The 60,948-nt window shown below is 34.9% G+C and overlaps 1 protein-coding gene and 1 pseudogene across 1 annotated transcript; both read right to left on the bottom strand.

Annotated features, from left to right (window-relative positions):
- Positions 1-2,015: 2,015 nt before the first annotated feature.
- LOC149792995 (proteasome subunit beta type-2 pseudogene) lies at positions 2,016-3,049 on the bottom strand (annotated as a pseudogene).
- Positions 3,050-20,566: 17,517 nt separating this feature from the next.
- LOC149792996 (centrosomal protein POC5-like) lies at positions 20,567-59,238 on the bottom strand. Its single transcript, XM_089966859.1, has 12 exons — positions 59,157-59,238; positions 55,860-55,952; positions 52,177-52,327; positions 49,487-49,621; positions 43,221-43,453; positions 39,025-39,095; positions 37,377-37,575; positions 36,004-36,183; positions 33,080-33,242; positions 27,593-27,786; positions 25,732-25,893; positions 20,567-25,081 (listed from the first exon to the last, which is right to left on the bottom strand). Exons 2-12 carry the CDS (start codon positions 55,938-55,940, stop codon positions 24,932-24,934), a joined length of 1,719 nt encoding a protein of 572 aa, XP_089822985.1. The 5' UTR covers positions 55,941-55,952; positions 59,157-59,238; the 3' UTR covers positions 20,567-24,931.
- Between the last annotated feature and the right edge of the window lie 1,710 nt (positions 59,239-60,948).

A 60,948-nucleotide genomic window follows, 5' to 3' on the forward strand; every position in this document is an offset into this window, starting at 1 on the left:
ACTATAGCTAATTTTAGATACTCTTTTGTGATTGTTTATACAATACTTTATACAATTTATTTTATATCATCGTCTTACTACTTCTTTTTTCAACCAATATACAAACTATTTACAAATCTTTTAAGTTTCGTACTATTAAGTTTTCCACTTATTCAAAATATATTTCATAAAGTTAGATGTACGTGCTCAGAGGCAGTATGAAATAGGAAAACCAGAAATCTGCCTGAAAGGATGGAAGCAATGTATGTATCAATTGCAATCCTTTGTGATTCTATGACGTCAGAAAATCTGCATCAGCTTAGAGGTCTAGAGTGTGTCTTGTTGCTGAGGTCTTTGCTCGAGTCTTCCCATAACAACACTACCTGGCATGCCCATTGCAGTTTCATTCATTGATAGAAAGTGGTGGTTGTTGAGTACACAATTTATAAACTTTAGAAAATGATATAAGAGTTAGACCAACAGTATGTAGGCGGAGAAAAATCATCAGGTCGACCGTCCCATGCTTCGTTGTAGGTTGTGATACCTTCCTCGTATGAGATGTTGGTTTGTAAGGAACAGGCGTCCATAGCTTCGAGGAAAGGATAGTGTTATCTGAAAGGTTAGTTTTCAGTGTTTTGTTGAGATCGTCTGTTGTATTTTGGATATATAACCGCAGTTTTACCACCAAAGGCAGAAGGTGCTAATAAGGGAATCCTGGAGAATTTTCAGTGGGAGAACTGTTTTTTTTTGTTTTTTTTTTGGAGTTGATTGGCCTCTTTAGCTTCCCTTTTTGTCTATTATCGGGTTAAATATATTCTCCCAGATTTGCGGTCAACTTGTAGGTAAGTCAGTGTTTTGTCATAAATGTGACTTGCAGGAATGCATGTCTTTAATGTCTGACACGCAATTTCAGCGTCTTCAGCTGTTACGTCATGACTGAGTTTCTTATTAAATCTCTCGTCTGAAATGTGTTTGTTCGCCTTAATGGTGCAGTTACTCGTATAGCAAGAAGGCAGGATCCCTTGCCCGCTGGCTTGATAACAGCATTATCGCGCAGTATTTTCAGCAACTGCCTTTTATGTTTGGTTTAATTGTATTTTTTCGTATGTCTCTGTTAGTGCGAGTTAATATCATTTTCCACCAGGGACAAAATTGCCTCTAGAGTTGAAAATTTACTGGGGGGGGGGGGGACATACACGCGTTTTGGACGGAAACAAATTGATCAATGACAGGTTGTTGGCGTTATTGACATTCCAGTTCGCCCAAATTGTTTCCTGAGAAATATTAAATTATTTCGTTTCCGTTTCTTCCGCGAAGGAACGCATTTGGAACTTCGCTGTAAAATATTATCTCTAGAACATTTGCTATGTTGTTTTTCCAACTGTGTCCTTGACAGGCTCGTTATAAATGTCCTAATTTGTCCCACGTACTCTGGAAGTGTGAATGTGGTCAGATGGCAGTGTCTCTGGGGACGATCAACTTTAATTTTATCACCGGACTCCAATTCTCTGATTTCATGTGTGTGTGTGTGTGTGTGTGTGTGCGTGTGTAATATATTTGCACATCTTAAAGTTTGAATATTAATATATTGGTAGTTAGTTAGCCCATCGCTGATTATAAAAACGAATAGTGTGATAAAAAAGAAATTGGTGCCACTATGACACGGGATTTCAGATCTAAGACAATGGGAAGGATGACAACTATGCAAAGTATAAGATATGCTGTAACCGACAGTTTCTTAATTATTGTCCGCCATCTACAATGGCATGACATTACCTTATTGATTTTTTTTTGTGCTTAAACTTTTTATGGAGAAAGAAACCATATAGCACTTTAAAAATACTCTTCTGGAATTCATGCATCAAAAGACAGTTTTATCCATTACTCTTATGTCACAATAATTCAACTATATTCTAGATTTTGCTTCTTTGTCAGAGGGAAACCAGCAACTCCCGATCATTACAAATTTTTAAAAAGAAAGTAGTTGTTCATGACATTCCATGAAATTGACAATTTTTACAAAGAATTGGAACTTTTTACATTGATATAGAACTGAAATCATTTTATGATACTGTCTAACCCTGATTTTCATGACATTAGCATGAAGCAAATATTAACACTAAAAAATATTTTTTTGATCAGTCCCCATTTTGGTATCATGAACCAATTAGGGGAACCATGATCTTACCTTCTGATGTAATGTTCTCTTACATGTAAGTTAATTCTACCAGAGTTTTTAAACATTCTGCAGTTTCAATCAAAAAGCTTGATAAGAAAATCCAGCAAGAGCTTCTTTTCTTTACAGGAGATTGGCATCTTTTCACCTATTTATTTTGCACTCCATTTCTGCTGTCAATGTACAGAAATTTATTCCAATATCCAGTCTATGGTGAAACTTGTTTCAGTTTTAAATCTATGTCTTCTGTATCAATCTTTATGTACTCTCAGCCACTATGGCTGGTAGATCATGTGTTCCATCCTTATCCACTACTCGTACTTTGAAAGTGGGCATATTGACTATAAACCTCTTCTTGATCTCATTAATGCACTTCTTCAGTAGCTCTACTACCTCCTCTCTGGTAATATTCTCTGTATAATGTCTATCCATGATGCTAAGTGTGAAGAAGGATCCATATCCATGAGCAGCAAAGGGAATCTTGTTTAGTGAGGCCAGATAGTCCATGTAGTACAGAGCCGGTCCCTCAGTCTTGTCATAACCTGCGATCAACAAGTTCACAGCATATGGTGTACTACTTCTGAGGTAGTCTGCCAAGTTTTTTCTGGTAAAGTTGGCAACAGCATGTGGAGACAAATCATAACCGTATCTCATTTTGTACAGTTGGACATTTTTGGCAATGAATTCTGCAAATTGGACAGTGTCTCCAGCTTCTCCTGTTACCAACATCAACAAGTTATTACCGAGTTTAAACATCTTGTCATAGTCTTGTTTCAATGAAACGATGCTTCTTGTTGATGTTGTGTCAGACGCAACCATCACAAAGTATTTGCCTTGCAACCCTATAAGACACTCCATTTTTTGTACTATATTGTGGAAAGCGGTGACTTTCTAATGCAGCGATAGTGACTTTGCAAAACTCTTACCTTATTGAGCTGATTCAATAACTGATATCCACTCCCCCTTTCTAGATACATATAATAGTATAATTATTATAATTATAGCAATAAGAATCTAGGTTCATTCATTTAATACATGCTCCTTGCTGGCGTAAGTAACGGCGCCTGTGACAGACATAATTAATAGTACCACCTGCAATTGTAAGTAATAGTAGAAGCTACAAATTGTAACTGTGGACAGCTACACCTGGGTCCTTCTGTGGAGTTCTTTTGGATGGATCGGACGGCTGGGCAGCTATGCTTATTGCCCAAATGTGAATGCGGGTGGCAAGAGCTATGTGGACCAGATCAGATGCAGTAGGAACTGATGGCCTTCTGCTGCATCAGGACTCGTCTGCAGACGTCTCGACATTGTCGTGACACTGGGTTCGGACATGTCTTGATGAGAGAGTGAGAGTCACCTTGCGCAACATTCCCTCGCTTCAGTCCAACTCATATGCAAATCGTGACATTATTCCCCTCTTCCCATCACATGCCTTCATGTATGTGGCGATGGGCAAGCGGTAAAACAGCAGGTGTGCATACACTTGGAGCTGTAGCTGCAAATATGCTCACATGTAGCTCAGCTGGCCCAGTTGGATCATAGGTTATGAAGCACAACTGAAATTCTTCTTTTTCTTAGGTAAATTCGCTAATGCTGGAAGCATGTGGTGTCTGCGGCTGCCCTATACGTGCCAATGATGTGGCAGTGATGGCGAACTCTTTCACTGGTGGAGTTTAAAGTTCCTTGGCAGATACAGAAATGACTCGTCGCGGAAAACTCACAAATGTTATCATTAGTTATAATCATGTCTGCGGGCTAAGACTGACGTCTGAATTTGTCCGTCACATCTGACCACAGCTTAGCAAAATCTTCACAGGTAGCGTTCATCAATTTGCGTTGTGTTTGATTGAACTAAGAGGTATACAGGATATTTAATTTCTTTGTTTGGAGGGGAGCTCTCCTTTGATCTTTCCAGATCATTTGGAGAGACCATCCTGCCCTATTGTTATAGTGTGTGTCTGCTATGGTTTTCCGTATAGTCTTTTTTATTACGATATAGTTTTTTAGTTTTTTTTTTTATTAATTTTTTATGTGGGTTTTTTGTCTTTTTTATAGTATTTTTTTATAAATTTTATTTTTTAATTTTTTGTTGTTGTCACTTTTCCATTCATCAGTTTGCTCTCCTAGACATTCGTCATCTTGCATATAATAGATTTCCATCATCAGTGCTTCTTCTCTTTGTTTCCTTCTTTTTTTCTTCCTTCTCTCTCTATCTCTGTCTCCTGCTAATTTTGTTTCTATACTTTTGTTTCCTGTCATTTGTGATTGTACTGTTATGGAAGTTTCCTCTTCTTGTTGTTCTGGTTTTTTAGTCTCTAGACTAGTTTTTTCTTGTTGATTCTGAGTTCATGGCGGTAGTTTTGGGCTTTTATCTCCCTGTTTCTGTATTTCCTGCTGTTTTCCCTGTGGTTGTTGTTGATGTCTCTCATATTTTTGTTGTTGGTAAGGGTTTGGTTTTGCCGTTAAATCTGACTGTATTATTATATGAGTTTTCGATTTTGTTGACTTTTCTGCTGCTGTTGTGGTTGATTTTGTCTTATTTGTTGTTGTTGTTGTCGTCGTCTCACTTCTTGTTGTGTTTGGTTTAGATTCCTGTGTGTTGTGGGTGTTTCTTTCCCTGTTTCTGGTTTTCCTAACTTTGTTGTTGTTGTTGTTGTTGTCGCATGACCTGGGGTTCTGTTGCCTGGTTCGTTGGACATTTGAAGGGTGTATGTCCTGCATTATAAAGAATGTTCTCTTTATGTATTTCAATTTGTTTTTCTCAATTTCTAGTATTTGCATCCCATTGTAGATTGTTGTTTGGGGGATAGTCGCCAAATCACTTTGATGTTGAATTTTTTCTCAAATAGTTCTACTACAGCTTCCAGTGGGATTTCTAGATGAATGTCTGACAGGTATAATTCTCCAGTTTGTTTCTTTACTTTCCTTAATATGGGTGTTGGTTTCCTTACTGTAGCTTTCTCTTTCCCTATTTCTATCTCTCCATAAGGTAGAATTGGTTTGTTCCCTCTAGGTCTGATTATATATCCTTTATATCCATTAGGGTTAATTGAGTACACGTTTTTAGTATAATCTGGGTTCTGTACTTTCAATGCAACCATCACCGCTGCTGTTCCAGGTATTCTGTCTCTTGGTATATGGGACATGTATAGCTCATATGTTCCATCTTTGTGAGCACATTCAATGAAGTTTCCCTCGCTAGTTTCAATTCTCCGGATTTGGAAAAATTTTGCTAGGTTCTTCAGTTTGTTCCTTGCTGCGGCCATTTTTTCTCGTGCTTCACGTGCTAAGTTCACCTTGTTAGATTTCGTTGTAGTTTTGTAATTTCAGTGTTCTGTTTCAAGCTATAGTTTTCCGTTCTAGATACTCCAATGTTGAGTTGTTAGTCCTTTTACTGGCTACACGTTTCCATGGACGAAAACACAGGCCGGGAGGGAATTCCAAGCTGCTATTCCGTTTGCTTTGTACATGCCATTGCGGACGATTTAACAACAGACTGTCAGGATATTTAAAGGTTTAAAAGTAAGTGAACATAACATATTGAAGTATAATCTTCCGTTCCACGGCGGTAAATTTCGGAATATTCTTACCAGGTTCCAGTATGATCGTATACTGTGGTTTCTCGCTGATTACGCAGCAATAAGTCATGGTCGTCAAGCAACTGTTGCGTGCTGAATACATATAGGCAGCATCGACATGGAAACTTTCTTCCATGGTGTTTGCTGTGCCGGCAAACCATTCGAGAAGGATCATTTATCCACACGTATTGATAATGTGTCAATTTTTTTAAAAATCAATTTAATTTATTGTTTATTTAATTTAATTTAGATAATTTATTTCCGTAGAATACAAAGTGAAAATTTAAAAAGAACTTACAGTAGTGTGAATCAAATCCCAAGTAGTTTTAATAGTTCTATCAAAAGCCCAAATGTATGAAGTTGCAATTGAATTCCAGTGGTATTACAAATAAATTCCAGTATCGAATGTGTCATTGTATATGTTGTCTCGAAGCGTGAAAGTGTGCCAATGGCCCGGAATGTGTCGATCTGTTAACAGTCTTTTGATGTATCACAATAATATGATCCAATATGTTGTTGTCTGCATTCACAATAATTCTACATTAATGTTTTAGTCCAAGAATATTATTGAGCACTTTTGTAATTCGACTAAATAATAATCTGAATAAATAAATCACTCAACCAAATTAAAGACTGATTCTACTTCAGGCATGAATGAGTAACTTTTCAAGTAAACAACATTATATAATAAGTTTTTTTAAAAAAAAAAAACAAACAATAACAGAGTCAGGATGTAGGCCAGTCTCCTCTCCTAAAGATTCAAAGTTGTCAACAAGTTTAGGAATTTCCAAAGTGAGAAACTAATATATTACATTCAAATAAAAGTAAACATGTTTACTTCCACTGATAATGTTCTGAATATAAGATCCATACTCGTAGAGAACTATAAGCAATGTGTAATGTTGTTTACAAAATAAATGTCACTGGTCAGGTACACCATTAACATGATTTTGGACAAAGGTCAATTATAAAATCGATAAACATAACATGTAATCTATGAGAAAAGCCAACTAACGATACAAATTAAATATACGTAACTTGAGATGAAAATAAGGTTCTGTTTTTATAGTCTTTTGTTCTTTCTTTCCAAAAGTGCGTATTAGGTGACAAGTAGGGTGTAAAGTCTGAGTGTATGCGTGTTGTGTTTCTTTTGAAAAAGAACAAGAACAACTTAAAAGGAGCACTGAGGAATGAAAGCTTGTTCTGAGAGCAAAAAAGTTATCTTTGTGCGACGTTTTCTTGAATGTGCCTATTATGCGACAGTTTTGTATCCTATGTGTCCGTTCCTCCATTTTCATGTTGTGGCGGTGTGTGATTAACTTTGCTGTCTTTTGGTCTGAACTCTTACATACTTAGATATATCGCCCTATAGCAAAACTCTGCAATGCCATAACTCCGAACATTGTATGGGTCATAGTTCCCTGTCCTTTGTGTATGTTTGCTCTGTACTTATCAGAAATAAGATTATGTTAGTAACGCATTCCCTTTTGTTATTGTTATTGTATGTTATCAAAATGGGCAGAGGATCAAGCGATTTGAATCTGTTTTCCTTTTTTATCTTATAGCTCGATGCTCGTGAAATTTCCTTGACTTACTGTTAATTATTTAAACAATTAAATCTGGATCTTTTTAATAATATATCATTTTTAAGTCACTGAAATATAATACATCATATTCATTTCATTTTCAACCAATTTATCTAATCTATTTTACTCGCATTTAACATAAATATAGGTATCTTTTTTAATTTTGGATTTAGGTTTTTTAAACCTTTATCTAATTGTGTAGTTTCCATGATTGGTGCAATTATTTTTAGATCCTACTCCTCCGTTGATCCTTCAATATCCCCTCTTCTTCATATTTATTTTTAAATATGTCGGATCTGTTTGGAGTGGCTTCGATTTTTGTATTTGTTAGATGGTCTTTTAGTTTTACACTCGTCCAAGGTATGCCCTGTTAGACAACGCTTGAAGCAGGGCAGGTGATTGATACAACCTGTGTACCACATCCATACCTTGAAACCAAAATAATAAAACGAAATCGGGAGCCTAGCCACCACCACCCACCCCTTTGGAATTAGGAATAATTGTATCCCTTTTGATTATCTCAGGGTGGTCATAAATAGCTATAAGAATTTTTGTTATATTTTGTTATTTTGTTTATCATGGCTTTAGCAGGTATTTCTAGTGAGAAACCATGTATGTGTATTACTGTGTATCTTTAATTGCCAACGCATGGTATGTGCTGATTTAAATTGTACAACCTTGTCCATTAGGACCATGGATCAAGGAATTCTTTGTTTTCCTTGAGAACCGACCTTGCCTTGGGTTTTGGAGACCCTGAATTCTCGATATACTTTGGCCTTTTGCTTCTAAGCCATTCAAAATATCTTTACCTCTCCATTGTTGATCTCTTTGAAGAGCAATTATATTGATTGTTTGAGCTCCTTCCTTTCTGTTCGCGACTAAAATTTGACGCCTAATTTTTTTTCTCTACCACTATATGGGTCTTAAAGTATGTACTATTTTGTTTGGAATTTTTTGTAGTCTCTATCATAGCTTTCCTAAATAGAGTTGTTAGAAGAAAAACTTATAGTGAAATGAAGCAATGTGTACCCAGATTTGGTAAGTAGGTAAATAATAATGTGGCAGTGTGCAATGGATAATGAAATGGTACATTGATGTGCGATGTCTAGTGTATGTACGATGGATGAGGCCTTTTGCACTTAGTATTTTCCACTCTTTCTTTTTTGGGGGGAAGGGCACCAGACAGATGCCCCCCCCCCATCCAAAAATAAAATAAAAGGTGTTTTATGTGTAAGTGTTACCCCCACAGATATGTTGTTTGTTTTATTTTAAGATATAATTTAGATCAAAAATTTATTTAGATTAAATTTTAGACGGGGTATTTTTTTAAAAATCCCTAGTGTTATCTATAGGGTTGTTTTTCCGAGTGGGTTTCTATCACCTAACTCGAAATCCCTTCCCTAGATTCCAAGTAGACCTTGGCTAAAGGTCGCCTATATCTCGTGTGTGCTTTTATGAGTATATGCTATGTTGTATGTGTGCTATATATATATATATATATATATATATATATATATATATATATATATATATATATATATATATATATATATATATATATATATATATAGTTTTCGTGTAGGGATAGCCAGTTATTGTCAAATCGTCCCCAGTTGTCTTGCGATCCAGATGATAATTGGATCAAAACTTTACTTTTATATTAATTCATTTGAATTTTGAATTTCGGCGAAGTAACGGTGTAATACTGGCTTGATTGAAGAAAGAAAAAAAAATTCCCTGTTGTTTCATGTGAGTGATAATCTGTGTCGTTCTTCGCATAATTGATTTATTGATTGAGGTCGGCTGTGCTGGAGTCGGGGTCCACACATTCTTTCTTTATTCATTCGTATTTCTCTCAACTCGAGTTAGGCCGCCTCTAATTATTTATTAGATTATTGCCAAAGTTCCAAGAGGTTTAAGTTTCCCACACAAAGGGGATTACCTGTACAGTACGGGAGCTGTACAGCCGAAGGAAAGAAATAGAAGAGAAAATTACAAGAGAGTCTTTGTTTTTATGTTATGCATGTAAGTTTTCCTACCTGGAGTAGTTTTCCAAAACTCTTTCATAGGCCTGTTCACTTCGCGGGGCGCCATGTGACATAGCCTCATGGCGTCCTTATCTTGTACTTTCCCCATTAAGGATCCCTGTCCCTCCCTGTTTATATTTATTTAGAGTATTTAAAACTTTCCCTAATCTAAAAAGATAGTTTTTAAGGTACACACAGTGTCTATGTTTAAATTAATTTTATATTTATTTTTAGAATTGTTACATTTATTATAATCTTAAAACACATCTAGAGATTCCTGTTACCTCACGGCCCAGACAGCCTTAGAGTCAGGGAGCGAGATCGTGATCTCCGGTCCGTTTCAAGGTGACATCCATAAGGGGTGCCCTCCGAAGCGCCCCCTCCCGCCCCCCTTCTCCTCACCCCCCCCCCAAAAAAAATCTTTAAATGAACCTTAATTTAGCTATTATAATTTATTATTTTTTAATTGTTATGACTTGGCCACATGCCATCATTGTTTTAGTTATATAATCCGTAATCTTCCTTATTAAATTTGTATCGAAGTTGCCGTCTAAATATAGGATTTGATTTCTTCTGTATTTCTCCTTCTTATAGATTTCCATTATCAATTGAATTCTTTCATTTTTCCTTTCTTCGCACTGTGCTATAGCATGATATTTCGTAAAATTTGCTTTTTTGCACATGGGGCATTTAACAATTGTTCTAATCATTCTTCTTCGTAGTGCGACTTCTCCAGTTAGCCATGCGTTATGTAAGTATTTGAATATTATACTTTGAATCTTGGGTGAGCCGATGTTGGCCTCCAAACTCTATCCCAATTAACGGAGATATTTTCTTCTTCTACTTTATTTTTTATTCTTAGGGTTAAATTTTCCCTTATCCAATTACAAGTTTTCTTCGTTTCAATTCCCCATAGTTCATCAACATCCCTATATTTACATAAAAGTTCTTTTATATTCCTAAATTTCCTTGGTACTTCCAGTTTTTTGACTAACTTATTATTTTTGTATACATGTATATCACTTCTATTCCTAATGGTAAAACCAAACCAATAAATATATAACGCTTCCCAGGGATTTTTTAATTGGTTATTTAGCTTTTAAAATCTATTTAACATATTCGAACATTTAATTAAAATTGGGCTTGGTAGGGCCAGCTCTCCCCTATTCATGGCCCTATATAGTGTGGATTTTTTAACATAATGTGTTTTAAAATTCCAAATATATTTTATAATGTCATTATCAATATTGTCAAGTTCATTGTTCCCTACATCTACAGAATTTAAAAGATAATTCATATTAGAATATAAATACGTTTTTGCAATTTGTGGTCGCTCCATTATGCATAATGGCGTAAGTGCCCAGATTTTGATATTTTCATTTATTTTAAATTTTACATTTTTGCAGTTTTCCTTTTCTGCATTTTTTCCAAAAACATTTCCTAGGGCTTTAACCCTGTCTTTAATTAAGTGTGGTGGTAAACCCGGATGGTTTCCCCTCCAGTTCCCTATTTTTAGTATCTCAGTTTTGTTATGATTGATTTTTGACCCCGACGCTTTTCCGAAAGATTCGTATTCCTTTTCCAAGTGTTTAAAGGAATTGGATTCTTTAATAAAGTTTGTACAATCATCAGCATGTTGGAGCATTTTAAACTCTTCTTTTAAATTTGGAATTTTGATACCTTCTATTCCTTTGTTGGTTCTGATTTTAATACTTAGAATTTCTATTGCTATTACATATAATAGCATTGACTGTGGGCAACCTTGCCTCACTGATCTTTCTATGTCAAATTTTTCCGTTACAGCTCCATTGACCTGTACAATTGCAGTTATTTTGTTATACAGGATTTTGGTCCAGTTTAGGAAGTTTGTTCCAGAACCAAATTTTTCTAATACTTTGTGTGTGTAGTTATGTTCCAAGCTGTCGAAAGCTTTCTCTTGGTCAAAAAGTACCATAACACTTTTCGTACCTGTTTCATTTATAAAGTCAATTATAGTTCTTATATTTAAAATATTACTTTGAATGTTTCTACCTTTCCCCCGACAAGTTTGATTTATATTTATTATTTCATTCATTCATTCCTTTTTTAACTCTATTTGCTAAAATTCTACTTAATATTTTATAGTCTGTATTTAGGAGGGAGATGGGCCTCCAATTTTTAAGTTCTTCCTTGTCACCCTTCCCTTTGTATAAAATTGTAATTAACCCTTTCCTCATGGATTTAGACATTGTATCATTTTTTTAAAGTATATTGTTATATAAACATTCAAGAATCGGCGCTAACTCACTTTGGAATTTTTTGTAGAATTCCACTCTTTCAGTCCAGTCACACCCAGCACTCTCCCTGCAGGTAACTCCTCTCTCTGTTGCTCACTGTGCTTTCATTCCTCGATGTTGTGAGCGATATTCCGAAAGGTTATTGATATTGTTTGTTCTCAATAGCTTGATCCCGTTTGCTTACTGTTACTAATACAGACGCAAATTCTTTCGTAATGCTGTATGCTTCAAATTGCATTATATAAATAATCCACTGCAATTCTCTAATAGTGAATCAGTTGTGTGTTTTGGGGTTATCTGTGTCGGTGAGTAGTAACATAAGTGGCGTTTATACGACCACGACTCGCCACCTTGTGAATGGCTTAGAAGCGGGCTTGAGAAGAGAATCTTCCATGCGGAAAAACTTGTGTAAATAATTCCTAGCGGGAAAAAGTTATGGCGGAGTTAGAAGGGATTCTGGAGAGGTAAGTCGTTATAGGTAAGCGTTATCTTAAACGCCCAATATCATACTACTATTTTCTGTCATTTAATCACACCTCTGGTCGTATCAATTCACACACACGCACACATACACAATGCTATATTGACTTACAGTATAAAATGAATATAAACAAAGTATCGAATGAATATAAAATGATGGAAAGAAACAAAAACCTTCATAGAATTTACGTAAGGTTTCAGACTGTTATAACTACAAGTTATATAGCATAGCAGACTGATCTTTAAACGACAGGTTACATAGGATTGCAGACTGGTATAAGGACAGATGAGGTGGCGGTATACGGTTTCGCATTTTTCAATGTTAACTTTTTAAAGAAAAGAATTTCTCCGGTTTTCCTCACTGGTTACACTGGATATTAAAAAAAAAAGACTTTGTATATCTTGAGTATTGTTCAAAGAACTTTTAATTGCCTTTAATTTGATGTATAATTGATGTGTGTAATATGGGTTTTAAAGTAAATAGCTTGGCCTTACTTCAGATGTGCATCTTAAAAAAAATAATAAAAAACGAAAAAACTGCCTGCTCTCTTTGTTCATTTCCACTTCCTGGACTTGATAGGCAAATCGTTCAAAACGTGAAGATCACATTTTTTGGACATTTTATAGATTTGATAATTCATTCATTGCACTTTCAGAAACTGGTACTGTCTGGTACATGTCTGTAGCATGATGCCCAAAAAAATCCAAAATGACACACTCTCAGAAGTTCATAATATCTGTAGAGAGCCCCCTTACACAGGATTGGAGACTGATCTTACGACATTTTACATAGAATTGCAGAGGTCTTAGGATAGGCTTGGTAAGATTGCAGACTGATCTTACGACATGTTACACAGAATTGCAGAGGTTTTAGGCTAGGTTATGTAAGATTGCAGACTGGTCTTACGGCATGTTACATTGGACTGCAAAGGTCTTAGGATAGGCTACGTAAGATTGCAGACTGGTCTTAAGGCATGTTACATTGGATTACAGCAGACTGATCTTACGACATGTTACACAGATTTGCAGAGGTCTTAGGATATGTTATGTAAGATTGCATACTGGTCTTACAGCATGTTACATTGGACTGCAGAGGTCTTGGAATAGGCTACGTAAGACTGCAGACTGATCTTACGACATGTTACACAGAATTTCAGAGGTCTTAGGATAGGTTATGTAAGAATGTAGACTGGTCTTAACGGCATGTTACATTGGAATGTAGATGTCTTAGGATAGTCTACGTAAGATTGCAGACTGGTCTTACGGAAGATTTCAGACTGATCTTATGTTACACATAATTGCAGAGGTCTTAGGATAGGTTATATAAGATTGCAGACTGGTCTTACGGCAGGTTACATTGGACTGCAGAGGTCTTAGGATAGGCTACGTCAGATTGCAAACTGGTCTTAAGGAAGATTGCAGACTGATCCTTCGACAAATTTCAGAGGTCTTAGGGTGTGTTATGTAAGAATGCAGACTGGTCTTACGGCGTGTTACATTGGATTGCAGTATGTTAACGTCATGGCTTCCTATGGGGTAAGACAAACACATTTACAAATGGTATAGCGTGCGGAGTTTTATTTAAATGAACATTATCGTCTTATAATAAGTGTGCATATGTAAGTATCCTTTATAATTTTGTTAAATCAGGTCTGTGCAATGGGTATTCTTTTGGAAAATTTTATGAAAATATTTCACGGGAAGAGGCACCGGCTTCCTTTGAAATAATGTGAGAATTTCACAGGAAGGATCATCGCAGAATAAAAGCAGCTCAGCACCTTTTAGCAACGCTGATAAAAGTTTACCGCACGTCGTAACTAGGTCAATGTGACCTTCTTCACATGCAAGGTATGGCTAACTTTATGAAGATCATTAGACACGTATATGATGTACCTCACTTTATGAAAATCATTTGACACGTGTACGATGTACGTAACTTTATTAAAATCATTTGACACGTATATGATATACCTAACTTTTATGAAAATCATTTGACTAAATATTTTCAGCTCAGAAAATGTCCACGTCATTTTGTTTGAATGCATGTACGGTTTACAATGCATGAAAGCTAGTTTTTCCAATTACCAAAGCTGAAATTACCGTTTTTTTTAATACAAAGCTCCAACAAACTTTATCAGTGTCTTCTATATTTGCAATGAAACAGTGATTATAAGGATCAGTCAAATTTTTCTACTCTGTTTCATCAAAACTACAAATTTGGTTATATCCAGAAAAGGAAAAGTCTTAATTTGTATGAATCTATTATAAATTCGCAGGATCAGACTTGAAATTTAACATGCATATGTTATGACAGAACCCATGTGTTATCAGATCTGTGTAACCTATATTATTATTATTAATAGTCTCGTTGCAATGACAGAAGTTGATGCAAGCAGTTTCATAGTTAAAACAAATTTGTCGCAATGATTCATGATCCTTTTTTCTCGGCAAGAGTTTTTTTTTGCATGGATATAAACAAATATGTGTGTGTGTGTGTAGGATTTTTAACGTAGCTTTAACAAGTTTTCAGTCATATCGCTACGACGTCTGCAGTGTGACAGTTTATAATGATGTCTAGCACTAGGGCATCATGCCGTAAACATGTAACATGATGTTCCACCCAGTCAAATTATCCTGATACCAGGCCCACTAGTCCTAACAATAACCTCTTAATGCTGAGCGCCACAGCTGCTAGTACATTTTTTTTAGGGGCCCCGAGTGGTCTAAAGCGCTCTCCGTCACGGATCACTGCCATCTCACCTCTGTCTGCGTGGGTTCGAGTCTCGGGCTCGGCAAATGTGGATATGTCAGAAAGTTTGCAGGTAGCTTCTCGTGGGTCGGTGGTTCTTTCCGGGGTTTTCCCGGGTTCTTCCTCTACCAATAATACTGGCCGCCATGTATAGCCTATCTTGTGCTGAAAAATGGCGTTAAACCCTATAACAACAACATTTTTTTTTACAAATCTTTGGTATGACTCGGCCGGGGTTCAAACCTGCTACCTCCCGCATCGGAGGCGGACGCTCCATCCACTTAGGACACGGGAGCGGAGAGAGATAGAGATAAAGAGATGATGATGTGCTTGTTGTACTAGACATGTTCTACAGTTTACTTAGAAAGACTAATAGCTTTCCATACCTACATTTTAAAAAACGTCCGACATGTGCGCGCTCAGCCGCATCGGAAAATCAAAGATAGCTCTAAATTCCAAATAGATGATGGCATCTTAAATTTTTTAATATGGGTTAAGATCCTGCCCACCGAGTTGACGCCTTGGAGCAGTGTTCTTGTAAATGTCAGTTTCTACAAGCAATTTGTACTTTTCTTACGAACAATCAATGTCAGTGTCTGAACCTGACTGTTCCGTTGTATCAGTCCAATTTATTAGTGTTTACGGTGTACGGTGTGCAAGTGGTTAGCATGCTGAACTGGCAAGGTAAATGGTGCAGGTTCGAATCCTACTATCTGATAACCTCTGGTCGGTTACCAGTGTGTCCTTAGGCAATGCACTTCACTACAATTGTCTCGGCACGAAATGTGTGTGTGATTTAGATTTTTAACGTAGCTTTAACAATTTTTCAGTCATATATCTACGATGTCTGCAGTGTGACAGTTTATAGTGGTGTTTAGCACTGGGGCATCATGCCCCAGACATGTAGCATGATGTCCCACCCAGTCACATTATCCTGACACCAAGCCGACTAGTCTTAACACTAACCTCTTAATGCTGAGCGCCAAGCGAGGCAGCTGTTAGCTCGGCACGAAATAACATACTTGTTACTAAACCAAACGAAAACAAACCAAACCATCATAACAACGTTGTCATGAAAGTTGACTGTATTATTATGTTTGGTCCAAGTGCCAGAGGGACTGAGGGAAAGAAACAGGCACACAATATAACTCTACTTAGGATATGATGAGTGAATAAAAAATTGACAATTTTCTTTTAACTGACATGTTTTATCAAGAACTGCTTTGTTTTTCTCTTTCAGTTTGTTACATTATGTTTGTGACACATACAATTTTGACTTTAATATATATATATATATATATATATATATATATATATATATATATATATATATATATATATATATACAACTTCCCTCATATATAAATACATTTTCCCTTGCGTTACAGGAGGTAGCTTTACCTGCTGATTTTCTCAGTTACGAATGCGTATATAGGACAATAAGATGGCTCACATATCTGACATAAATCGAAACTGAGTTCACATCATATTGACAATATACTGACATTATATTGACAGTATATTGACATTATATTGACAATATAAAAAAATGTTCGACAATATAAGATAAATAATTTGTAGATAAATGCATAACTAAATCCGAGCATGTTTGTGATACCTGATGTGCGGTGGTAGCTCCGTTGTCAATGAGTATGAATCGTAACTCATGGGTCACGAGTTCGATACCTGCCCAAACCAGGTTGGGTTGGCTGCCTTGGGATCTGGTAACGAAAGGCATTTGGTCGCATTTCCTCGGCACGATATAGCCAACAATGTACTAAGAGTGCCATTAAAACGTCAACCAACCAGAAGTCAGACTAAGGAACACCCACGTGAGAATACCGCTTGCATGTATTCGGTCTTCTTAATTTACAAGGTGATAATGTATTTGTATATCAATCAATTTTGTTTTACAACAATTAGCTAATAAAGGCATCCAGTGCTAAACTACTTTCTGTCAAATTTGGTACAATTCTGTGATGCGTTTTTTTTTTCAGCAATGTCTGATGACAGATTAGCATAATTTTGTATATATAAATAAATAAATAAATAAAATTAAGCTTGTGCGCATTCAGTCAAATTTGGTCAACGTATGCAAACCAGTTTTTTAAAAAAAAAAGAAGTTAGCTGAAAGTAAAGTTTTTATATTTTTGGTAAAGGCATCCATATTTGAATGTAGATTCGTAACAAATTTATCAAAATAAAACGTCTGATTACCAGAATACCTCCATTCAAAATTTGGTCAAATTCTTTTTAAGATTTTGTTTCAGAAAAAGTTGTTTATAGGTTTTCTATTTACTCTAACGTTGGTCATATCTGACGATAAATCAAAATAAATTATTTGAATGGCCTTTCATGGTTGCCATGCTTTTTAAAACAAAAAATTTCCAAGCCTTTTTCAGGTTTTTCACTGAGTAAAATTGAATTTTTCCAGGATCATTTATGACCCTTACAGAACGGAATAAAAAAACATTTTGGTTTATAAACGTGCATTTTCAAAATCAAAAGCCGTATCTATTTTGAGACTCTCCCATAACATATTAATTAGACATATGATTATGCACCAAAACACAATGTATTGTTACATGCAAATGGTGTCATACCGAATCAAACATCTGTGTGAGCAAGGCTTTAAGTCCATTGTTCTCCATTATTTCCAGGGATCTCACGACAACAGTTGCTGTCAACTGAAGAGTTCTTACAGTACAAGCATGTTCCCTAATCACCTAACGACCACACATCACGAAACTCTACTTTCACACTTGCAAGTTTTTTCTTATGGCGTATTCGTATGATCCCTCAGTATGCTCTTCCAAGCCGAATATTAGTACTTCACGCCATGTAGTACAAAATACACCCAAACACGTAATGCAAAGAATTATTCCTGCCTCAAATTACAGAACACATATCTAAAAATAACAAGAGAATTCCCAGGAAAAAATCGGGGTGTGTGGTTTGGTGCCATTTAACGAAACTATTCAACGGTGTCATACAGTCTCGTGAACGCTGTATATTATGATGTCTGTTCCTTGAAATTGGCTAATTACTCGTGTTGAGAAATATTATATCGTCCAAACACATAATCCCCATAATCAACAAATAATCTCTAAAATCTAACAAATCTAAAACAGAAACGTTCAACAAACAGCACAGGCCCTAGTTTTATTACATAACCACTAGAAACAAGTACGAGTATTGAAAGTCATACAAAATGGCATGTAACTCCTTTCATTTAAGAGGAAAAATGTTACCCTTACTCTGCTTAACTGCATATGTTGGTTATGACGAAATCAATACAAGGCAAAGTGAACTTTGCTTTTTGGGCTTGTTTAGGGTGAACAGACAACCCATAAGGTGATTCTCTGTCCAGAATCAGCACATAGCGTGGGTCCTGTAAGTATCTGGATCGACAACATACGTGTATTCTCGAAAAGCTGACTAAACGAGCAGACAGGTACTCCATTTTCATAGTGCCGAATATGTGCTCCTTCCTTAATTTAAACAAAAACTGGCTATATGTTTTGATAGTTGACAATACATAATAACAATGACCTATACACAAATTTTGTGCTTTGAATTATTTAAATTCAAATCAGGATGAGATTCATTTGCCAAGCTATGCTTGGAGCCACTTGTGCAGCAGAAATGCTAAATGACTTTCAATTACTTTACTTCTAATGAACCCATTTTTTACATGACATTCTCATGCTTTTTGCATTGTAATGGGAATATACATTTTTACAGTATTCGACATACTAGTTTGCTGTCGTCTCAGCTTGGTAAATATGCTGAAAGATTCCTTTAAAACAGAGCTCTGCTTAATTTGCTGTGAAACTATTAATTATTGAGCACATTTATTCCAGCAACATCAACAAATAAATTTAATGCAGCCTATATTTATATACTGCTAAATGAATAAACAGATAAACTAGTTTCCTGTTAAGAGCTTCTTTTTAAATAAAGTTATTTTTATACAAGAAACACAACTTCAACTACTCTTGATAATTAGGAAGGCAACATTTCTACAAAACAAGAACAAATGTATAAAAATAATTTTGGTTTACACTTTACACAAACCTTTATAATATTAAGCATGAGAGTAAAATTCATTGAAAAGTAGGCAAAGATTACTATTGTTCATAAAGCTTAACACTGTGTTCCCAGTGTGAACAACTGAGTGATATGGAAAGATTTATTTCAATACATTCTTTATATATCAAAAGGGGAACTGGGGAAGAAAATCTTCATGATTTATTTCTCTTACACTTGGTACACTCACACATCCCAGCCAAGGTGATGCATTTTGATGTTACTCTGGTCTACATAACGTTTACATAAGGAAACAAAAATGACACAGATATGATGCAGACTGACTTGACCAATCCAAACACATGTGCACTTGGATTGACTAAACAAATTTGTTCAGGGCAAGCACTCAAATGATCCATATAGCAAATGTATCTCAACTGATTGAAGAGTTCTGCAACCTCCAAAATTTCCGGTAAGAACAAAACACATTTCGGTAATGTTGTGACTGAAATACACATTTTCTTAGTGACCAAGTGGCAGCTAAAAATGCGTCCCCTCTAACCCCCCCCACCCCCAACTTTGAACAGCATCAGCAAAAGTCAAGAGCCTTTCCTGGCTTGGAACAAACCGATTCTTTCTCCCGAATGCTAGAATGCTGTGGACAAACAGTCATCTTCTGTTCAACAGTTCTTTTTTCTTTTACAGAAAGTTGTTTGATTGTGTTTCTATTTTTAGTAATGGTAGCCATATTTGACATTATTTTAGCATCGTTTATTAAAAGAAATGTAAAGACCTTCAAGCCATTCTTGATATGTGGATACTTGGGGCCACATCATAATACTCACTTGTTCTTATAGCCAGATAAGGTAAAACAGATATTAATGAACTTTTTCTAAAATCAATGAGATAGAAAAGTACATAAAAAGACATAAATAAAATTATATTTCTAACTTCTTATCTTACATACAATAAAAAAATTTAATTGCTGCTCCATGACTATTTTTTTCTTCTATTCCAACAACAATAAAATGTTTTCCCTTTATTTGTAGTACAAAACGTTGAATGAAGAATTACACTCATATGACAGTAAAAGGAACAATTATGAATGGTGTGTACATGTACTTTGATGTCAATGTACACTGAGATATGTCTGGACAATTAACAATAGTGTCCACATGTACTTTGATGTTAAGGCACACTGAGATTATGTTCTGGACCATTAGCAATGGTGTTCCATGTGCTTATATGTTAAGGCACACTGAGATATGTTCTGGATAATTAGCAATGGTGTTCCACGTGCTTATATGTTAAGGTACACTGAGATATGTTCTGGATAATTAGCAATGGTGTTCCACGTGCTTATATGTTAAGGTACACTGAGATATGTTCTGGACAATTAGCAATGGTGTTCCATGTGCTTCAATGATAGGGCATGCTGCAACATGTTTAGACATTTTTTCAATTAGCAAAGTTTTAAATATACCTCAGAATCAAAAAAACATAAATGCTGCCCATGGTTATGTTAATAAGTGACCAAAAAAACCCCCAAAGATTTTCTTCTTCCTCTAACTTTTATAAATTTGAATAATTTGAATGTAATAAGCTTACATCTCATGACTAACCTCCTACTGTTTTTAACACTATAAGCACTTTAAATATTTAGGTTTCTATAGAATACAGATACTGAATATACAGTGGCTTTATTACATAAAAATTCAATGTATTACATACATATCTGTATATTGTTCAAGACAACATCATTGATGACATGAGTATATACATTCATGCACAGAAAGACATATATCACAGATAAGAAAAAGAATAAATTAACTAAAAACAAGTTAAGTAATGAATCATTTTTGTTATGCCATTTTAATGAAATGTAAAAAATGCTAAAAGCCCTCAATGGTTTAAAAAGCAAGTTTCCTCAAATGTGAATCTCTGTTGTGGACAAATACAGACTAGTAGAAAACTTACATTCCATATATTGTTTAGGACAGTATACATAAACAGAAGAATTATGCCCATTTACAAGAACTCTACATTATTTAGAGTTTCAATTACTTAATCACAAGTTTCAACCCTTAATACTTCCTTTCTCTCACAAAAGAATTGTCCAAAAATAAAAGCAGTGATAATTCTTCTAACACAACATGTGGATGTTCATACATCCTTAACAATGAAAGAAACCCCAATACTAAAAATGGCCATTAATTTAAAACCAAAAAAAAAAAACATTTTAAAAAAGGAAATTATATCTCTGATAATACTTACCTGATCACATTACATCAGGATAACTTTCTCTGCTACATCCAAATACAGCCCACCCTAAAGATGACAAACATGTCTTTCTAAGTATTATATAGACAAAGGGAAGTGATTCATACAGGTTACCTCCCAACTCTTACATGAGAACTCCCTTTCTAATCATTTGGTATTTTCCACTATATGTGAATATAACCTGTTTTTACTTGTGTGAAATGCGATCAGATAGGATAACCCATTGTTTTCCAAGTATGACTGGTCCAAATCTGGTGAAAAGGCAGAAGTCTGATACCTCAGGTGGGTTGCCACAGGGTATGGTGAAAAGGCAGAAGTCTGATACCTCAGGTGGGTTGCCACAGGGTAAGGAAGAGAGTGTACAGATTACTGACAGAAGGTCTGGGAGGCCTGTTCCTCTCTCTACTTCCTTTTAGCCTACAAAAAAAGGGGCTTATGACCGCCTATAATTCGCTTGGGCAGGAGAAGGAAAAAAGAAAAAACCTGTCATTGCTGACAATCGCCACTGTGAATTCTCTGGTGACAATCATCGCTCCTCGTGTTCTTTCCCAAATGACATGTTTCATTGATGGACAACAGAGTTAGAAAGAGATAGGTAATTAGCTGAAAACAAAAGGGGATTCTTGTGCCTCTTGCTTTCTTACCTCCTCAATCTGAAGTGGAGAAAAAATGGCAATGATCATTAGTGGCCTTTTCAGCTAGATGAAAAGAAAGGAAAAAGTCAACTCAACATTTTTCACTAACTCATTCATGGCATTAAAGACCTGTCTGTGAGTTTTATCACTGTCAAGACTAGGAAGGAGTTGATAAAATATCTGTGGATGACTTTTTACCAGTGGAGTGAGAAAGTTGCAGGCAACTAACTCAGCAGGATCATGAATCCTCCAAGTGGTGCCAATTAATTTTTCCAACCTCTAACAATTTGTGGCAACATGTTGAATAACAAGCTCTCATTATTATTTAAATCCACCAAGGAAATGACCTTGCAGGTAGAATTGATTTGAAGGTGGAGGATGGCATTCCAACACAGACAAAATCCTGTTGATTTGCTTTTTCGCTGCCATGATCTAAATTTCATCTGCCACATTGTCAGATTGGCATGTTCCAGCTTTTCCATTTCATCCACTATATCAAACGTAGGGAGTGTACTCCTTCTCAGCACTCTAAGTCCTGGGATACAGCGTTCTATATGGATATGATGATGAAGTGAAACTGAACATTACAGATCGAAATAACACTTGACAACAGCAAACAGTATGATTACAGCAAAAATATAGATTTTCTGGCAACAAAGATGTTGTATTATCCATACAACATTCTCACTCATTATACAAATGAAATAAAAAAAAGTGTATGGTTGAATTCATACAAAGAATAAATAGGATTCCTGGAGGTCCATGTTTACTGTATTAAACAAGAAAGAAAAACTGGTTATATTCAGAGATAACAGAAACTACATAATGGGTAGAAAGGGAGTTAAGCTGTAAGAGTTGTTTCTCTTTGCCTATATGTAATATATAGCCAGAAAGACATTTCTGCCTTTCTGGGAGGAATGGATTCAGATGTAGCAGAGAAAGTTGTCCCAATGTAATGAGATTATCAAGTGTATTTAATGGAGAAAGTACTGTCATAACAGAAACTGCACATACTGGAAAATCCATCTTCATTATTTAAGCCCATAAACAGCAGTGTTATCATGTAGGTATTTGACATCATCTTTAACTCCATCTGGATATCAATGAAATCTTCATTTCAGTTGAAATATAATGAGCTAACTCAGTTGTCCATCAATGAAACATGTCATTTTACCATTTGATAACTTTTTATAGACATCATTTCCATTTCTATTGTTGCATATGAAGCCTAATGAAATACACTGAATCACTTAACACTGCTGGGGTATCAATTTTCATGGGTAAGTTTGATTAGGAATTTGAAGTCATAACAAAACATGAACCAGCTACCAGCTGAATTTCATCTCTCTGTGCACTGAATGCAGTTGTAAGACATCACCTGGGGCTTTTTTTAGTTATTAAAAAAAACCCAAAGCCATCTACAGTGCTGGGAAATATATTTGGAGTCATATATAAATGATTAGAAACAAAATGAAATTAATGAACCACAATGTAATTCTCATGCAAAATTTAACTGTTTCATGCACATGAAAGCTCTGAATCAATGACTTTGAAAAATTCTAATTTACTAACAGTCTGTTCATTCTTTAAACCAAAGCACCATTTGCAATAACTATTCACTAAAACTTGATGCAATCCAATGCAATTCAAAACATCTGAGAAATGGAGAAATACTGATGTTGAATAAAATAAAATGCCATGTATTGTGCCTCATTTGAAGAACATGTATCCTTGAATAATGTTATCCCTTATTTATCCATGAAAATGGAAGTAGAAACCAACATGTTTCTTGGGAATAGGGCAGCTGCTATAAGTAGAACATATAACTGTTAGGAAAGTGCATGCAAGTCTACGGACAAGTGTACTCTTATGTTGAAATTATGTAGAAGCAATCTTTTCTAGAATATGGTTTGTGTGATTGGTGGGATGTTAATAAAAATTGAGAAAACAAATTATTAGTTCATTTGGGAGGGGGATATAAAGAAAACGCATAGTCTGAATATGTCGCATAATGCGTAATTTTGTGGAAAAAAACGTAATGATTATGCCAAAAGCGTAATGATTATGCCAAAAACATAATGGTTGGTATGTATGCGGTATGATGCAGTTTTTCTTTAAAGACAGCAGACTTTCACCACCATGCATTTTGAAAACATCATACAAAGGTATAGAGAGTCATGTACATAGTATCAGGCACCAATCAGCAAGCAAAGAAGTTGTTAGGATCAGGCCGTCCCAAACTGGAAGGAAATTTTACCTTAAGTTTCCTACCTTTTCAACCACTGTGTCAGTGGCATTAATTAATTAATTAAACTAAGGGAATTAAGCTTGTTTGCTGGTACATGCATGCTAATTAATAACTGGCTGAATCTACAGCAGGCGTTAAGCCTGCTGAATCAGAAATGTGAATGAAAGTATAATATTTTACAGAGATACATTCATCATTGCTTAATATTTTATGACATTTTTGTACTTTCAAATCAATACGCATTTTCTAACAAGCCATGAAATTTGATACCCACAAACTGAAAGTGATTCACATTAAATAGTACAACTGTGAAACGATTCAAACTCTGTCCTTTCTTAACTGCTTGAATTACATTTTTCTAAATTTGCATATGAAAAGAAAAGAAAATGGTTTCAATGGATAAATATATAATAACCAATAACTTACAAGATTCATGAAACTTCCATGTGAATTTCTAGGAATGTTTCTTTTATTTTCCTATCTGTTTATTCATCCCCAAAGGAGTATGAATATAAGACCTCCCATGCCGACCAATGGCTTGTTATAATGTCAAACAATTTATAAATATGGCTGAAATATTGTTAATTTTAAAAAGAAACACTAAATTCAAAATGTATATCATATCAGCAATCTATGTTGTTTACCTAATAAGTTAACCTGTCAGGACTGCCATCTCACTGCAGCCTATAGAAAGTAACCAGTCCATGAAACGCAGCAGCTTCCTAAACTGACAGGGTTAACACCTGTATGGAAAGGAAGAGAAAGTTCATCAGACATCTTTGATGAGTGTTTCCTGGTAAAGATAACACTACCTTGGCCATGGTGTTAATACCATTACAGATCTACATGGCTTCAATTCAAGCAGCATTATAAATGAGAGATACTTCATTCTACAATCTTGATTGTTTGTACATTTGGCACTATATTTATAGCACCTGACTGTCCAGCAATCTTTCGATGCACAATACCAGCCTGACTCTCAGGGGCAGAGGTAGATTTGATGTACCTTTCAGCGGTTGCATGTCCAATTGTTTGCTGGAACAAAGTGTACAAACAACATGCATAAGTAAAGGAAATTATTTAGACTTGAAAAGTTCATAAACAGCTTGAAAATGAACTTACAGGATTATCATTAATGTCCATTAGAAGAATTTTTTAATTTTTTAATTTTAAAATTAGAAGAATTTTATAATTTTTTAATTTTAATGAACATCACAAATTTCAGTTGCAACTCTGCATCATGAATGTGTTAAGAAATAGCAATGCTCAAGGACATTAGATAATACTGACTGGCGTTGTATTGCAATGTGGCATATAATATTTATGATGCAAAACAAGATATTCCTTTACATTTAGGCAGGCAAAAAGAAACTTTAATATTAGCTTAATCTGAAATCTTTTAAAATCAACTTCAATCTTTAGGACAGTTGGCTGGAAGCAAGTACAGACATGCACACTGATGCCAAAGTGACAGCTAGGTCAAACTTCTGCCAAGACGGACTCGACAAATATGACACTGAATGTGTCATGTGAGACACTATATCAGACTTGATATCTTATATCTTGTATAGTAGGAGGTAATCTTGCCAGTATGGCAGCTTGAGCTATTAAAGATCTTTGATCACTGAAGCTTAATTACCTGAATATAATCGAAAGAGTGATCTGCAATTATCAATAGGACATACCTTTATGACTGGGTTATGTCTTTCAACAATAACAGAACTCATGGGTGGGGCTAGTGTTGGATTTGCCCCAAGCCCTGAACCAGTACGCCCATGGTCAACTTTGGCTGTAACTTTGGCAGTTAACACTTTGCTTCTTGAGCCTGGACCAGAAGACTTTGAGGACTGAAAGTGAAATGATGATGTAAACAGTTGCCTTATCACAAAACATGTTGTAAGCTACTGCCATATCGCAAAACACATGATGAAATTACTGCCATATTATGAAATATGATGTAAACTACAGCCAGATCAACAAACATACAATAATATAAATTACTTCCATATACCAAAACATGATGTAAATTACTTCCATATCCCAAAACATGATGTAAATTACTTCCCTATCTCAAAACATGATGTAAATTACTTCCATATCCCAAAACATGATGTAAAACATGATGTAAATTACTTCCATATCCCAAGACATGATGTAAATTACTTCCATATCCCAAAACATGATGTAAATTACTTCCCTATCTCAAAACATGATGTAAATTACTTCCATATCCCAAAACATGATGTAAATTATGTCCATATCCCAAACCATGATGTAAATTACTTCCAAATCCCAAAACATGATGTAAATTACTTCAATATCCCAAAACATGATGTAACTTATTTCCATATCCCAAAACATGATCAAAATTACTTCCATATCCCAAAACTTGATGTAAATTACTTCCATATCACAAAACATAATGTAAATTACTTCCCTATCACAAAACGGGATGTAAATTACTTCCATATCACAAAACATGATGTCAGCTACTGCCATATCACACAATATATACACCAGCTATGTCCAACCCACAGCCTGCATGTGGCCCAATACATCATATTATGTTGTCCATGGCCATGTCCCTTCAACAATATGCAGCTTAAATAATATGTACAATTAGTAATAAGAAACCGTTCTTGCTTATGCTGCCTGTGACTTTATGCATTTTATGTTTTGCCCCCCCCCCTCCCCAAGGTTAGATGCAACTAATGTAAACTATTGCCTTATCACAAAACACATGATAATGTAAACTACTGGCAATATCGTAAAACATATGACTTTTGCGATTCAACACCATTTTTCAGTACATTATAGGCAATACATGGCAGTCAGTATATCTAGTAGAGGAAGAACCAATGATCCACAGGAAACTACTGGCAAGCTTTCTCACATACCCACAATGGCCAAACAGAGACTCAGATTCAAGCAGACACAGATATGTTCTGTGAGTGATCTGTAAAGGCAAGTACCTTAGATCACTGGGCCACCTGGATCAATCAAAAACTTTTGATTATGTAAATTACTGCCATATCAGAGAACATATGACATACACTGCCAAATTAATAACAAAAATGATCCAAAAAGAGCTTTGCGTCCATGAAAAATACTCATTCTTCAAAAATTATGCCAGCAATAAGAAACTAAAAAAAAATTGTATTCCATGAGTTAAAAAAGTGATGAGATCTGGTTGAAAGTTCACTTTTAAAATACCCAGAACATTGGTTTTTTAGAACACTTTATCATGCCAGCAACAAAGGTCACATAAAACAAATATCTATCTGCATCAAAAAAGATCATACAATGCATACTATGATAATAAAAAAGCAGGAAATGATTTCAAAGAGTTCAACAAAACCTTAACACCGTATCTTAACACTATTGATAATGGTGCCAGCAACATAAAAAAGACATCTAAAAAGAGATAAATAAGTCGCATAAAGGAGAGAGAAAAAAGTCCAAAATAGGAGCTTAAGATGAATATTATCAATACATGGTCAAACTTTTTCTTGTTCATCTTGTTTTGAAAATTGCAATGTGACTCACCTGAGATCTGACTTGTGTAACAGTGGTTGTTGTTGTAGTCGATCTTGATCCCTGAGTTGTTATTATCTTTGCCTGACCAGACTTTGTCGAGTAGAATGGTTCATGAGGTATAGTTTTTGGAGGCACATAATCTTTCTCAGGTAGACTGCTCTGCAGATTTTCGGATATACCTTCTTGACCATTTTTTCCACCATCTGTAAATTAATGTAATTTTTAAACAAAATAATGATGAAAACTAAAATTGTTCACCTCAGGTGAATTTTTTCTTCCTAGAAGTAATATGGAAAATTATCTAATGGGAATCTTTTTATAAACTAGTTTTCTGTTGATTGCAACTCTTCATTCCTAAATTTCTGTTGAACAAACTACATGTGCTCTGATCTTTAACATCAATTCATCCCTTTACACAAGGGACATCATATAACAAGATATCTTTGAGATTAATCAGCCCTTTATACAAAGGGCATCATATAACAAGGGAAGATTTTGGCCAGTGATAAGATTGAGATTATTTTGTGACCCCTCTCTCTTCCTCAAGTATGTAATTCAAATCCAGGATCACTTTTAATGGTGTTTTCCTCCTCCAATCATGCATCTTTCCTTGTGGATAATTCATAAAGTAGCTATCAATCCCTTGTCACACAATTGGACAGGCACTGGTTTCTTTTTTGGGGGGGGGGATAAATGGGTACCAGAATGTTGGGAATGAAACAAAAAACCTAATGACAGATTAATACAAATCTATTTGCTAATAAAAATGTACAGTGCATTTATCATGCAAGTTCCAGTATATTCAGTAGTCAATATAATCATGAAATGATCTTCTTGTTGGAAAAAATTCATGCCATATTAATGTATTTATTTCCCCATAAATTTTTTAACTCAGATTTACTTTATATTAAATTACTCTGAAATTAAGGATGGTTGATTATGAATACCAAAATATGCCAAATTATCTTTAGTAGTATGTGGCTCAAATCCCCCAAACCACGAATTTCAAATAAACAGAGTTAAATTCCATTGAGTTTCAAACTGATATGGAAAAAACTGTTTTCTCTTACACATGTAAAAAATACTAAACCCTGAAATGGCATATACCACTTTTAATAATGTTAGATGAAACAATTAACATATACAGAAAAATCAACAAACTCTCAGGTGTGAAATTTCTCAAAAAAATGTTTATTATGACGTTTACACACACACATGAATCCAGGGTCTTTTTTTTAAAGAGGCTGCTTAATCATGGTTAAATGACTTTGCACCAGAGTTGAGGTTGGAAAATAAAATCCATTTTCTATTTGTTTAAAAAAAAAATAGATCAGCTATTTGTCACCATCTCAAACTAAAACAAATGAATAATGATGCTAACAAACATTATATGCTAACTGGGGTTCCTATCTGATTTCTATCATTTCATGGCCCATATAGGTGTGATTCCCATTATTATCTCATAGTCCGTATGGGTCTGATTCCCATTATTATCTTGTAGCTTGTACGGGTGTGATTCCCATTAATATCTTGTAGCATGTACAGCTGTGATTCCCATTTTTATCTTAGCCTGTACACGTGTGATTCCCATCATTATCTCATAGCCCATATGGGTCCGATTCCCATTATTATCTCATAGCCTGTAAAGGTGTGATTCCCATTATTATCTCAGAGCTCGTATGGGACTGATTCCCATTGTTATCTTGTAGCCTGTACAGGTGTGATTCCCATTATTATCTCGTAGTCTATACAGGTGTGATTCCCATTATTATCTTAGCCTGTACAGGTATGATTCCCATCATTATCACATAGTCCGTATGGGTCTGATTCCCATTATTATCTCGCATCCTGTACAGGTGTGATTCCCATTATGGTCTCATAGTCTGTATGGGTGTGATTCCCATTATTATCGCATAGCCTGTACATGTGTGATTCCCATTATTATTTCATAGCCTGTATGGGTCTGATTCCCATTATTATCTCATAGCCAGTACAGATCTGATTCCCATTATTGTATCATAGCCTGTATGGGTCTGATTCCTATTATTACCTCATAGCCTGTATGGGTGTGATTCCCATTATTATCTCATAGCCTGTATGGGTATGATTCCCATTATTATCTCATAGCCTGTATGGGTGTGATTCCCATTATTATCTTCCAATCTGTATGGGTGTGATTCCCATTAACTAATATTATCTGATTTTGTTTTTCAGGATTTGCTTATGGCTCGAATGCAGTATACAAAACCAATTGACATAATAAATGCAATTTAAAATGATCAAGGTAAGCATTCCTTATCTCTCTGACCCCATTAATAAAATATTACTATAATCTTTTTTGTTGTTGTTGTTGTTGTGGGTTGATTTCCTTCATGTGCCAATTCTGTATTTAGTTCACCATAGGTTGACTTCCTTCATGTGCCAATTCTGTATTTAGTTACCCATGGGTCAACTTCCTTCATGTGCCATTTTTGTATTTAGTTGCCCATGGGTTGAATTCATTCCTGTGCCAATACTGTGTTTAGTTACCCATGGGACGACATCCTTCATGTTCCAATTCTATGTTTAGTTACCCATGGGACAACTTCCTTCATGTGCCAATTATGTGTTTAGTTACCCATGGGACGACTTCCTTCATGTGCCAATTCTATGCTTAGTTACCTATGAGTTGACTTCCTTCATGTGCCAATTTTGTATTTAGTTACCCTCATCCCAATACTCAAAGTCGTTAGGAATTTAACTAAAGAATGCCCCAAAACACAATCAGAAAAGAAAATAAACATCCATACAAATGTCAGGTGACAAACGTTGGTTCTGTTTAAAGAAAATGGCACTATTGTGATACTGTGAAGTAGCTTTCAAGGACCACAAGACAATGGACATTATAATGGTTGAGGTGTTCTCACTGCCCTGATTGCTAGAGATGAGCACATGGCAATGGACATTATAATATGTGAACTGTTCTCACTGTCCTGATTGCTATAGATGAGCACATTGCAATGGACATTATAATGGGTGAGGTGTTCTCACTGCCCTGATTGCTAGAGATGAGCACATGGCAATGGACATTATAATGGGTGAGGTGTTCTCACTGTCCTGATTGCTACTGATGAGCACATGACAATGGACATTATAATGGGTGAGGTGTTCTCACTGTCCTGATTGCTATAGATGAGCACATGGCAATGGACATTATAACGGGTGAGGTGTTCTCACTGCCCTGATTGCTAGAGATGAGCACATGGCAATGGACATTATAATGGGTGAGGTGTTCTCACTGTCCTGATTGCTATAGATGAGCACATGGCAATGGACATTATAACAGGTGAGGTGTTCTCACTGCCCTGATTGCTAGAGATGAGCACATGGCAATGGACATTATAATGGGTGAGGTGTTCTCACTGCCCTGATTGCTAGAGATGAGCACATGGCAATGGACATTATAATATGTGAACTGTTCTCACTGTCCTGATTGCTAGAGTTGAGCACATGGCAATGGACATTATAATGGTTCAGGTGTTCTCAATGTCCTGATTGCTAGAGATGAGCACATGGCAATGGACATTATAATATGTGAACTGTTCTCACTGCCCTGATTGCTAGAGATGAGCACATGGCAATGGACATTATAACAGGTGAGGTGTTCTCACTGTCCTGAGTGATAGAGATGAACACAAGCAAGTACATGTATGAAATGTACATGTATGTTAGATGCCTATAGAAAGTAGTATCTTCTGTCAAAACATCAATGTGTTCATGTTTGTGTTTAGAGTTTTTGATCTGGGTCTATGTTTCCATATTGTGTGATTGTAGATCTGGGTCTATGTTCCATATTATGTGACTGTAGATCTGGGTCTATGTTTCAATATTATTTGAATGTAGATCAGGGTCTATGTTTCCATATTATGTGACTGTAGATATTGTTCAATGTTTCCATATTATGTTTCTACAGATCTGGGTTTCTGCCATCAAATTATGTGTCAGATGATCTAGGTCTATGTCATTCTTATGTATATCTACATTGTGTGCTTAACTTTTGTCCATAAATAAAGACTGTAATGATCACTTGTGAACAACACAACACAGCTAATTTTTGTCCAACAATGTGGATTACATTTTAAGATAATGATCATTTGTAAGCAACATGTTTACTTGGAGTTTGAGTTCAGGACATTGGTTTTTCCCTTGGAAAATATATGGTCTACCTGATGTTGGTCAGGTTGATTTACTAAAATTTAAGTAAACAGACTTGATCTTGTTGACAGCTCGGGGTAACTTTCCATTAAGATGATGGAGTGTTTTCAAAAACTCTTATTGTGGCATAGGTCAAATGGGATGTAAGCTTGTTTACATCAAAATTATTCATTCCAGTTATAACATCTGTCTAGTGGAATCATTTTAGTTTTGTTCTGTTACAGAATTTATTTAATTAAATTTTTCATTTGAATCACAATGTGCTTATTGACTTTTGGAATAAAACATTATTCAGGGATTATTATAAATTCATTTTCAATGACATTTTGGATTATATCACTGTGATAATTCAAGACTGTTGGCACATCAACACAGTCAAGATTGAAACTTATTTGATGCACCACTGGAATTCATTCAGAACACTATAATTTTGGACATGTGATAGAACTTTTATGACTATATGGGATTTAATTCACAATACTATAAGTTCCTTTTAAATTTTTCACTTTGTATTCTAGGGAAAGAAATTATTTGTTGAATTCTACTAAACTTGTTGGTTTTTTGTTGGTTTTTTTTTGTTTCCTAGTTTAAGACCATCAAGTCATAACAGCCATCAAATTATATGTCTGCAGATCTGAGTCTATGCTGTTTGCATTTAGGTAAATATTACACACATTTTAAAAGTAGTAATATACTTTAAGTGTTCTGCTTATTATTGGGAGCACTGCAGCTCAGCTGGTAGAGTCTCTGACTTTGAATCCAAGGTTGACAGGTTCAGCACCTGCCCAGGCCAACTTGGATTACCTTTCTCCAATACCCAGTTCCAGCACATGGCAGGTTAAGTGCTCACTTTTGCAGGTTCAGTATTTTCCTCTATTTCTCCAGTTTACTCCATTTACATGCCAATTTCTGAGCCATCAAGAGTAAAGTGTACCAGTTTAAAACTTGCATAACATGTGTATAATAAACTTGCCCAACGTATGCATAATAAACTTGCCCAACATATGTATAATGAACTTGCCCAACATATGTATAATAAAGCTGAAGTAACTTGCTAAAAACAAGAAATCTATTCATGGAAAATAGATGCCTCATCAGTGTCTTAAATTACTTAAAACTTAGTCATGGGGTTTCACATTACCTGACAGACTGATGAATGCACAAGGGTAATGCTGTGCATTACCATGGTCTTAATAGGGCAAAATAATGGAGATCTTTTTATAAACTGACAAAAACTGAGGAATGAGTTGTTTTGCTACATATATTTGGTTTCAAAGATTATATCATGAAGTATGTACACACCTTCACCAAGATGATCCTCTCCATTCTGAAACATTGACATGGCTTCCAGGTTGAGCGCACAAACACCACGCATAAAAGCCTTCTTCATGGCTTCCTCATAATGGTCTCGTTCCTGGTGTAATCTGATCACCTCATGTCTGGCTGCCTCTAATGCTTCATTTAGCTATAAATAAAAAAAATACTCCCATATTACATTAGGATAAGAGATCAATTAAGGTAGTATCCTCCCTATGTAGTGATACAATGAGCCCAATCTTTGACCTTTGCTCCTAACAATTTCACATGCCCCTATCCCATTATGGAGATGAGACTATAGTCAACAAAGGTGTACAACTCTTGTGAAAATATCTGAGTATAATGACTGGTCAAAATGTATACCTTCTGATGACGACCATAATATTCACAAACTGTAAGAGTAGATGCATTCAAAAACAACTATTGCATAAGTCAACAAGGAAAAGTAACTTAAAACAGTTGTGGGAGCAAGAAGATTTCTCAATATGTACATCATTAGATAATGACAATAATATGCGACAAGTTTCAAAGCTATTGACAATAAACTGTTAGACAAATCACATTCAGAAGATTCTATTTTACGATGTATTCAGCTGCAGAACCAAATGGGCAATAACTCCACCACAAATTGTGAGAACAGGGATTTGTTGATATGTGCATCTGATTTGGATAATGGCCACAACATGTACCAAGTTTCTGAGAAATGCATTGTAAACTGAGATACAAGTTGATTTCACAATCTTCTGTAATATATTACATTCAGTTTAAAGTGTTATGTATATTTAATTTAATTGTTTGTTTGTTTGTTTAATTTCTTTTTCATTACATGCTATTGTAATATAACACTGTACGCTGGACTTGACCTTATCCAAAACTGAGTTCATTTCTGCTTGACCTGAATGACTTTTGTTTATTTCATACATGTAAACAGCTAATAATAGCTTCATTATTCTCTATGTGTATGAGCTTATTATCAGGATTATTATTCAGGTGAACAAGGAGTAAATCTGTTGATTTGGGTCAGGGTTTTGGAGATTCCCAAGTGAATTTTATAGGTTACTGTGTTGTAAATAAACAAGGCTCATTAGATCATTCCAGAAGTTTTTTTCCCATCAGATAATGATTGTTTTAGACCATGCTAATTATGACCTGAGGTCAAGCAGAGAACTATATAATCTTATGACTGTGATGATTTTACCAATCATGCTTGAACATCTAGCACCTTCAAGTTGTATTATGTTGTGACCAGTTTGGGCTGAATTTTGTTTTCTTCAAATTATTGAATTCAAGTGATTATTTTCTCTGGAAATACAAAAGTGCTCTGATAAAATTCTTGGATAAAGACATTCATTGAATTTATGCTGAAACCTGGAAAATATTTCTGTGATTCAACACGAGAATGTTGATATATCAGCCCTTCATAGGCTATAACAGACATGTCATTGCCTTCAGTTTTAGATCTCTTTGGGACTTGAAATGAGTTTTATTCAGGACCTTTTATTATTATTGTGTCTATAATTCTTGGATTATTTTGGGATTCCATTTGCAATCCGTAAGTTAATTTTTTCTGATTTTTACTTTGTATTCAGGGAAATAGATTATTTGTTAAATTTTACAAAGCTTGCTGTCTTTCAGTCTTTTCTGTTACTTATTTTAAGAGCATAGACTCTTAACACAAGAAGAAAAAAACTCTGCCAAAAGTCGCAACACTTATATCTTGAAATACGAATCTTCAGATGATGACAGGTTTCACAGTGATCCATCAAAAACCAAAGGATTAGTTGCATCAATATGATACTCTCATACAGTGCATTTGGCAACAAGGCAAAAAGGGCAATAAGGGCACAAGAACAGACATTTGTCAATATGTCCTCAGATGATGACAATGTGTGCAAAGTTTTATGGTGATCCATTGAAAATTGTGGAACAATTTTGTATTCAAAAGTTTCTCCCATACATTGTATTCAGCCAGATGACACAAAAATGCAATAAATCAGAAATTAAAAGATCAATGTGATCTGTCGAAAGGAGTATCTTCCGATTATGCTGAAAATACATATCAAGATTCATGGCAATGCAATACAAAATGTGAAACCATTCATGAAAAATGTGAAACCATTCGTGAAAAGTATGAAACCAGTCATGAAAAATCTGAAACCAGTTATGTTCAAAAGATTTAGCATTTGCTGCATGTTATGATGGGCATTACCTCTTACAAAAATTGCACAAAGAGTAATTTGTCAATATTTTCATTTCCACATTAAGACCATATTTCAACTAGATTATAACTGACAGAACAGTGTTTATAGAACAACTTGTACAACAATCAACATACACACAGCAAATTCAACTACTATAAGAAACCAACCTATTAATTTTTGGAGGAGTGGGGTGAATCTGCAATTGTCTGTGTAGCTGAGATCTGTTTTCTTTTATCTCAAGATAACTAAAATTTTAAAGAAAGTAACATAATGGATATAATATGGTGTTTGTTTGCTGTAAATAAGAGCAAAATAAATTTTCCATCTATTGACAGATCAATACCTTTTTTTTAAATGTCAGATCCTGTCCTAAAACATTAAACTTGCAGTATACCAATGTACATATCATGGTATCTTAAGAAATACTGTGGCACAAAAACTTTTGTGGTACCCAGCTCTAGTACATACCCCCTCCATATTGACATACCCCCCTCCATAATGACATAGGTATACTTTTTATGATATAGGCACAGAAGAACAAATATTGCATAATGCAACAAAGGTACCTAAAAATACAATTGAAAAAAAGCCTGCATATTCATTACTGTAACAGATGCTATGATATCAGGTTTCCATAATTTTTGTTGCAACTGCAATAAATATACATGTATCTATCAAATAGATATTTGTCAATAGAAAATGTCTTACAGAAGCAATTTTGTTTTCATAGTCATTGGTGAGCTGCATGCAAACTTCTTGTGCCTTGGTTTGACAGGCCTTCTCTACACGTTGGTGCCATTTATTTTCTATTACTGAATGCCATGCATCCCACACCTTCTGTGATAGTTTTCGGCGATAAAACTGTCTGGCAAGGTTGCTGGCAAAGCCCTGAAATATAATGTATGCCTGTGAAAAAATTCATACTGATAAAGCGGTATATTTCTCTTTCAGAAGTACAATGTCAAAATTCTGAGAAATTCTAGCTAGTAAATAAATCTAAAAAATCATCTGTTTATTAAATTTTGAAGCTCTAAGTGTTTATTTGCAATTGTGAAAATATTGCTTTATTTGGTGCAATGTCAAAGACAAATATGTATGGGGATGTGGAGGAGTTAAAAAGCTTTTCTTTTTAACTACATATGGATTGTTGGGTTAATAAAAATTGTATTGACCAAACTGATTACAATTTGATGGGGAATGGATTCTTTAAACTAGATTGACAAAATTAATTAAAATTTGATGGAGAATGGACTCTTTAAACAAAATTGACAAAACAATTGAAATTTGATGGGGAATGGATTCTTTCAACTAGATTGACAAAACCAATTAAAATTTGATGGGGTGTGGACTCTTTCAACTAGACTGATCAGATAAAATGAAATTTGATGGAGAATGGACTCTTTAAACTAGATTGAGAAAACCAACTAAAGTTGATTGAAAATGGACTCTTTAAACTAGATTGAGAAAACCAAATAAAATTTGATGGGGAATGGACTCTTTCAACTTGATTGACAAAACCAATTAAAATTTGATGGGGAATGGACTCTTTCAACTAGATTGAGAAAACCAATTAAAATTTGATGGGAAATGGACTCTTTCAACTTGAATGACAAAGCCAATTAAAACTTGATGGAGAGAGGAATTTTTAAACTGGGTTGAAATATAATACCTGTATATAGTGGAAAACTAAAGTCACTGTCTGGAAATAAAATTGGTAACATATGTACAAACGGAAGGACAGCTGGATATCAAAACATAACACACTCCTCCTCATGGTGGGCATGTAAAAACCTATTCCAGCTCCTTTAATTGTTATTGTTATGGGTTTAATGCCATTTTTCAGCATATGATAGGCTATACATGGCAGCCAGTATATTTGGTGGAGGAAGAACCCGTGAAAAGCCCAGAAAAACCACTGATCTACTGGCAAGCTTTCTCACATACCCACATTGGCTGAATTTGAGAAGGACAGAAATGAGATGATGGTGATCTTTAAAGACCTTAGACAAGCAGTCAGCCATCCAGGGACCCTTTAGCACATTTCATGTGAAATAATATCCTCGACATCAAATCTCACTTACCTCTCGCTTAATATCATTGTGTTTGATCTTCCACTCGTTAAACTTTTTCAACATATCAAACTTCTCTCTTTGTTTCTGCATGGCATTTGTTAGGTTAGAGATGACTTGATCTTTGCGCTCAATAGACTGCTCATAAGTGTGAAGTAGTTCCTTTAATGAGTCAATCTCATTCAAAAGTTGTGTCTTCTCTGACGCATGTCTGAAATATTAAAAAAAACATTGATCAACATATGCACAATCATAGAGGTATTTTGCTAAATATTCTGAAGGGTCCCTATATGGGGTCTGGTCACTGATATTCTAAGACCAAACGTAAGTTCATTAAACATGAATGACCATGACCACACCAGAGAAACTAACCAAACCCCAAAACTTTACTGGAAGAATGGGCATATGGGTAGACAAGGACAGCACTGCATGAAACCACCATATTCATTGTGGGCCACTAACAACAATTATGAAAAGCTAAGACACTTTAAATATTCAGTTCTTAATCGTGAGAGTCGGCAGGTCTGTGCCCAACATTATAAAAATGTTCCCATCTATAACAAAAAAAAACGTCATAATTTTGGATATGACATCATTCTTAAGTTTATGAGATCACAGGCTTAGTGACATCTTTCTCTACATCGTGTGATGGCCAAATGGCAGATGAGTCCATTTTCAAAGAGAGAGTAATTATAAAAGTTATACAAAATTAGGAAAATCCTTAAACAGATACAAACTGAGTTGGAAGCTCTTTTCTGGACCTAAAGCACTTTCTGAATCTGAAATCAGCTGTTGGATGAAACATTTTAATGACGGTAGAAAGACTTAAAGATGATATAAAAAAGGTAGGCCAATGACATCTCTTTCATTAAGATATAATCGATTCTGTGGAAGTATATGTGAGGAACAGTCATATTAGTGTTTGTGAAGTAGAAGTCAACTTTTATATTTCAAACAGAAGTTTTGAGGAAATTCTGACAAAGGAATTGGGAATGCAGAGAGTTTATGCCCTCTAGGCATCCACAGTACTTGATTAAGAACACAGGTTTATGGGTAAAAATCTTCCAGGAATTATCATACGAGTACAAGGCTAAATTTTTTAAAGAAGGTCATGTGATGAAACTACTTTTGAACCTATGAGTTGTTCTAAACCGGTTGGAAACATTATGTTCTTCAACAACACAAAGGAATACCATATTTATTTATTCCCTTGTAAGTTTAGTCCAACTGCAAAATCTGCAGACCCAGATCTGCCACTGGATAATGTGACAGCAGATCTTGGTCCAACAATCCTCTGTGTGTGTATCTTTTATGAACAATGTGTTACAATCATGACAATGTAAAGCATGGACACCTGTCAGTAAAAATATGACCTAAATTTAGGTTGGTACAAGCAGCATGTAAATTCTTCACAAACAACAAATTGTAAATTTTTGTTTATATTTTACAGAAATTAAGTGATTTATATTTATTTCAAAGATGTCTAATAATCTTGTGAAAGAGAACAACAGAAAGAATGAATGAAAATAGCAATGAAAGAAAGGAAGGGAAAAGAGAAAAAAATGTTTGTTTTGCTATGTGCTTTATGTCTTGATGGACAGAAAAAGTCATATTTGGATATATAGCCCATAAATACTTCTCATTTTAAGACCTCACTAACCTTTCTTGTTCTTTGATAAGCTGTTGTCTTCCAGTTTCAACTATTCTGATTTTTGATTGACTAAACTCAGCCTGTAAATAAGAAAATAAAATGTAACAGAGATTCATCCTGATACTTAATTTATTAAATAATGTTAAGTAATTTATGAACTCTAAAGTCCACCACAGCTTTGTTTTCTTTTCAGAAGTCAAAATATGACTTTACTGAAGTAAATAATGGTTCCAGAAGACATGAATTCAAAATGTCCTAAAAATAAAACAATACTTGCAAATGCATGGGCTCATATAGCAAAACAAGAGCCCCAAGTGACCCTGAAATTGCTCACCTGGCTGACCAAATACATGAATCTTACTTCAGTTATACTTCTGGCATATAATGGTTTTCCTTTTTTAGGAATGGCAGCCATGCTCTACATTGGATTAGCATCATTTGTGCAAACTTGAAAGGCCTTAAGTTAAGATGTTTTATATGAAATTTGGTCAATTCTTATTTATTGGCTTTTGAGAAGTCACTTAAAGGTTGCTCAATATTTAGTAACAACATTAGCAATATTACATAGTTGATCATTGTTCCCAATGTTTTCTGTCAGATTTATTCTAACTCTGATGAGCAGTTTTATGTGCAAAAGTCACTATGTTGTTGCTTTTAGTTTTTATAGCAACAGTGACTGTATTAATAACATATAGACTTCATAAGGACCATAATGCATTGTCATATTTGGTTAAAATCTGCACAGCAAGGTTTGAGTTTACAGGTTTTTCTTTATTTTAAGTAAGTGAAGCCATCTTATGGATCTGAACAAAGCCAGAAAGCCTTCAAGCAAGGATGCTTTCAGTAAATTTTGTCAAATTTAAATTTTTTCTAATTTTAGTAACACCTTTGTGAGTCAAATTTGATCAAATTCTGTTAAACAGTCTTGGAATAGTCATTTAAAAAAGATTTTGTATATTTTCAGGAAAAGCAAATTTTATAGTAAATTATGTTTCTCAGAGAATACATAACTGATCACATTAACATCAGGAATATAAGCATGCTACCTCCAGAATCCAGCCCAAACAAACAGACAAAATCTGTCTTTTCTACGTCATGTAGACAAAGGGCAGTAACACCTGCTTATTACCTCTCCTTGCCACTGCTAGGTGTCACTAGTTTTAAGCTGGGCAATAGTGGGGTGGTTGGGAGGGTTTACAAGTAATATGACTGTTTAAATTTTCTCAAAGAAACATAATTTACTATAAAATTTGCTTTCTCCTTTGAATACATTCCCCAGATTAAATTACCATTAGAAGAATAGGCAGTAGGTTGAAGGATGCTGAACATGATCTGTATACCTTGATTATCCTTTTAGGGAAGAAGATTGGATTCCCTTTCTAGACAGTAACCTGTTATCCTGGCTAAAGCAACAGTGAATGATCATGTGACCAGTGAATTCTATACCTGGTTAAAATGATTATTTAAATCTTATAGTTGAAAATTTTGATCTTTGAGTAATCATAGTATGATGAGTGTATAACCCATTTACGCCGTGAAGACATGACTTGAGAGGTGATATCCTGCTTTCTGAATTCATGGGTAAAAAGAGTCTTTTCCGTTTGCTATACCTTGTCTCTGTGCACTTCAAGTAGTGCTTGTCGGTGAAGACAACATCTTGCAACGCAGCTGCTTTCAACTTAGCTGAGAGGGGCAGATCACTACTCTCCAAATGCCCAATGATGGTAACTGATTCTTGGCCAAAAAGCCTGGCCATGTCAGATATTTTGGGTCAAGTGAATGGGCATGAAACTCAATTACCCTGCAAGCTGAGGGTTTGAGGTGCTTGAAGGAATAATGTACTGATTCTACCCCAGTCCATGAAAACATGCCACTTTCCCTCACAAGCCTTTAGAGTGGAGGGTCTCTTGCTCTCAAGATTCTCTCCACAATTGCAAGTCTGAATTCTTTGTCTTGCAAGGTGTTCTGACAAAAACCAACCATGAAGGAGAAGATGGTCTGGGCAGGGGTGAAACACCAGAGATCTTGGTTGTCTGAGAAGGTTGGCTGGCTGTAATGTGGGTGATTCAATTGCTAGCTCAAGTAGACCACTGACCCAGGATTTGTACCATCTGAGAGGGTTTATCAGAATTATCTTGCAATTCTGATGCCACATTTTCTATATTAATTTCAGTACAAAGCCCAGTAGTGGTGGTGGTGGTGGTGATGGGGTAAGCAAAGGCCCACAACTAATACCAACTGATTTACTACAAATCTATGGCCTTAGCTTCTGGGTCTAGGACTGGTGAAACAAAGGTGGGCAGTTTATGGTTCCACCTTACTGCAAAAAATGGCATCAGATGGCCCCAAAGTGCCCAAATCCAATGAAAAACCTGACCCTGTCCAAACAGAACATTAGCCAAAACATGGTGTCTGCCGGGAATGTGTCTGACCTGCAGTTCAATCTTAAGTTGGCAACAACTGTGTTGCTGTCTGCCGTACCAGTTGACACATGTTACTGACAGAATGGCATATCCAACTGTGACTGCAACATAATTGCATTCATCTCCTCCAAATATCACACTGTCGAAGTGGTGGAAGGTGTTGTCCTCCTGATTTGACAGGGGTTGGGTGGTGTCAACATGATAGCATGCTGTACAGTGCGATCTAAACTCATCAAGTAGTTTGAGAAAGTGATGAACTTCACAAAATATAAGATAATTAAAAATAATGTATACCACCTATTCTTCAATCATTATTAGTCCAGATACAGTTTCATACACGAAGACTTGGATTTAGGTTTATTCCTAATGAGATTGTGCATGGAAGGGAAGCAAAGAAAATGACAACAAGGGAAGACAATGGGCAAAATTTAGTGCCATTTGAATATATAAATAAACCGAAAAGATGACTTTTTGTCTTTTGGTTGGGCTGAATTCAGGAGGTAGCAGACCTAATGTTATAATTTCAATGTCACTGGGGAATGTATTCAAAGGAGAAATAGATATTTATGAACAAAAAATGGAAAGTTGCTGGGTCTCATCTTTACAATGGTGAATAAAGCTCCTCATGGACTCCTTATTCTGTGGACTCCTAATGGTGGATTGGTATCAGTTTACCATACTTCTGCCAATGAAAGAGCTTTTCAATACCACCATGTAACTCAGCTGAGTGAATCTGTGCTGGAGTTTACCATACTTCAGCCAAGGAAAGAGCTTTTCAATACCACCATGTAATTCAGCTGAGTGAATCTGTGCTGAAGTTTACCATACTTCAGCCAATGAAAGAGCTTTTCATTACCACCATGTAATTCAGCTGAGTGAATCTGTGCTGAAGTTTACCATCCTTCAGCCAATGAAACGGCTTCTCAATACCACCATGTAATTCAGCTGAAAGCCTATTATCTGCTTATTATGCTTAATTAGAATATCATTTCTTGACAGAAGAGCTCTCAGAATAAATTTAAAAAAACCTAAACTGACCTCTGGCAGTGATCAATAATGAATCACTATTTTTAAAAAATACTGCATCAGATTTACAAAGTAAACTTTATTTAGTTAATCTAAAGTATGACTGACAAAGTAAACTTTATTTAGCCAATCTAAAGTATGATTGACAAAGTAAACTTTATTTAGATAGGTCAATCTAAAGTATGATAAACATTTTGTAAACCTAAGCCCTGCTTGATCCACAGATGTAGACAATCATTACAGACTTGGATCCATCACCTGGGAGATGGAGACAAATATTGGGGGTGGGGGGGAAGGGAGCTAAACTTAACTGACAAGATTAGGTGATATGCAACTTAGCTGCGGAATTCAAGTTTGTAATCCAGTGATCCAGAATATGAACATGTACATAAGCCATAAATGGCAAGGAAAAGTTTTCAGTATGCTGGAATGCATAACCCGTTCCATGCCACAACGTCTCCCCACTGTATCTAAATTAAAAACACTCACAGAACATTAACCTGAAGACTGCAAAGCATGCAACAAGAAAAACTGAAAATAACATAAACTGGAAGCTGCCATATACAATGGTAAAGAAAAAAACACACTTATAACATTTATAGTGCACATTTATCATTACAGAAAAATCTGAAAAACTTAATTTAACAATGAACATTTAACAAATGAGTGACCACTTCGAATGAGTGACCACTTCGAATGAGATGAGCCACTTTACACTTGAAAATATACTATTAAAATCAGGAAGTAAAAGAATACCATAACATTTCTTTTTAGATCTAAACACCACTGGTCCAGCAAATTTTCCATTTTGCCAACATCAGGGTCCATAGTTCCTGAGTAAACTCTTTCATATTCCTCTGTTGTGACAGCCTTCACTGATGGTAAAGATAACACTGAAGACGATGACTCCTTTTCTTCGGCAAATTTCCGTTCTTGACCCTTCATCTCCTCTTTGAGGCAAGTTGCAAAAAAATCTTTAGGTAGTGATTCTGAAAGATAAAATTAATCAAAGTCAATATATTAGCTTCCAAATTTCTTTAGAAAAAAATTAAATAAGAAAAAAAATTCATTCATTTTGGTTTTTTTTTTGTTAATTCTATAGTATCTTTTAGATTACAGTAAATATCATTACACATTAAAAAAATCACAAATTTTAAATTTGCTAAATTAATGAAAAAGTTATATATGAGTATAATCAACAAGTACCTAGCCACAGCTGCCAACCACAGAGTACAAAAATACTGACTGCTTATGACAAAAATACATTTCTGGAACAAATACTGATTTCTAAAACTTTAATGCTTATGTAACTATTTACAATATCTACAACCATCAGTACAGTAGGACAATAACTTAATTATTTAATGTCAAAGAATGCATGTGTTACACTCTTACATCTTCTGAATGGGCACCCGTTTCCATTCAGAAGGGGCAACAATACAACACATACTCAGATACAGGCTGTTTATAGGAACCTTTTCCACACCTTGTTTTTTTTCTCCAATCATTACTGATTCCAATGTACCTTCTATCAATGATAATCTGAAATATGTGTAATGTTTTTTTTTACTAAACTGTTTTCCTTCTAGCACATGAGCAATCCTTTGTGATTTTACTGTCTGGAAAAAGTGCAAAATAAATTGCTAGCAACACTAGTAACTGGGGAAGGTTCATTCATAAAATCAATTTAGTAAAGCAAACATCAACCAAATTACATCAAGGTTCTCTCAAACATTTATAAACATTGCAAATTCAGACAGTTGTTTATGACAAAGCAGCAAGCTGATGTTTATTAGCTTTTTGATGATGTTTGATGTCATGGGCACTTCCATGCCAAATAGCGGAATCACAATTACACAATTTGTAAAATGCAAGGCTTTCTCCTTTACTAAATGGTTTCACAAATCTAAACAAGATGGCACAATTGTCCTTCCAGTTTTCTTTTCTTTTCTTTGCTGGTGAAAATTTTAAATCTTCTGCTTTCCTTTTCGACAGGATTAGAAGTTGAATATTACAAACAGCAATACCTACATACTTACCTAGTTACCCACCCACTTACCTACCTACATGTCATAAAAACAAAATACAATAAAAATAATATTTTTTTTATGATATCAGAGTTTAAGCTGAGTTGATAAAAAGCAAAAAATAACATGTTTACATTATTTCTTTCAAATCAATGTTCTTAACATAGGCTTATTAAGCTATTACTGCTCTCCACCCACAAAAGCCAGATTTTACTGGGATCAAGTCAAAGGCTTTTTTGAGTAACCTATGAGTGACAGCCAGTAGTACATGCATAGTTCATGCATCAATAATTACCTAGATTAGCCACTACAACTGAGGCTTTGTACAAAAGGGGTGCAGCATGCAGTACACTCATCTAATACATGTGCTCAGTCACATGACATGTACAGTAAACCTGCTGAGGGTAACTTACCACAACATACAATGTATGCTGATTACTATGAAATGCATACCATTGAATAAAGACAGTTTTTCCTAATTCACACTGTGCTGGTCTGAAAGCTATGAATGCTGGTACATAGCATGGAGAAATCTATGGGATCATAAAACCTGATATCTCAATGGTCACTCTGATGTCATTTTGGTTGCAAGGGTATATAATTAACAGAGATGCATCCAATTATCAAGTTTCATTACTGAAACATAAACAGCACCCAATAAATGAACTTGAAACACTAAATGTCAAAGTTACTGATGCAGAAAATTTAAGTAACAGAGACCTCTTTTTGCAATAAGTATGTAAAACGTATAAAGATGCATCTTGTCAACAAGTTTCAAGATTATAGGAAGGATAGTAAAACAAGCCAAAAATGCAAGTGCTCATGGGCTAAAAACACAAAACTTAACCAAAGTTAATAAAAGATTATGATGAGTGTTTGTTGTAAGGATATAACAAAGATGCATTTCATCATCAGTTATTCTGATCTAGGAAGAAAAGAGCCTGATTAATGAACACCAGACACAAATTTAAACCAAGCTGGTTAAGTGTAAAATATGGGTCATAACAACCTGGTTCTGAAATGAATGAGTAGTGTTAGGACTATTTAATTTACTTTAATTTATTTGTTAGGTTTTAATATTTGTTTTACTTTGTTATATGCTATGGGTAATGAAACAATGTATCTAGTTGCTTTTTTTTAATATCTTTCTCAGAGTAAGAATCATTAAGTTAAGTCAAGGTCATACCTGGACTATAGGTAACAAACTTCTTTTTTATCCAGAAGAATGAACTTTTGACCCTCATCCGGGAATCTGTTTTGCGTCTTAATTAGTCATATAACTGATGTTTTGATAAAGGTTGGGCTTAAAACACTCGACATGTTAAGTTGTATTATGTTGTGTCCAGTTTGGGCTGAATTTTATTTTATTCAAATAAGTGAATTCAAGTGATTATTTTCCCTGGAAATACCAAAGTGGTGTGACAAAAATTCTTTGACAAAGACATTCACTGGAATTTATACTGAATTCAACACTGGAATAATATTTTCTGTGATTCAACAAGAGATTGTTGACAAATCTGCACTTCATAGGTTATTAGAGACATGATCGCCTTCAATTTTAGATCTCTTCAGGACTCAAGCTTAGAACTTATTCATGACATTTTATTACTAGGACTTGCATTTTTAATTCTTGGATTACAAACTGGATTTAATTCACAATACCGTAAGTTCTTTTTTCTCAAATTTCACTTTGTATTCTAGGGAAATAAATTATTTGATAAATGTTTACAAAGCTTGTTGTCTTCACTCTTTTCTGTTACTAATTTTAAGAACATACATAGACTCATAACAGTAGTGCTCATTAATGTGCATCACATCACCAAGTTTTGTGATTCCAGGTATCGATACATCTATTCATGAACTAAACACATAAACTTCACCTAAGCTGGTAATGTGAAATATAAGTCAATGTGACCCTTTGTTGCAAGGATCTGGTACTAACAGATTAATATAATCTTCTAGTTTGATGATTCTATCATGAATAGACCCTGAGAAACCAATTGTTTTCAAGTAAAATATGTTTCTTCAATAATACGTATCCAAACATAATACCTAAGGAGAACTACTACTATCTCACAAATCCAGCACTCCCAGGCTAAAACATTTAAAAATGTTAAAAGTTGTCTGCCCATCTAGGTGTCAGTTAGAGAGTGATCTCTTGATATCAGAATTGGCACCAAATTCTGTGAATTCTTTAATTACTACTTTCGCTCATGTTGAGTAACTCTCTACAGACAGAGAGGACTCAAAATGCATTTTGGAAGTTTTCTCCATACCAGCAAGTTGCAGAAGTTTCATTTTCATGTGGAAGTATACTCCATCTTGAAATTTCAAACTTTTCTGTTTTTATCTTTCTTCAACAGTAAAGTTTCTGTCTTTTCAGTGTTATTACTTTGCCATCTCCACACACTTAAGCACCCTTGGTACATACCTACACGTGTCACAATGGCATTCTCTCACATTGCTATAGCTCTATTTAATTGGTGCAGGTCTGGTGTGATATAGAAAATTTGTATAACATTGCTGTATAATTTCCATTATGTCTGGATGCATATGGAAAGTCTTCTATATTATCTAATCATAGAGCACACTTCATAGCTTTATATGATGCTTGACTTATTTTACCTGTATAGACCATCAGTAGGTCTTTCTACAGGTAACATTGCCTTACTCTGGATACTGTAGTGTTCACTTCATAAGTGTCAACAATGGACCTTCAGTGCAATTTTATTTGCATGTATTGTGTGTACTATAGAAAATTTATTCATATTACTGTATAGTTCCTACCCCAGTTGGATATGCACAGGTAAGTTTTCTATGCATTGTTTAGTTATAATGCCCACTTCATAGTTACTATAAGTGATTTTAACTGTATAGGCAGTCAGTTGGCCTTTCCTACAGGTAACTTTTTATTAGAATTTATATTTCAGCATCCATTTTGTAAGTATTAATAGCAATGCTTTAATACTTCACCTGTACAGACCACATACAACCTTTTACACTGTAAAAGTGTGTAGCTCTGCAATGGGCACAGACACTCCGAAGTTTAAAAAGTAGGATGTGTGCTGCACTACACCTGTATATATTGTGTGCTCGACATTTGTCTTACAGATTTTTACCATGGGTGAGACAAGACTGACAACAACTCTACTTGTCCGACTTGAATATTATAAGTACAGAAGTCAATAGGAAGCAATACAAGTGAAACTAAAGAGGAAAGTGCAGAGGGATGAGGATGTCAATCAATATCACTTGCTGTGGAGCGAGATAGAAAGCAACAACAGCCTCAGCCTCAAAAACTTAACATAAAATGTGAAATGTAGGTCACAGGGAACTTTTATTAAAAAGGTGTGGTACTAGCAGAGATGCTTACAATGTTCTAATTTGATGATACTAGCATAAAGAGAACTTGGGAAACAAACTTAAAACAAAATTTATCCAAAAATCAGTATATGTAAAATATGGCTCAGTGACCTACATTTGTGACAAGGGTGTAGTGCTCATCAAGATGAATCCCCATGCCAAGTTTTATGATTCCAAGTATAACAAGATTCACAGAGTGGTCTAAAGCGCTCTCCGTTACGGATCACTACCATCTCACCTCTGTCTGCGTGGGTTCGAGTCTCGGATTCGGCCAATGTGGGTATGTGAGAAAGCTTCCAGTAGCTTCTCAAGTGTTGGTGATTCTTTCCAGGGATTTCCCAGGTTCTTCCTCCACCATTAGTACTGGCCGCCATGTATAGCCTATTACATAACAACATAAGAAGATTCATACAGTGTTCAAAAACCTGAGGTAAATCCAAAAACTTAACAATGTACAGGTATTGTACATGTACCAAGATAGCCATGAGCCCCTTCCCCAGGAGGTAGGTGCCATCAAACTGACTTTAAACTGTTGCCTAGGACCTAAGGAGAAAGAAGAATTGAGATGCAGTAAGACTGGAACATGTGAATGTTTATATCAGTGTGATGCCTAGGGTAGTATAATAGTTCACCTCTACTACATAAAGAGGATGTAATAAATAGAAAGTTCAGACCTGCCAGCCCTAATAAGACCATCTCAGTAAGGCAGATGATTTTTTTCCATAAGCTTGACCAGTGTTTAGTAAGGTGTAAAAAATATCATGTACTGCTATTGTAAAGTTGGAAAACACGGATTTTAAAAGTTTGGGATTTGAAAGTGAATAATATAATGACAGTAAACATTAAGTTTGTAAACTACACATAGACCTTATTAAACTCTAGTGCAGTTACACAAACTTCAGTTCCAAACCTATGCAGCTCAATGGCTTTTTGCTATCTCTCAACCTGATGTAATGCTTGGATTTTTGTTCCATTTCACATAACAAAGGTAATCATATCTGCTGCCATCAGACATACTCAAATTGACATGTGCTATCCATAAATGTAATTGTGTCCCTTTCTACTTTTATTCACAAGAATCTAAATATTCATTTTTATTCTTCTGTGCTGATTATTAACACTTTTGAAGAGGCTTATTTTCCCTTTCATCTTTAACAAGGTATCGCTTGCTGGATGCCATTTTTCATAATTCTATAATCTACAGTTTCATCATTCAGACACTTTGCATGAAAAACATGTGTAGTTTAATGCACCTGAGGTACTAATGTAAAGTTAGTCTGGTTCCCTGACTAGCTCCACTAAATCTAATATCAAACCAAAATCCAAATAAAACATGGATGAGCCAATTATCCAGATTTTACAGCAACAGTCATATTTCCGTAGTGTTTGCTTTTAATCCATAAGTCTGTATTTTAAGGGTAATTTTCATAAAACTTATGACAAAATCATAAGGGTTGGCAGATCTGGAAAGCTGGATAAAAGAGACCAGACTGTAGATATGTGTATTGACAAGGATGAATGGGTTTCCCTAATACAAACTGAAATCTTTATTTGAAGAAAAAAAGAAAAAAAGTGAAATGCTTTAATTACAGGAAGTAAGAATAGTATAACTGGAAAGTACTGGACACTTACTAAATTGAACATCTTCTAGATCTTCGAAATCTCTAGATATTGGACTCTGGCCACCAAAGTCTGGGAGTTCCTCCAAATTCCTGCTTACACGGACAACCACTGGAGTAACATCTGACTCCTGACCTGACTCATCAGCTGTAAAAAAGGTTAAATGTGCACTGTCACTATCTTTATAAAATAAACAGCACTACCGTTAAAATTTGGAAATGTCATTGATTCTTGGATTAAATACTTGGTTAGAGAGCTTATTTTCAAGTTAGACGTATTCCTGAATAAAAGTATTAAAATGTTTATGATCAAAACACCGCATCAGCATAACATTCATGGCTGTGTTATTCAAGTTTTACTTTTGTCAGCTGAACTTTACAACTAATCTCTTTGTTGTTGTTTGGGCGTAATTCCATTTTTCTGCACACAATGTAACTGGTGGAGGAAGAACCCAGGAAAATTCCCAGAAGAACCACTGACCCACAGGAAGCTGCAGGCAATCTTTCTTACAAACCCACACTGGTCAAGTCTGAGAAACAAACCCATGTGGACAAATGCCAGATGGCAGTTATCAGTAATTGCAATCACTTTAAACCAATCAGGCCCACACAGCTAATCTGGTGTTACTTGAGCAACTATAAAAAATGAGTGAACAGTAATGACTAATTAAGATATAATTCTGTTATTAGTCATAAACATTTTCATTCTTTTCCTAGATTCTTGAGTCCTTATAAGAGGAAAATACTTTTTGATATATTTCACATTTTTAAAGTTCAGTATACAACTGATTATATCAACCATAGCTGTCAAAACTATGATTACATCTAAACTGACACATAGCTAATTATCTGAAAAAGTGCAGAAAATACCACAGGCTACTAGATAAACTATGAAAAACTGATGAATTCTTTTAAATTTAAGACCATGGACTGATAGTGCAACAAGCAATTAGAGCTGACCCCACCTGCCAATATAACAAAATTAAAAGCCAAATACATTTTTAAGTCAAACAGGAGCCAAAACTCCAGAAAATGTGGCCAGAAAACATTTTAAAAAAGTCAAATCAGATGTTGTTACAGTAATATAAATTTTAGAAAAGATAAAAATCAAACTTGAGCTAGGTCTATCTCACATGAAGCTTCATAATAAATTTCCTTTCATGCAATTCTTTCATCAGAAACAAACTTGAAAAACTTGTTATATATCATATAGGGGCCATAACGCTGTGTTAAATCTTCCTGGAAAATGGGGAAAATTGAATGTGTAAAGAAAGCCTCACACCAAATTTGATTACAGTCCATTAAGTCATTCAAATGACCTTAAGCAGAAACAAAACTGAAAGGTGAAGTTTGAAGTTAAACAGGGGCTGTAATTATGTTACATTCTGCTGGAAAATGATGAAATTTAAACTTGACCCAGATCTTCATGCAGAGCCCCATTCCAAATTTGATTACAATCTATCAAGTCCTTCAAAAATTCTAAAGCAGAACAATATCAAAAAGCCAATTTCCAAGTCAAACAGGGGTCATAACTCCATATATTTTGCTGGAAGATGGTGAAAACTGAACTCACACCAAATCTGATTTCAATCCATGAAGTCCTTTTTAAGTTCTTGCACAAAAACAAAATTGAAACACCAAGTTCTAAGTCAAAAAGTGTTCATACCTCTTAAATTTTGGTGGAAAATGGGGGAAACTGAACTTTACTAGGTGTTCTTCATGTGAAGCCTCACATTAAATTTTATTAAAATCCATAAAATCAAAAACGGAAAACCTAATTGAAAGGATCTAAGAAAAACAGAGGTCACAACCCCTTTACAGTTTGCTGGAAAATGGTTGAAATTGAAATTGACTTAGGTTTTCTTAATGTAATGGCTCAAACAATGAAGTCCTTCAAAAGTTCTTGAGCAAAAATTAAATGGAAGGCAAAGTTTTCAGTCTAACAGGGGCCATAATTCCATCAAATTTTGTCTCAGACCAAAATATAACGATATGAAAGCATCATAATTAGAGTCATATTTACATCTTTCTTAATTCATTAAGAGAATCAACTGGAAAAAATTCAAAAATATTATTAACTACCATGCATGAAATCTATGGCAAAATGATACAGAAGTATTGGAACTATTTGGTCACTGAAATAAAGACTCAAAGAGCTGGTGTGCCCTTTTTTCTCTCTCAACCTTATGGATAACAGCTTTATTTGTGGGTTTGTCCTGTGACGGACTAACATCCATCCAAGAAAGACATGTCTTATCAGTGCCTTTGAAAACTGCAGTAGCACAGACGGTTTCATAAGGAGTTGACCTGTGATTGACTGGCATCCATCCAGGAAAGACATGTCCTACCAGTTACTTTGAAAACTGCATTAACTAGAAGGTTCAGCATAACTAGAGAAAGACTTACAAAAAGTAGATACCATAAATGTGGGGAGTACTGGGTACTTTTCAAAACCAAAATATTTAAAATTTTCCAATAACAATACTAATGTAAACCAATGTGTTGCATAATGAACCTGAAAATGTCTATGATGTGCAGTATATAACATTTAAACGTTGAATTAATTTTTAGGTTCATTCACAAAACAAAATTTTCTTAAAACGTTGAGGTGAAACTGTTACTAGGAGTAAACACCAACAAGTTGTACTTTTAGATCTGCAAGAAAACGAATTACACATCAATTTAATGCTATATTTTGTATACCATTTTTCTCCCTGGTGACCGTAATGAGAGTTTCCCTGGCAGGTGGAGACTGAGCAAAGGATTCCCTAGCATCGGTCAGAGTTCTGCCAACAGTAGCCGGGTTGTACTTTGGCATCACCACTGCATACTTTAGTAATTCATCATATTCTTCCTAAATTATATTTTAAAAAAAACAACACATAAATAAATACAAAAAACAGGTTTGTTTGCATCTATTGCTTCAAAGTCATAATGCTATAAAAAAAACAAACATGAACCATAATGTAATAAAGAAACAAGAACCATATTTTAATTATCGCATGATAATGCACCTTACATAAGCTTCAGATATAGGAAAGGGCAAGTGACACCAAAATGCAAAAGTGGAACCGGAAGAACAAGCATGTGATGATGTTGTACCCTACATATGAAGTGAATCTGGCAATAGATTATTGCAAAAAGAATTTGGATAAAATAAACAAAAAATCAAATATAGGAATATTAACCTAGTAAATATATTGCCTGGCATCAAGGGGCTACAAGACTGCTGGGTCTGGGCTACCATATGTTGAAGTCTGATAGTACAGTGGGCTACAAGAATGCTGGGTCTGGGCTACCATATACTGAAGTTTGATAGTACAGTGGGCTACAAGAATGCTGGGTCTGGGCTACCATATACTGAAGTCTGATAGTACAGTGGGCTACAAGAATGATGGGTCTGGGTGATTACCAGAGTAGTCACCAGAATGTTGCATTGGGCAACCATATAAAAGTCAGGTAGCCAAGGGAACTATCAGAATGCAGAATTCTGACTGCCATATATTTAAGTCAAATAACAAATAAATCTTAAAGAAAGATTTATCTCTGAACCTGGTTATAATGTAATTCAGAATAGTTGTCCTTGACATACAACAGTTGCAATATTTGACCAAGTCTTTTCTTGTGTATGCATACATCACATGTACAGAGGAGTTTGTATCAAAAGATGAAAGAAGTTTCGGTTCCTGTATTATATGGTTCAGTTCTGTATATTTCTAGCTGATTTTGAGTAAAGTTGGTTTGAAACAGTGATGTTGATCATGTTTATCTGATTTCAAGAAGTGATGTTGGCCATGTTTATCTGATTTCAAGCAGTGATGTTGGCCATGTTTATCTGATTTCAAGCAGTGATGTTGGCCATGTTTATCTGAATTCAAGCAGTGATGTTGGCCATGTTTATCTGATTTCAAGCAGTGATGTTGGCCATGTTTATCTGATTTCAAGCAGTGGTGTTGGCCATGCTCAGCATCTGATTTCAAGCAGTAATGTTGGCCATGCTCAGCATCTGATTTCAAGCAGCGATGTTGGCCATGTTTATCTGAATTCAAGCAGTGATGTTGGCCATGTTTATCTGATTTCAAGCAGTGATGTTGGCCATGTTTATCTGATTTCAAGCAGTGATGTTGGCCATGCTCAGCATCTGATTTCAAGCAGTGATGTTGGCCATGTTTATCTGATTTTAAGCAGTGATGTTGGCCATGTTTATCTGATTTCAAGCAGTGATGTTGGCCATGCTCAGCATCTGATTTCAAGCAGTGATGTTGGCCATGCTCAGCATCTGATTTCAAGCAGCAATGTTGGCCATGTTTATCTGAATTCAAGCAGTGATGTTGGCCATGTTTATCTGATTTCAAACAGTGATGTTGGCCATGTTTATCTGATTTCAAGAAGTGATGTTGGCCATGTTATCTGAATTCGAGCAGTGATGTTGGCCATGTTATCTGAATTTGAGCAGTGATGTTGGCCATGTTTATCTGATTTCAAGAAGTGATGTTGGCCATGTTTATCTGATTTCAAGCAGTGATGTTGGCCATGTTTATCTGAATTCGAGCAGTGATGTTGGCCATGTTTACCTGATTTCAAGAAGTGATGTTGGCCATGTTTATCTGATTTCAAGCAGTGATTTTGGCCATGTTTATCTGATTTCAAGCAGTGATTTTGGCAATGTTGATCTGATTTCAAGCAGTGATGTTGGCCATGTTTATCTGAATTCAAGCAGTGATGTTGACCATGTTTATCTGAATTTAAGCAGTGATGTTGGCCATGTTTATCTGAATTCAAGCAGTGATGTTGGCCATGTTTATCTGAATTCAAGCAGTGATGTTGGCCATGTTTATCTGAATTCAAGCAGTGATGCTGGCCATGTTTATCTGCATTCAAGAAGTGATTTTGGCCATACTCAGCATCTGATTTCAACCAGAGGTGTAGGCCATGTCATCTGAATTCAATCAGTGATGTTGGCCGTGTTCAGGATCGGATTTCAACCAGTGATGCTGGCCATGTTCAGCATCTGATTTCAAACTGTTGCATTGGCCATGTTCAGCATCTGATTTCAAGCTGTTGCATTGGCCATGTTCAGCATCTTATTTCAAGCTGTTGCATTGGCCATGTTCAGCATCTGATTTCAAGCTGTTGCATTGGCCATGTTCAGCATCTGATTTCAAGCTGTTGCATTGGCCATGTTCAGCATCTGATTTCAAGCTGTTGCATTGGCCATGTTCAGCATCTGATTTCAAGCTGTTGCATTAACCATGTTCAGCATCTGATTTCAAGCTGTTGCATTGGCCATGTTCAGCATCTGATTTCAAGCTGTTGCATTGGCCATGTTCAGTATCTGATTTCAAGCTGTTGCATTGGCCATGTTCAGCATCTGATTTCAAGCTGTTGCATTGGCCATGTTCAGCATCTGATTTCAAGCTGTTGCATTAACCATGTTCAGCATCTGATTTCAAGCTGTTGCATTGGCCATGTTCAGCATCTGATTTCAAGCTGTTGCATTGGCCATGTTCAGTATCTGATTTCAAACTGTTGCATTGGCCATGTTCAGTATCTGATTTCAAACTGTTGCATTGGCCATGTTCAGTATCTGATTTCAAACTGTTGCATTGGCCATGTTCAGTATCTGATTTCAAGCTGTTGCATTAACCATGTTCAGTACCTGATTTCAAGCTGTTGCACTGGCCATGTTCAGTTTCTTCTTGAATCACAGAAAATATTATTCCAGTTTTTGAATTCTGGATAAATTCCGGTAAATATCTGTCCAAGAATTATCAGTGCATTTTAGTATTTCCAGGGAAAACAGTCACTTGAAATTCAATAATTTTAAGAAAATAAAAATTCAGCCCCAATCTGGACACAACTAAGACAACTTGACTTCTTAAGTGTTAAGGCATGACTGATAAAATTCTTATCATAAAATCAGTTATAAGACTAACTAAAACACGAAACAGATTCCCGGAGGGAGGTCAAGAGTTCATCTTTATAGAAATAATAGAAGTTTGTTTACAAATTAATGCATGCCTCATGTCACACAGTCCAGGTATGACACTGACTCAACTAAATGATTCTTACTCTGAGGAAGAATTTTAATTTTTTTTTAAAAAGTTGTTTACCAAAACTGTCATTGATTTTAAGGTCAGCAACTAGATACAATGTTTCTATTATTAGGTATTTACCCCAGTGAAATAAATTTTAAAAGATCAATCAAGTCAAACAGAACTGAACTTAATTCTGAAAAAAATAAAGTCCAGTAAACAATATTACATTACATCAACATGTAATGGAATAAAAAATATTTAAAAACTAACAAACAATTAATTTAAATATACATAACAATTAAATCACTTTAGTTATCTATTAATTCATCGTAAATTAAAGCAACTCACCTGTAACCTTGTGGAAACAGAACTACCAGGGGAATCTGGAGGAACATCTGGAAGACTATTTTCATTTCCCGAAGATGACATGGTCCCTGAGGTCTGAAAGTAAATAAAGAAAATATTGATCCATTTTTCTTTTTGTATGGTTCAGTTATTTGAAAGAGGCAAATAAGTGGACTGAAAGGAAATAATAAAGCATAGATAAATTCAGATACCTAGACAGATTGTGATATGGATGAATGGACATAAATGCAGAAAGAAATAATTCAGTTAAGTATTAAAGTAGACATTATTGTCTAATTTATTGTACTAGTATCATGTATTGATTAGATATTTGTTTGCGTGATGCTGCTTTTTTTCACATTTTCACAATAGTAAGTTATGTATGACTTGACCTTATAGTGCTTCTCAAATTCATCAAAAACCATTGTCCTATATGTTTATGGCCCACATAATTATATGCTAAATCTTCAATCACATATTATTTTGACTTGCTTTTGATGAATTGTATATATTCCTTAATTTATCTGCCCGATGATTTAAAAAAATAGACAATCTAATGAAGAGGTACTTCCTAAACAGTCTTGTCTGCTAGTATTACCCAAGGACAAGTTCACTTACAATTTCAAATTGATTTTATGAAAAAAATAGAGCAAGCAAATCAGTTCAAATCCTCAACAAGAAAAAAAAAAGTGATTTTCACCAATTCTATTCTTAAACACAAATAGGTACTTTCATATCAATGTCAAAGTTTCAAAATACCAGTTGGTATGTTTTCATCAAATGATAACTTGTGGAGATCAGGCTGTGATAACTTGCTCAGAAAAGAGTTAATGGTCGATCGACTATTAAAACACATGCATGTGAATGTGAAAGAGCAAAAGGCAAAGTTTACATTTTGTAATGAAGTTATCCAATTCACTTGGTATTGTGACAGCTGACAATATGAAATCCTTATCTCATGAAATTACAAAGACAGCACTACAAAAGATTAATTCCATGTTAAGTATTGATGTTAAATCCCAGAGATATCAAAGTATATACAATAATATCATACTTTATTTAGAGGCACAATATGAAGATGCAGAAGCTGTGCACTAAATTTAACAAAGACTCTCTGCACTGCCATCATGTAGCCACTGTTGAAAAGACTATCTGCCTGGTGACCCGTGAATACATTAGAGATGAGTCAGACTTACTTGGAATCATCTTCTATCGAATCCTCCGGTGAATGTTGGGTCATTACAATTTAAATGAAGAGCATCGGTTAACAGATGGAGGTGGTAAAACCAGTCATGATAATGTTACAAGTTCTGATTGCCTCCCTTCCCCCATGTAGTCTTTTTAAACAGTTTTATTGTTGTAACTATACCCTGCAAATGCTTACATTACAAAAGCTTTTATTGGGGGGGGGGTACTACCCACTGGACCCAGTGGGTTCAATTACTCAGAACCTTGCCAATTTATTTACACCCCTACCACAAACAAAATTTAAGGATCTGCACGTGGATACAAGTACATGTAAAATGATGGAGTGTACGCTTTACTAGTTTTAATGATAATGACTTACTGGTAAAAATTTAGCATTATGGTATTTAGGTACAAAAACAAATATTTTTCACACATGAGCTGTACGAATAGCGAAATTTCAATTATGCATGCAATGGCAATGAGTATATACTTTTGAGATGTGGAACATGTTGACTGTATCAATAATCTTTCTCAGTTAAAGTACAAAAGGGCAGCCATGCAAATAGCCTTGGTTTTGATCTATGCTATATGTGTCTCTCTCCAGAAAGAAAACCTTCAAACAATTATGAAAACAAAAAATTCTATATAATAATGTGTAATGATTAGAGATTTTTAAAAAAAGCCAAAATGAAAATCCCAGAATGCAGCCATTGGGCAATCATGCATGCAAAAATTTGGGAATTCTAGTGCCAACATTTGGGTAATAGAATATAAAAACAATGGCTGCTTTGGTTATCTCTAAAACAAATTCTTAACAGTATAAACCTTTGACTAGTCCTACAATGTAAGACAAAGCACTTGTTGTTTTTGTTTAAGTGCTATGTCTTATATCCAAATAACAGGTTTGTATAGCGTGTTCCGCTGTCGTTGACATCGGAACGAGTAGTCAAATTTTCAGGAATATCTCACACATTGGGCAGGATATACTGACACTCTTCCACTAATTTATGTGCAGTTAATATATTTACTGTGCTGTATTTATGCTGGCGGAATGAAAATATGACACTAGCAAATGGACACATTTTCATGTTCTGTTGAGATCCATTTGAATTTGTTGCAATGCGACATTAGTTGAGGTATGCCGAAGTATGTTTAAGTAGGTTTATGTGGCAGATATGTTTCTTGAATGAAACAAAACGTTGCCTTACAGTTCTAATAGGCATGATATATTTTTATTCCTTTCATTAAAGAATAATATTTCAACTTAACCCAATTTTGGCATGCCTGGCTTTCATCACTTTCCAGACAACTGAAATGTAGACCAACGAAACTTGAAAACAGGTCCATTTCTTTTGTGAGAATTTGTTACTAGAGAAAAGACATCAGATAAGTAAAGTCTGACAAAAACATTATAACTTTACTTTGTAGAAAAGTGTCGTTATTGGTTGCCAGTTGTGTGTGATGTTTCTGAAAATGTGACTTTCATAATACTGTTAGTCGACATCAGAACATTCTACACAGCAACATTAGTTAGGCAGTAAGACCCATCACACCCCCCCCCCCAGAACAAAAATATCAGGTGATGTGTCTTACGTTGTAGAACTAAACCTTCTACATGTTCAATATCCAGCTACGGAATCAATGGGTTTGCTTTGGCTGCAATATATGTATGGATTAGATAAAGGTTGGAAACTGGGAAAATGATAATTAGTTGCTAGAGATTTTTTTAGCCAATCCCAATTTTCTGCAAAGTTTGCAATAAAAGCATGAATAAACCAGATCAGGCATCAAAGTATGTTTAAAATAGATTAGGCATCACATCTTGGAACAGTTGGCATGCTTAGAACATGACCTCATGAGAACCTTTCAAACGTAATTTATACAAATGCGTATATTATATAACTTGCATTAAAATGAAGAAACTGCAGAGACAACCTTGTGCTATCAAATCATCAGCGGCAGTAATAAAAAACTTGTCAGTGTCACGAAACAAGTTTAGACCCGCTGTATCCAAGACAATAAATTGCATTGTTGCACGTTTTACAATTATTTTGTCCATGATATTTAAACAGTGATAAATAAAAGAAAAAAGATATTAAAAATAGTATGAACCTTAAGTATGAAATCAGAAGCTTATTTGAAATTCTCGAATTATTTATAGACCTTCTTCCCGCCGATCAATTATTCGGCCATGTTGTAAACAAACTAGTTTATTAACCTACGACGATTTGCATTGGGTGAAACTTTTTCTTTCGGTACTAATGATTGGATAAGTTATTTTATTCAAGGGAGGCAAAAACTGTTATATAATACATAAACAAACTTAGAAGTTGAAATTACGATACGGAAAATTTTTATCACACTGCCGTTTAAAACCTATCTTACAGTAAAATTCACTCAGGTAATGTAGGCGCATTTACTCAAATTAAATTTAGTCGGTGTTCTAAAATTGAATACTAAAATCAATGCCTATTCAATATGAAATTATTGGGTACTAAACTGGATGAAGAAAAGAGCATGTCGGGTCTAATTTTTGATTCTTTATTTCAACATGTTTAGCTTTCATGATGACATCATAGTGCATGACATTCAATCTGGTTTGTGCTGGATCACACCATTACATTGACCTCATCCAAAAGTGTCAACATAATTTACTATTCATTATGACACTAAATACTTCTCGCGGCATGTATCTAATGACCTTCCAAAGGAATAGTATTAGGACCCAAATAAAATGAATAATTGCCATTTAAAAGTATGTGTAATAAAATTTCATAAAATGACACCCATTACTGAAATAGTTGGTTCTTGAACACTTAAATGACCTGTTAGACGGTTACTACAGAAACAGAAGATACAAAAAGCTTTATTTTTAAATTTATTATTGTACTAACATTAACTTATAAAACTTTAAAAAAATCAGTTGCATTTTATGATTTCAAAGTTCTAGAGAAGTATAAACAATACTTGTAAACACCTCCTTCCACCTTCAAATCTATCAAAATAGCTGTGGTTATGACAGTCTGAGGTTGATATCTAACCTGAGTGTTTTAAAAGGAATTATCAATGTTAAAGCTGCTGAGATTAAAGAATATGAATAAATATATGCTATAAATTCATTTTAGTTATCATATTTTGTTAAATCTTACATAAAAAGTTCAAAATAATCTATTATATCATGAATCTTAACATTGTACGTTACCATAAATTCAGCTTTTCATTTCTCATATGTTTGATTCTATATTAATAATTTATTAATTATAAATATAATGATTCTATATTAATAATTTGTATTATAAAATATTTTATATACAAATTTCACATTTATAGTATTCAATGAATTTATGATATTATAACATATTAATAAATGAATTTAAGATATTATAACATAGCAAATAATAGTAAAACAGTGACTACTACTATATTTTACTAAAATAACATAACAAAATAACAAAAGTAAGACAAACAAGCACTTAAAAATATTAAAACATAAAACAACCCAAAAGATATTTTACTGACACAAATAACATAAGACAAACTACGTTTACTACTTCTTCAGATCTGAGGAGAAGACTAAGAAATATAAAATCCCAGTAAAGTTTTCTACATTTCACATTTATGATATTTTGAGAATTCTTCTAAGGAATTGATGTATTTATGTCACAAAATTGTTGAAGTAACTAAGACTGGAACTCCAAATTAAATAAAAAAAAACAAAAACAATCAGTAATATTCCATTGCTGGCGAAATTTTATTCCACTGCAATTATTGTAAATACATTTTTTATTGAAAATCCCAAAAACTTTTTAATCACGTGGCAATCATCAAAAGAAACGGAAGACACATGCTACATAACATTCCAGGGGCAGGGGTAAAACTAATTATCATTCCACTGTGTTAGTCC

Source organism: Sinohyriopsis cumingii, chromosome 8, assembly GCF_028554795.1.
Source record: "Sinohyriopsis cumingii isolate HCF-2022 chromosome 8, ASM2855479v2, whole genome shotgun sequence".
NCBI lineage: Eukaryota > Metazoa > Mollusca > Bivalvia > Unionida > Unionidae > Sinohyriopsis > Sinohyriopsis cumingii.

Bases quoted from the DNA above. Each gene is read 5' to 3' on its own strand.
- LOC149792996 (XM_089966859.1), bottom strand. From the start codon at position 55,940: ATGTCATCTTCGGGAAATGAAAATAGTCTTCCAGATGTTCCTCCAGAT. The intron at 49,622-52,176 runs GTATACAAAATA...CCTTTTTTACAG, and splicing joins GGTCACCAGGGAGAAAAATG to CTGATGAGTCAGGTCAGGAG. The intron at 39,096-43,220 runs GTATTCTTTTAC...TCTTATTTACAG, and splicing joins ATCTAAAAAGAAATGTTATG to GCTGAGTTTAGTCAATCAAA.